The 60,948-nt window shown below is 41.1% G+C and overlaps 1 protein-coding gene across 1 annotated transcript; it reads right to left on the reverse strand.

The window, feature by feature from the left end:
- Window positions 1-43,797: 43,797 nt before the first annotated feature.
- Window positions 43,798-52,111, reverse strand: EIF1B (eukaryotic translation initiation factor 1B). Its single transcript, XM_040064092.1, has 4 exons — window positions 51,819-52,111; window positions 49,547-49,710; window positions 48,776-48,877; window positions 43,798-48,204 (listed from the first exon to the last, which is right to left on the reverse strand). The coding sequence occupies exons 1-4, from the start codon at window positions 51,847-51,849 to the stop codon at window positions 48,160-48,162; spliced, it is 342 nt and encodes a 113-aa protein (XP_039920026.1). The 5' UTR covers window positions 51,850-52,111; the 3' UTR covers window positions 43,798-48,159.
- Between the last annotated feature and the right edge of the window lie 8,837 nt (window positions 52,112-60,948).

Consider the following 60,948-nt stretch of genomic DNA (forward strand, 5'->3'; position numbering starts at 1 on the left):
TCTGATACTCGTTATTTTAATTATTGCATTGTCTATAGCACTATTTATTCTAGCATTTTTCCATATCAGAGTAGTCCAGCTTTGGGGTTGTGTCCTGTTCCCTTTTTAGACTTCCTGTGGATCTCAGTGGGCATTAAATCAAATCCTTTCCATCAAGATCCAAAAAGGGGCTGAGGAAAACAGTCTGAGCCCGTTAAGGCATTTAATAGCTACTCCTCACTTAGTATCAATAAGAGCTGGATGCAGACGTATCACAATTTGTAGCAATAGCCACATCATTGAAGGAAGAAGCATATTTCTGTCTCTTCTCTCGCTGAGCAATTCAGGGTACACATTAATTTACTCAAACTATTTTCCTAGTTTTTGCAGTTCAGAGTTGAAAACTGGCCTTGCTATGAAAAAATTATGAAGATGCACTGCCAGATGGAAAGAGGAGCAGCTGTGTTACCTCTGGTCTTCTGCATACATAGAGAAGGCAAACAGCATTCTTTTATTGTCTGGCCTAAAGCCTCAATACAAGTAAGACAAAACTCTTCTTTCTTATGATTTTCTTAAGGTACACTCACTTAAGAATGCCTTTTTTTAAGGCACACATTGCTTAAGTCTGCATGTGCCTGCTTAATGTGGACACATAAGACCTTACTGCAATCTTCAATACCTCATATCTTTGAACAACTCAGCTGCCTCAAGTAAAATATGCTAATTACATTTTACATACCTACCTTGAGGTCTTTTGCTGGGTAATTAAGCTAAATAACTCTGAGCTAAAATAAAATCTACCCAATTCTCTTTGGCAATAGTAACTAGGGATTGTGTCCAATTAAAAGATCAGCAGCTCTAGCTAGAAACACATCTTGGGAATGGTCTAGCCCTTTTCTTTATATAGCCTTTGCTGCTATGCTAGAAGTGATTCCAGGTCACTCCTGGAAATGCAGCAGCTCTTAGTCTTAAATGTTCCCTTTTGATTATGGTTAATTCAGTTCAGGGATGGGTCAGTTCAAGTGGTGAGAAATACATAAAGATGCTTATATATTTCCAACAAGATAAGGGGTGTAATAAACAGCACCACGCCAGAGAGAAAAAGGGTAATAGTGTGAGTGGTGATGAAGGTTAGCAGGCTGAGTGCTGCTTGAAAGCTTATGTGCAGAAGTGTCCTTTCTTAACCCTGACATAAAGCCAGAACACATGCTGTTGTAAGCCTGAATGGATATATGGAGATGAAATATCTTCTTTGGGCTTGTTGGTTATCCTTCACTCTTCAGGGAGAAGAGATGATTCTGTCCCTTTCCACATGGTCTAAGCAGGACCAATATCATTTCCATGAGTCTTGTTAAGAGCTATAGGCCCATTGTTGCTATGGTAACACTGCAACCTGGCCCTGGCGTTTGATGGTGAAGGAGAGCAAGTTCAGGTTGTCTGGACAGGGCTGTACCTCTTCCCTTGCTCATGGGCAGTGACAGCATGTACTGCTTTGTCTGCATCCCACACAAGTGGGAACAGGTGTAACCATTAAAATAAATGAACAACTCCCTTTGTGGCAGGAAGTTGTCAGAATGCCCATAAAGAAATCTATAGATGCAAACATGAATAGCAGACAGGTAACCTAGGGGAAATGGATATGCTGTCGAGCAGGTACATTGATTTATCTCAGGAATAGCATAGCTAAAGGCAGGGGTCAGGTCTTCTGTGAACTGAGATGGTTTATTTTATCTCAGGTGAAATCAAGAAAACCAGCAAGGATGGCGTGGACAGACAAGTCCAAAAGTTGCTGAAGGCCTAAGGGCAGAAAAAGGAGATGAAGCACAAGTTATTGTTTTTCCTGGGAGAGAATGCCAAACCATTGTGTCTTTCTCACCTGGAAAAACCTTTCAAATGAATATTTTAAAAGTCCCCTTAAAACTCAACTGAATATTTCAGCAAGTGAGGTGATTCTCTTTTATATTTTCCTGGGTAAATATTTTATTTTGCTCACATGGATTCATCAAGTGAGAAAGGTTCTTGTATTTTTTGCACCTGTCTTATTGCTTGTATAAGCTGCCCCAGCTTTAATGTTTTGTCAGCACTGTGAAGTGGTAATTCTCCTGGGCTTCTCTTGATGTCACCATTGAAGAGCTAGGAAACTCTACCAGACTGCTAAGTCTTGTTCCTCCAAATATCAGCTTTAGAAACATCTCTGTTCAGGGGACTTTAGCCACTGCCCATGGAATTCTGCCCCAACATGGCTTACTCCTTTATCCTGACATTAGGAGGAAGGAAAGTCCTCCTGAAAAAATTCGACCATATCTTTTCAAGTGAAGTCCAACTTTTTTTCTCCCAGGAAGTTTCAATTAACGCCTATAAATTCTACTTAATATAAGATATTTATACTGGATTTCCAGTGAACAGATCTAGACACAAACTGAAGATACTAAAAACACTGGTGATATCTTCTGGTCATGTTCTCCTATGCCTACCTGTCACTTCTCACTTTGGGAGAGCTTTGATGTAGTTATCACTAATTGCAATGTGGAGTTTGCTCTGATCTTGGCCATGCATGTCCTTAGAGCACTTTGGTCGTTCATCCTTGCTTTCTTAATGTTGGTTGTTTTTCCCCACTATCAGCCAGCCCTGTGAAAAGGTGGAAGTTTTGCCATGCTCATTCTCCAAGTATTAGGTGACTGCTGCTTGTGGAATCCACAGATGCAAATCAGTCCCTTGAGTGCTTTTATTTCATGTAGGGAAGACTAGGTACAAAAAAAGAAAGCCTGCCTGAGCTGCCATCTGACTTTAGCACTGGTGAGAGGAACAAGGCTTAGAGTGTACCTTTTTCAGCAAAATAGTCACTAATTTGAGCAAAATTCCAGGGATGTAGTTGAATTAGGAAAGAAGAGAGAGATTCCTAAGGGCTTCTGGCAGGATTAAATTTCAGAATGGGATCCTAAACAGGCAGCTGAGGAGTAAATGACAAGCAAAACCAAGCATAAACATCCTATTCCTTTCCTCTAAACATGTTCTGCCTCTATGGGGGACCTGCACGTAGTACGTTCTCCAAAGGTCTCTGCCTCTTCTACCTCATCAGGATATTTAGGCAGGGAAATAATCCAGTTTCTTTCCATGAGTGACCTAGGTTTGGGAATGCTCAGGGATTGGGACATGTCCACACCTGAGCAGGAGCAGATCACACAGCTGCCCATGACAGGAAATTCCAGTGGAGCTCTTGAAACAAGGCGGGAGAGAGGACATCAGTTACACTCTAGAAACAAAGTTAAATGTTCGGGCAGGATTTGGGAATGTATTTTACAAGTGGCAGGACAGCAGACAGTTTAAAAGTTTTAATTACTTGTATGTTTAGTGCATGTGTAAATGTCAAATTGAAGAAAAAAAGGGAAAATGGGTTAATATTTTAGCACATTCCTCTGCCTAATACTCCTTCAGCATCTTCAGACACCAGCATACATGGAGGGCTGCTAATAAAGCATTTAGTTGGAATACTGTATTAGTTTGTCAAGTGTGATGACTGATTTTCTCTTAATGATGTGACCTAAGTTTCTTTCTCAGGCTGAGAAAACCCAAAAGAAGAATTAAAAATTGTTTTAGAATTCATGGATTATTTAAAAAATTTTGCAAATAATAATAAATGCCACTTTGGAAAAAAATTAATAGCTTTTTAAAGTCAGAACTACAGAAAAAAATTAAATCCTATTGTTAATTCCCCCCCCCCTCCCTCCCCCCCTGGTTCCTGGAGGAAACTAATTTTATATAAAAAATATCAAGTTTATTCTATTGATGATGTTAGATTGTAGTGTTAAATGTCATCCAGCAGAAGTGGAAGAAAAACACTTCTGCTATTTGCTACTTATCTCTATGAAAAGTTTCACTCCATTCATTTATTATTTAGGCTTCATTTTTCAGAAAATTCAAATATAATTAAATAAAATTTCAAAATAGTTATGTACAGAACATGTGAAAAATGAGCCCAACTATACTGCAAAAGAAAGACTTTTCCCTTTTTTGTAGCAGGAAGAATCAACAGGAATTATTCCAATTTCTTCTTGACTGGCTGACCTCTGCACAATGCATGCTGCCATGCAAAGACACAGCTAGTTCCTCCAAGTTCTGATAGGAATATTACTAGCAGCTTTCTTTCTTCTTTCTGTTTTTAAAGAGGGATCAAAGAAAACAATTGGTATATAATCGCAGACTCCTATGCATTTTCTCCCTTGCTTTCCTTGCTTCACACCTTCTGACAGTCTCTGGCTGATAAATGTGTAGTGTTTCAGAAATGTTTTTTAACCAGCTTTCCTAGCAGTGTGATTCAAATCTTCCCTTGTTTTTTTGAAACCCTATGCCATGTCATGAATGGAGTTTGTGAGAAAGAAACCATCTAATCCAGCAACTTTTTTTTTTTTTTTTTTTTTGTTTTGTTTTGTTTTGTTTTGTCTTGTTTTGTTTTGTTTTGTTTTTTTTGGTGGTGGTGGTGGTGGTATTTGGCTAAGGGATCATTTTAATGCCACTATAAAGGTTCTTTCCTCCATGTTTCCACCTTCAAATACTCAGGGGCGGTTTAGTGATAATGGTTACAAAGCAGAGTATGGCATCTCCATTCCAAATAGCTTAGCAACATTTATATCCCCCATTTAGGATATAAAACTATTGCAATCATTAAGTAAAAATGAAAGCTTTAGTGTAAAAAGATGTCAAAACCCAGTGAAGGTATATGTTCTGTGTTTCTGAAGTTAATATGGAGTGCTGAATTATTCTATGCCCTTGACATCTCAGGTTTGTGGCCCAAAACTATACAAAAGGGAGTTAATGGAGCCAGAACATTACGTACAGAGTTACTGTTATAAAAATTGCTTTTAAAGTGTGAGTGAATAGAGGTCCCTTTATCTATATGAAAATGGATGGAAATATATTCAGTGCATTTATGGCATATGAAAGGTTGTATTTAATGTTATTTGGTCTTGACCTTTAGACTGAAATTTGCATTTGATTTTCAATGCCTCTGAGAACATTTTATTTCCTGCACTAATTCCCTTTCTAAACTGCAAGGACTGCAGACTCTGTTGCAATATTGATCATTTCACACTGCTGCTGGTAACTTGTCAAGGCTTTATAGAGTTAACTATTGTTTTGAAGTGAAATTATGAATTTTAGATTCAATGGAATTATACAGACAATAGACTTGTTCAAAATGAACACATTCCCTGTGCTCTAAATTATCTGTGAGACTGTGACTGCTCATTGAAAAGGTTTATTATTATGTCATGGCTGTGGTTGGGTTCACACCAAGACATAACCCAAAAACAAAGTCTTATAAGAATACATAGCCTTAGACTATGATAAGGTGCTTGAAGTGTCATTTTATGATCCCTTTTTAAAAATCACTTAGACTTTGTAGTCACACTGCATTTATGTCACTCACATTTTATGTCACACTGCATTTCCTGCATCTGTGCACAATTTCATGTTTATAAGCATTCATTCATGTATTCATTCTTTTTTCAATATTTTGTCTCTCAGTCCTGTCTCTCTCTTCCGTAGAGAATAGTAAACCTATTGCCACTGTCATCTTAACATCACCTCACTCAACCGGTCTGACATGCTCAAATTCAGAATGATCATTCTCCACCCTTATTTAGCCTTAAATCCAGTAAACTCCACTTCAGATCCAAAGAAAGACCGTTACTTCCTAGAGCTTGTCTGCTTTCTTCCCCCAGTCCCGTCCGTACCAATATCTTTTGACAGAAGGTATTGTCTCCTTTATTTATTCTTGGCATTAAAAAGTAACACTCAAAGATCAGGACCTCAGAGTGAGACAAGGCAGTGCATTTGCTCACACATAATTAACATGCTGTATAACTTGATATATCTACATCTCACAATCCCTGCTCACTTTAGAATTAGCAAATTGATGGCCGGTGTCATTAGCACAATGAGGTCTGTGGGCTGCTGCATTAGACAATAGACTGTGTCACCTGCATTACACTTGGGTTCACTTGCAGCTCATGAGAGGAAAAGGGTTGCTCTCAGAGGCTTGTGTGGAAGTGTTTCTTCAGATCAGATCAGATCATACCTCAGTTCAGAATGCATCAGAAATTAAAAGTAATATTATATGAAAATAACTCAAAACGAGGTATGTATTGGGTTATGTAACCTAAAAATGTGTATTCTATTTCATCTGTTGAAAGCTGGCTTTGGGACATGTTTTATCCTTATCTCTTGTAACTCCAGCGGGGAGGGGGGCGGATGCCTCCTGATAAGGGCCCAGCCATTAAAACCAGGTGGGACAGTGTTTCTTATCTCTTTCATCACCCCTCCATCCTCCAGGGGGACATCTTCTGATAATGGGCCATTAGGGCCCACCAATGACAGGACACATTCCATCATCCCATTGTGAGATGCTCCACCCAGTGGGGGAGGAGCCAACATTTCCTAGCTAGATAAAAACTGGGACTGAAGGACACAAGGTATCTGCTTTTTTCACTGGATGCCCAGAGGAAGACCGGACCCATCACACCACCACTGGACTTTCTACAGGACCATCTCTACTCCACAAAACCACATCTCCTACTCCAGGAGGACTTATTTAGACTGCTTTCAACACCCTGAGCAACAGGGTGTCAGGTCGTATCCCTTACTCCGTCAGGGTTTTTCCAGGATTTTTTGTTTCATTTCTTGCTTGTTTTTTGGTACTACTACATTTGTATTTTCCTTTTTTAATATTCCTAGTAAAGAATTGTTACTCCTATTCCCATATCATTTACTGAAAGCCCCTAATTACAAAATTCTAATAATTTGGAGGGAAGGGATTTTGCATTCTCCATTCCAAAGGAGGCTCTAGCTTTCCTTGGCAGACAACTGTCTTTCAAAACCAAGACAGGTATTGAGCCAATAAGCTGAACAGAGTAGTATCCAGACAATTGCATTATGACTAATGCAGGTCGAGCAACAAGGGGAAATGTCCTGTATTTAATAAATTTAATTTGTGGTTACACATTACTGATAGTCCTAATTAAATAACTTATTCAATACATACTCCTAGTATTCATCAAATGTGTTTTCTCAGTAGTTCTCTATACTAGCAGTATAGAGCTTATGTACTAAATCCAGAAAAGCTATTTACGATATGTAGTACTGGTCATGGCAGTCATAATTGCTGAGTAGTGTAACTATAATACAACATAATAATATAACTATTCCCAGCAGGAGAAAGCAATCTGTCTGAAAAAAATACACCACCTTTATTTAGAGGTACAGCAACATGCAAACTTGTCATTAATATCATCAACAGGAGCTTCTCTGAGAAGTCAGATTTCAATCACAATACTTAAGGCTCCTCCCCCTTGGCACTGTGCAATTCCAAGTCTGTTCTACAGAAGCATGATCTAATGCAGTGCAAGCTACAAAACAAGACCTGGGACTTTTTTTTTTTTTTTTTTTTTTTTTTAATTTTATTTTTTATTTTTTATTTTTTAATTGGAAACTGTTTCCTTCCCTGTCTTTTACTTAAAATAACTATATGGGACCTGCCCTTGAGAGATGTTAAAGTGATCGTCAAGGCAGTAGTCAATAGTTTGTGTTAGGAGGTAGGATTTACAAAGCTGAGCTAGAAATTCTTTGCCTGCTGAGGATGCAGGTGTTTTTTATATGAATATAGTGCATAAATACCTCCACACAAACAAATCAGAAAATAAGGAGGAGGAGGTGTGGCGTATGGTGGGACACCTGCTTTTTACACTACCCCCACCAAAGGTCAGAGGACTGTCCCAGGGAGTGAAGGAAGGTGGTTTCCATCCTGCTTTGGCCACAGAGGTTTAGGCTGCACAGACTCCTACCCAAAGAAATGCCCAGCCCACCTGGCTATAGGTACTGAGCTGGACCTGGGCAAACAGGGCCAAAATGGAAGGGGTGGCAGTGTCAGGTGTAGATGAGAAGAGATCTGGGGAGTTTTATTTCTGTAGACTGTCAGTCTTATAGTAAGTGAAGCCATAATGAACTCCCTAAAAATCTTATGCATTACACCAGTCTGAAAGGAACTCGTAACTTCCTCATCTCAAATTCTTGATTTTCTTCTGGAAAAGTCCCAGTCTGCCAAATCCCCAAACAATGCTGCTTTTCCTCTGAGCCTTTCAGCACTCCATTTCACTTTTGACTCTTCCAGTGCATCATCTTTCTCTTGCCATTTGAGGGATTATCAGGCACTATCTTCCCTCCCCCCTTGTGTTTTGCACCCTTCTCCTGGCTAGCAGTGATATATTCTTGGCCTCACGCTCTCTGGCAATTGACCTGTAAGTTCCTCCTTCTCTGTTATGAATTGTCTCATGTCTGTTCTGCCTTCTGCTCTCTATCACAAATGCTGCCTTCTGTTCTCAGTCACAGTTGGGGTTTTTTTGTCTTTTGTCTAGTTTCATTGGGGGTGTTTGTTTTGTTCTTCTTTTTTCTTTTTTTTTAAATTTTTATTTTTAATTTTTAGCTCCTTATCCCTGTTTCTGCTTTGTGTTGTTTCTGTGATACTAAAAAAAAAAAAACAAAACAAAACAAACAAACAAAAAAATCCAAGCCAATCAAAAAACCCCAAGAAACCTCCCATGAAAATTCACACTTGCACTGCCTTCCTTTCACTAAGCTTCAACATATAGTCACCAGTGACATGATTTTTTTACTGCAACTGACTGCACACTTGCCTGACTCCACCCTTCTTATCTGACATGCCCCTCCTTGCCTACAGATCCTACAGGCCCTGTAACATCAAACATAAATTATCATAGATAAAGTGTTGTTGCATCAAAATGTACTGTTTCCTTTTCTACTGTTTAGTATATAGCAACCCCCCCGCCTCCACCTCCTGAAGCTGAGCATCCTGCTGGTGTTAGTTACCAGCCTGGGAAAGTACTCATTTTCATTATCTATCTACTGCTGTTTGAAAAGCAGCAATGTTACTGTTGGGTGAGACTATTCTGTGGTTTTTAGAGGTTTCCCTGTGCTAGAACCAGCCTTGCTTGTAGCTCAAAGCTGTAGGGCAAAAACTGCTTGATACGAGTGAAAAAAACAAACAATGCCCTCTGCCCACACTGGCACATTTTCTCCTGTTAAAGCTCAGAAGAGCTCTGCTAGTCATGGCACTACCTCACAAAATAAGGAGGCATTCCTAATGAAAAACCTGACTGCTCAACTGGGATAAACAGATGTTTTCAACCCAGTACAAGTATTTTAAATTCCCTGGTGACAAGGTGTCCATCAAGTTGCTCTATCACTACCCTCCTCAACTAGACAGGGAATATAATGAAAGGCAAACCAGACACAACTTGGGTAAATAGGTTTTATTTACTACCAATGAAATCAGAGTAGGATAGTGAGAAATAAACCCAAACCTTAAAAATGTCTTTCCCCTCCTCCTCCTCTCTTCTTCCCAGGTTGAACTTCGCTCCAGTTTTCTTTCCTTCCTCCCCTGCAGAGGTGCAGCAGGATGGGAACTGGGGGTTACTATCAGTTCATCACACATTGTCTCTGCCACTCCTTCCTCCTCGCACTCTTCCTCTGCTCCAGAGTGGGGCTCTCACATGGGAGATAGTCCTCCACAAACTTCTCCAGCATGGGTCTCCCATGAACTCACAAGTCCTGCCAGCAAAACTGCTCCAGTGCAGGCTTCCTACAGGATATCCCCCTGCCCCATCATGGGTCTCTCCATGAGCTGCTGGCAGATCTCTGCCCCGTTGTGGACCTCCCCAAGCTGCAGGGGACAGCCTGATTTACCATGGTCTGTACCATGGTTGGCAGGGGAACCTCTGCTCCTTCCCCTCCTCCACTGGCCTTGGTGTCTGCAGAGTTGTTCTCTCACACGTTCACATGCCCCTCTCCTCTAGCTACAGTTGCTGATGTCCTGTTTTTTCCCTTTCATTAATATAACAGATTCACAGAATATTCTGAGTTGAAAGGGAACCACAGGGATCATCGAATACAACTCTTAAGTGAATGACCCATACAGGGATCAACCACATGAAAAATATGTTCTTCTAGAGGCACTGCCACTATCTCTGAATGGTTTCAGCCTTAACCAGCAGTGGGTCTGTCTTGGAGCTGGCTGGCATTGGCTCTGTCAGACACAGGGGAAGCTTCCAGCAGATTCTTGCAGAAGCCAGCCCTGTAGCCCCTCACACCACTACCAAAACCTTGCCACGCAAACCCCAAAGGGGATGGACTTGCATCCTCCCAAAAGCCTGTGATACCCATCTCTGACAATGGGAACAATTTTCCCAGGCTGAAAGTTCTTGTAAGAAAAAAGCTAAAGAATGTCAGTATGTGTTACAATAAGAGATAGGATATTATTAAACAGTTGTACCTCATTCGCTCTGCATGCAGTTTCCCCTTATTTAGAGTCACTGCAGAAGAGATGACTGGATAGTGACTCATTTGTAGGGGAAAACGTGGTTAGTTTATTTGACATAATATTCAGAAAAAAGATGAGTGAATCAATCAAATAAATTATTTTCATTTGCTCCTTTGATGTCTTCCCAACCTTCCTCTCCCTCAGGAACCTGATTGCTACAAATACTTAAAATGGTATGGATATTTTTCTAATGGCAGCACAGTATGGACTTTGCCATTTGCTGATCCATGCATTATAGCAGATCACCACTTGCAGAGAGGAAAACAACAGCAGTAATAAAAGGCCACTTTAACTGTCTTCACTCTTCCTGCCTATTAGGTTGGGGTTTTTTTTCTCTTCCTCTGTTTCATTCCTTCTTAATTTATTTTTATGTCAATGTAGTGTGTTGATAAAGAAGCTCTTCACAGCCAAAATGAATACAAAGACGAACAGATCTTTATCACCAAAGACAGGCTTTTCTACAGTCCCTCAGTTTTTCATCCTAAAGAGGTTAGGACTGCCTGGCTCTTTTTCCCTGTTACATCTTCAAAAGCACACAACATCTTGAAACTCATTTTTTACCTTTTCTTTGTGCTACTTCTTGCTTCCTCTGTCACACTTCAGGTATCTTTCTCGTTCCCTACACTCTTGCTAGGCTTTTTCCTGAAAGCATATTCTGGAGCCATTATTAGATGAAAGCTTTGTGAGATGACTGCGTACCATAAAAAGCAGTTGTAGGAGAGTGTGGGGACAGCAATGGGAGATCTCTGGAGTCCAGGGCAGCTCTTGAAACATGTGGTTTATTGCATAGTTCATTGGTGCAAGAGCTTTGCTTAAGCTGCCAGCCACAGCTAAAAGCGTGCCCAAACAAAGAGGGCTAAGTTCTTGTAACAATACATTATATCTCCTTCTGTGTTGAATATTCTAGTTTACACTAACCAACCAGTACAAGACACAAATCCTACAGAATTTGCATACAGCCTATAGGAACTACTACCTTACCATACCGTGCCACATTCCAAACCCTAAAAGCTAGTTTCTAGACTCCTTTTCCCTGCCACCTTGGCAGGGCCCCTCCCCCTTGGACCCTTGGCATCCCTTTGTCTGTCAGTCAGCAGGGATTTTGCCTTTAACTAACTCAATCACTGTCTTCCAGCTTGGCACCCTGCATCTCAAAGCTTGTTTTCATTTCTATTTCACTCATAGGTTTCATATTCTTTGAATCTTTTGCCAAGCAATCATATTTGTAAGGCTTTCCTGTTTCATCCTCTCCAACAAGCAGTGAAAGGTACTGGGCCTGTATTCAGTACCTCAGATGAACCAAGAGGTGATCAAGGGAGACATATAGAAGGAGATGGTCATTATCTGCCTCACTGATTCTTAAAGAAAATGCAGGAAACATATTTTCTAGATCCTGAAATCTATTGTCTGAGATAAGAGGATAACTATCCAGGGTGATATATGGAGCAGAATGGTGAATGTCCTCCAGGAGACCCGGGGGTTTCATAATAACCCCATACTGTGGAGACAGCAGGCTGTGCCTGTACTTGTTTTGCCAGTCAGGATAGCTGTTAATCAAGAAACCCATCCTCCTTTTACTGGCAATGACATTGAGATAAATTCTTGCTTCCTCACGTGCTCTGTTATTTTCACAATTTTGGAAGAAATATGTAATAAAAATGCATTTACCAGTGTACAGGAAAATTCACATGAAAAAGACACTTCTGCATTGCTGGGATATAGAAATAGCGTCAGGGATCTCTGTTTCGGATTTTTACCTTGCACTGGAGTCTGAATGCTGCCATTGCATTTTTGAGTATCTGCATTAATCAGGACTATAAAACCTAAAGAGAATTATGAGTCTCTATAAGAAAATTCAATTTCTCCTGCGACTTGTTAGTGCCTGCAGTACAGCAGTGTTGCTGCATTGTCAAGGGGTGAATTTATATAGGCACTCTACTGTGTACTGGTGGGCTTGTTTTCTAAGCTCTGTAAAGCAAAGCATGTGCTGCATATCAACAAATTTACCTTCCTTCACCTCACTACCTCTCTGGACTCATATCCCCACTTTTGGGGGAAGAACAGGAGAGTCTCCTTCTTTCCAACCATAACAAAGTTGGTGGCAGTATCTGGGTCTTGCTCAGAGGCAGATGGCAGCTAATGCCTGGGTGGAGGGGACCCAGGGAGTGGAGGCTGCTGGTGGCATGACCAGAACCATGTTCATGCTGGCAGCAGTCATGGTGTCATTTGCTGGTGCCTAGAGTTTCTGACTGATTCCCAACACAAAGGTGGCAGCACTTGGACCCTCTATGTGAGCTGAGCCTGTCTAAACGGGGCTTCCCTCCTCTCACCTACCTTCACCTGCTGTAGATTTGCTTTGAAGAACCCATGTGATTGCTGTGATCAAAACAGTACATTTTGAAAGGCTTCCTTAAAAGCATGTGGCCTGTAAGAGCCATAGTTATTGCCCTGGAGACATATTAGAAATGGAGTTATATATGAAGGGCCAGACGTTTAGGTCAGTTAAGTAGGCACAGCCATTCTCTTCTTTCTTTACCCTGTCTCTGACTGGGCTGTTTGGTTCTTCCCCAAAATATTACTGAAGTCTCTCAGTACCACATAGGTTTATAAATTCTCCTTTCATCATGACTTGTAAACATACAGCAATAGTGGGGAATTTTGATAATATAGTTCAAATTTTGTATCTTGTGTTTCCATGATTTCACCAGTTGGCTCATACCACTGAAATGGCCATAGGCTGCACCTGAATGTCTGAGTGTCCCAGTGCTGACGTATTTCTGCTTCTTGTTGCAGAATTTGGAAGATTTCCTTCTTTCTGGTCCTGGTGGGGACTGAGACCTGCAGTACTTGAAGTATGGTGCTGAGGATTTCATCTTATTAACCAGACCACAAACCATCTGTCAAGCCTTTTCAATCATTGATTTAAAGGACAGATGGATCACCATGAAAATAGTTCCAGATAATTGAATGTGTCAAATACGACTGTCTAAACCCTATCAGACCTTGCTGGAAAATATATTCTAAACAATTTCTGAAAAAATAGTCTTAGGAATAGCTAAGATGTTTAAAAACAAATCAAAGCTATCTCATATGAAATCACAGAATGCAAAATTGCTCCTTAAGTTCTCAGGTAGAACTATTTTGTTGGTCTTGGAGCCTTAAAAAACTGTTAAAAAGGATCTTTTTTGAATCTTAGTTGATGATGCCTTGCTCATGTCCTGGCATCCAGGAAGTAATGGTTTTCTTATATCCAAATGAGATATTTCCTGCAGTTAAAGCACACCGTGAGGGAAATGGCAATTAGGTATTGAATCCGACAGCAGCAATAGCTGCATGTAAAACTTAGTCGTGCTGTTGCTGTGAAAATTGTTTACTTATTAATTTTAAAAATATGAGTCTTTCCACAATCGTGTAAATATTTAGCAAGACTCCGTTTCCTTTAAATTGCTTGAGAAGGACAACAGTGATTTATACATGTGTAGGTATGCATATATCATTTTCTCTGTGTGACCTCACAGCTACTGAATCAAAAGTGTTATGAGAATCAATTACTCATGAGAGTATATGTACTTCAAATGCTGCACTCTTAAATAGATCACTTTCTACTTTTTCGTCTTTGACCATTAATTGCAGAGGGCAGTTCTGAGTTAAACAACCTGCAGGGCAAGAATTATTTATAACAGATTACACACATAGGACTTTGATATATTTTTTAATGCTGTGAATAAGAACATTAAACCCTAGAGGAGACGGCTGCGTCTGTAATTGCAGCTTGAAATGCACTTGCTGTAACAGGTGACACCATGTATCACAAATATCAAATGTATAATATTCTTTTTGTACTTAGCTGAGAGTAATGAAGTTTTTAAAAATGCTGCAAGGCACATCCATGCAGAAATACGTTTGCCCTGGAACTGAAAGTCTGTAGAGCTTTCCTGCATATGTTTCGTGTGAGTGATCTCCTTCTGCTATGAAAAGTGAGTCCCGGTGTCTGTGCGTAAGCGCAAGCGTATGTCTGTGTGCATGCGCTGGAGGAAAACGTCAGCTCAGACTTTTTCTTACTTTTTGCATTGACTGAGATAAACTCCTGTGATCTCCTGCTGTCTCCTGTTAGTAGACTGTCAGAAGAAAGATATTTATTCAATGCCAAATATAATTTCATTTTTAAGTCTTAAGGATGTATTTGTTTTTCAATTTAAGGAAGGGTTTTATCATCTAGCATTGCTAGAATTTTAACTAATGTAAATTAGCTTAGAGCTGTGCAGTGGATTCTTATCCCTTTTGTGTGTGGATGCAATGAGGGAAAGCTTACATTACACCAGAGATAAAAAAGAGAAAGGGCAAGAGAGGGGAAGAGAGAAGTGAGAAAGAGGAAGTTTTTTCCTAAGAGGCAAAAATTAATTTCTCCAGTGTTCAAGATTTTGGGGAATAAGGAAATATTTGTATAATACTGACTACCTGATTGAAAAAAATATAGTTGAGGGAGTTCATCCTTATTACGTAACTGGCTGAGGAGAACAGAGGCACGGCATTTGGAGCTGAAGGAAAGTTTCCCTTCAGATTAGTCAGAGCGGAAACAAAGCTCATTCTCCAGATGTGCCATCAGTTGTGAAGCTTGTTAGAATCCCTCTCAATACTGAATAACCTGTCACTCAGAAACCACAAGCTGTCGAGTTTTTTTTACAAGGTGCAGCAGCAGGCACCACCAGTCTGCTTCTCTGGACTTCAGTATTCCCATCACTTACTTGAAATCAAATTTTTAGGGGTATCTAAACAAACACAGGTGTTTTCTTAGAAGAGTTATACAAAACAGTTTAATGTTGCTTCCTCCTAAAACTAGGCACTTTTGGTGAATTCTGTTTTGATATTTTATGTAGAGATGAGAACGTTTTTATGGTATTTTATTTGGAAGGGAAAATCTGTAGTAACCAAAACCTACTATAAGGAGGCATCAACTGAAATAAATTTCCTATTAAAGCTTTAAAACTCAATGAGATTCAACACCCTTGTATGTTTCACATCATTGCTAAAATGTAAAAAATACTGTTTTCCAAAGCAAAAACTTTTCATCTTGAAAAGTAGGGTAGTTCAAAAAGTGTCTATAACTTAAAATTTGCAAAACTGAAATTCTGTTTCTCTATTCTGTAATTTTCTTTGGGTTTTAAGTTCATTAAAACTTTTAAAAGTTAAGTTTCACTAGATTTTCGTCAATAACATTTTTGTTCACCTAGAAGCTTGTATAGAATAGGCTTACATCTTCCCCAGTTGCTGTAATGATAACAGGCAATGAACTCATCTGTTCAAGTGAAGCTCAGGACTTGTTTCATCAGTTGGAAATTGATGACTTTGAGGAAGCTCTCCTAATACTTTCTATGCATCTATCTTCCCTTTCAGTGGATTAGAGAAAAGTGAGAAGGCTCCATTATAACTACAACCAATGTGTATCCAAAACATTAAAGAAAAGGTGAAATATTTAGAGTTGTTGGGCTGGTTTCACTCTTAGCTTGCCCCCTTTAGCTCTGTCAATGGTCGGGTCCTCTGAGTAGCAGGTGGCACTGGTAATATGTGCTCTACCTGTGGTTTCCTGCAAACTGGATCCAGCAGAGTAATAGCTACATTTCTGAACATTTGGCCTTGATCTGTCCCGTACCTGTTCCCAGTTAATAATTTCATAAGTAATTACAAGGGGATGGTATTTAGCCTTGAATTCATTTTAGAAGAAGCAGACTCCCTGTTCTGTGATGATGTGGCCAGTACTTGTACCTTTGGTTCGAAGCATCTGTATTGTTACCATGCCCTGATGAGCCTTTCCTGTTGCCACTGTAGCCTTGAAAGCTGGAAATTTTAAGTGCTGCAGGTGGTGAGCAGCAGGGTTTGATTAATACAGATTCCATTTTCGCATTGTTGAAAAAGGATGGGGGAAAAGGGATGCTCTGCAGCTGAGTGTCAAACCTAGCCAGAAATGCTGCAGCTATTGCGAGTGATGATATGGGTCACACAATAATTATTTTGAGCCAAGAATATATAGTGAGACCATATCAGAAAATTGGCAGAGAGCATTGCTTTCACTTGTGGTTATGTAAGAGCTCAGTGAGAAGGCCTGACTGCAAGACAAGTACCTTTTCTCCCATTGTTACATTAAAAATGTGATTTTTACCAAAGCTAGGCTGAGCTGCAGGATGATAACATGTGTAATGGTTTTAATTTAATAAAAACCAGGCAGAAACACCAATTAATGTAGGGGGTTTAGTGTTAATATTTTTCTGGGAGGGAGAGATTAGGAGAAAAAATAAACAAAGCAGGCTAAAGCTTAAAAATGAACAAAAAAATAGTTTTATTAACACACACTAAAAGAATAGAAAAAAGAAAGTTGGAAAAAAAACTAAAACAGAATGAAACTTCAAAAACACGGTTCTTTCCTCTTACAAACTATTAACCTTCTTATTGAACAACATAGAAAGACACAACTTAGGATTTACAGACAGTTTCACTACTTAGACATAACTACACATTATTTTAGGAGAAGAGTCCTTCTAAGATCTTTTTATGAAGACGTTTGCTACAAGACACAATAGTCCAATGGTCCCAATGTCACACATCCGCTGCCGCCCGGAGTTTCCTCAGACTGTGATGTTCTACCCGCAGAGCTTCTCAGTGTATCTGGGGTACTATTTACAAATACTCCTTCTGATCTGAAATTATCTTTGTCTCAAAAGGCTGAGACCTCCTTTTGACCCAGGAGTGGGGGTTTCACAGTTCCCAAATAAATCTCTATTACATCAGTCCTTCATTTTGCTTAGAATAGCATTCTACCCAAATGATACTAAGATGCTGCAAAGAACAGTTCATTTCTTCATCATCTACCTTAGAAAAGTCCGGTTAAAAACCTCCACTTCTTCAATCCTACTCCAATGTTATTAGTTCTTTCACTTCGCATCTAACTGACTTCATGCAGTGTCTGTTCCATGTACCTTCTGTCTTTTTCTTTCTTCTTTCTCTCAAGGAAGAATTGTGCTTTCAAAGTTCCCTGTTGCTATGAAAGGGTTAAATCCGCCCAGGCTTACAAATGCCACGTGCACGCACCGGGCTGCAGGGCAGAAGAAAAAATGCAAGGCCGTGCTGATAAAGGAAGCTGGTAAAGGTCCTTTTTTCCACCCCTCAGTCTCATCTACGGCGGTCCAGCTCAAAGTTGTTATGGAGCTGCAGGCTTGCTTTCTCCGCTGCCAGCGGTGATTAGGCCGGGCCATGTTTTGGCCCCTTCTGCCGTGGTCTGAGCACATGGCCCCGCACTGCTGAACTGCAGCTGCCCCTCTCCCCTGCCAGAAGGCAGGGCAAAGAGGCTCAGCCGGCCCCGGCTCTCTCTGTGCGGGCAGCGGCCCTCAGACACTCGGCCAGGCCCGGCCCGGCCGCCCAAAAGGGCAGCAAGGCCCGACCCGAGGCCGCCCGCCACCTCCGATGCTACCTCATTGCAGATTCTAAAGCCAGAGAGCGAGGCGGTGCCAGCAGATTCGTTTGAAATGTTCCTCCCAAAGTCGCATTGACACTTCTTTTTGGTTAACTTAGCTGCCGAGATCCCAGCCTGCTTTTTATAGGTCCTTGTCCTCTTCCCCTCAACCTATGCTACGGTTAGGGCCGGGAAAAACATTTTACATTTCTCTGTATCTAGAAAACAAAATTGTGCCAACCCAGGATAACATGACACATAGGAATGGCATGAATTTGGTGCACAGATTTGTATCAGAGATCATGCAGTCTTCATGCAATCAGGAGAATACTCAACTGCTGTCCATGAAGTAAAGCCTTGTAGTGAAAATAATAATGATACCCAGAAATGATGATGATGATTTTCATAAATAACAGTGACAGCGCATAATTTCCCTGATTCCCGTTTGCTACAGATTCCCCAGTGTTCTTTTTTTTTTTTTTCTTTTTTTTTTTTTTTTCTACATCAGTTTAATCACGTTCTTCTAGATCCTTCTCTGTTGCCAGTACTGTAGCATCACACTTCTTCCCCATGCTTATTAAAAATGAGGAGGCTTTTTGATACCATGTGGCATCATGCTAAGCATATAAAGCAGGGGGAGAAGAAGGAAAAGGTCACATTTGGAGTGATGACTTTGTCTTCCCAAGTAATCCTTACTTGTGATGGAGCCCTGCTTTCTTGGAGGTGGCTGAACATCTTTGCTTGTATTATGCAAATATTTCCTTATTCCCCATGGGAAGTGGTGAATGAATTTCTTTTACTTTGCTTGTGTGTGCAGCTATTACTTTACCTGTTAAGCTGACTTTAATTCAACCCAAAAGTTTTCTCATTTTTACTCTTCTGATTCCCACCTCCATCTCAGCAGGGGTGTGGTATTTAGCTGCCAGCTGGGATTAAACCACAACAGCCCTTCTTGGTGTTATGTGTGGGGCTCAGGATAATGGCAGACTGGATTGGCATGTGCTAGGTTGAATTTATAGCTGTTATTACCATGTAGCTATTAATCTGCAGGCACTGTGCTTGCCATGGCACACTTGCTTGCCTTACTTCTACCATCTGCATTGACTGGGGCACAGAATGGCATCTGGCTGAGTGCAGTTATTTCCTGTAGGGATTGTGTTCAGTTGCAGCTGCCCATCAGCTAAGTCAGGCATTATCTTGTGTACTTGTGTGTAACCACAGCACAGAGCTGCACTCAGCTTGTGTCTCCTTAACAGCAGGACTTTAAAGCAGATTGTTTTCATGCTGTTGGTAGCTCCTTCTATCATTAATTGACTTAGAGGCACATACTTTGCTTGGATCTCTGCTGCAAGAGGGGAATGAAGAAGCTTTTAATTAGCACTGCTGTGCTTACTACATAGTGTATTATATGCACTTGCAATCCCTTTCTCTTACTCTTCAGCTTGGGCCCAGTATTAAAGCAGCTGCTTACGTAGGACAGGATCGCTGCAGAGCGATCACTGGCAAACAGAGCATTCAAGCTTGCATTTCTGTGCATGTGCTCAGAAGGATCCTGTCATACTTCTGCAGAGTAACATAATGTCAGTGTTCCTAGACGTTTGCTTGTAGATCTCTCAAGGACCCTAATGCTCCTCTAACAGGATTCACTTGCTGCCTATTTTACTCCTCAGTTGTGGCACTTCCTCAAGTCCTTAAAATCAAAACCAGAGTCAGCTCTGTGGAGACAGCAAGCACACACCTGCATCCATGAGTGTTCTCAACCTCCCTGTGGCTGGGCCAGTAGGACATGGTGCCTATCCATCCCAACAGATACCTGCTCTGCATCTCCATTGCTGCCACAGTGCATCCTTTCCTTGGTCATTTGCTAAGTCGCCACTGCTTCCTTTCCATCCAAACAGCTCATTTTTATCTGTCAGTGTTTGGTGGCTTGCAGTGACTCCTGGAGTTAGGGTGAGATCGATTGCATGCATTGTTACTGGCAGGAAGGAAAAGATAAGTAGGCTAAGGACGGTGGGGAATATTCTCTTAGAGTTGTAACTGAGAGAAAAAGATAAATCCGACCTTGGACAGCAGGTGTCAGGGAGCAAACCAGGGCACATAATTCCTACACATAGGCATGCATCAAATAGGAGTCCTGCCCATCTTCACATGTGGCTTTCCCACAAAATATGGAAGGAGGGCAGGAATCAGTGAACGATGAATGCTCTTGGAAAACGGCTGCATTGAAAGTGAATACCTCCACTCCCTTGTCTTACAGAAACTGGTATAAGCCAGGAACAGTACTAGGAAAGCTCCCATTCTGTGGAATTTTCCACTTGGTTAATATACATATGCATGCTGTGTGCTGCTGGGATGCTGGCAGAGTGGATGCAGGGACTACAGAATGAATGGCTTCTTTGGTGCTTCAAGTACAGGAAAAATATAAGTGGGTAATGATAAGAAATGGCTCATAAAAGCCAGCTCTTGAAAGTGCTATAAAATAGCAGTTATTCAGGGAGTGAATGGCAGGGTTTCACAAGACTATTTATCAGAGACCCCACACATCAAGCTGAAATGGTGATTTTTGTATTTCTGTTTATTTCAAGGTTTGCATTCATCAGGATTGACATAAGGTTAATAAAAAGCCCCAACATTTCTGACAGTGCCAGCAAAGAATGCCACTTGCCCCTTTCAATTTTCTCTGTGCTGAATCTCTGCAGATCTGTAACCTAGAGGGAGAGAAGGCACCCGTAGCTATCTGAATATAGTGGAACACAATGTGCAATGTAGAAGGGGCTGATCCCAGGTTCCCCACTAAATCAGCTGAACTGCGTCACTTGAAATGCTGAGCTTCTAGGGGAAAAAACAAAGGCGAGCGTGGCTTCTTCTTACTGTTTTGGCTCTGTTTTACGAATCAGAACTGGCAGTGGGTTCCTGCCACCATGGAAGAGCTGTGAAAGCCAGGTAGTCAAGCATCTCCTTGATGCAGATGCAGACCAGATGGGGTAAGACAGTACAACCCCTGTCTTTGATTTTTGCCTGAACAAAATTCTTTCTGATTACATGCTGGCTCTGATAATCACTCTTTGCATTTTTTCTTAGGCATTGTATGGCAAATCTGGAACATAAATTTCAGTGAGAAGATAGGCATATTTTGGAATGCTGTAGGAGCTATATTATTTCTACAGGCCCAAGATTTTCAGAATAAGAAGGTAAATTGGACTGAGTGAAGAAATTATGTTTATGAACTTACGGTGCATGTACGTATTTCTACTTTTTTTTTTCCCCAGGTCCATGCAAGGTTCTCCACGCATTTGTTGTACAATTAGGGCCCCACATACAGGCTCTTACTTGAGAAATGATGCATCTGCTTTCCTGAATCTAAAATTTGGCACAGGAAGGCAATTTAAAATTTGAATTTCTTAAGAGGCGCCTCTAAAGTGACCTTGCAGACAGGACAGAAAGATGACAAAAGGGAGCTCAACCCTCCTATTGCCTAGTGATGTCAATGTCATCTCTGAAGAAAGTTTCACATTCCTTCCAAAGGTCAGATTACCTAGGAAAAGTGAAGTTTTAGTTTCTTAATGGAAGTTTCCAAGCAGGGCACTTCAAATAGCATATTATTCTGTTCTAGTCTGTGTCTGTGAGCACCAGCACCCCTTCAACTTTGCTCTAGATGAAAAAACATGTTGTGCTTCTTCCTGTTACAGTTATCAGCATTATAATGCTTACTTTTGAGTTTGTTCCTTGCTAAAAACTGAAGAAATGGCACATTGTAAACAACAACATCTCTGCTGTGGAGACTAGTTTTGCATTACTGAGTTTTGTATTTACAAAGACTTTTAAAAAAAAGTGAGATGAATTTACAGATTATGAAATATCAAAAGGAAAAGAAATAAATTTTATTCATTTATTTGTATTCTACTTTCCCATTTTTATTCAAGAAAAATAAAAAAGGGGAAGTAAAAACAAAAGAGGAAGACCCTGTTCTTTTCCTGATCTCAGGGGCCATGAATATTTCTGATATGAAAACTGAGATGTTCATACAAATCTCAGATACCAAAGTAGGGCTTTAAGTAATAAGTGTAACTACTATCTACTCACATTTTTGTGAAATTTCTATTTCTGTTCAATTTACATTGGAATCTCAAAAAAAAAAAAAAATTTTGTTATGCATCTATCTGTCTCATAAGGCAGACTGTTAAAATGTTATTAATTGGCAATTCTTGTTATTTCTGCAATGCCTAGAAATGTTAAAAAATCCAAACCCAAAACTCCACACATATTGTTCTGGTCTACCAGAATCAGTCTATTGCTAATGCGGGACTCCCTACATTTAATTACTTAGAAGAGGGTCTTAAACCATTTCTTTCAGCAGTTCTTTAATTAATCTCTTTGTATAATGAATGACAATAGAGCCTTCATCCCCCTACAAAGGGCCTGTAATTCTAATGCCATTTTCAAGGTTTATAGCTTGCGTAGATAATATGTGTTAGACAAGTATAATACATAATAGTACAGAAATGCAAGTAACACTGCAGGTATTTTAGAAGCACAGTTGAACCAAAGGAAGATTAATGGGATTTGACAACATTACAAAAGTGCCACTGCACGAGGACATCCATCTCTAGATTCTTAGTTCTGTATTACTGTGAGGGGAACAATCAGCAGGGTAAAATACCCCTTTGATGAGTGCAATTTGGCAACGATTTGCAAACATGATAATGTGCCTTGTTAATTCAAGGGCATTTGACATAGCTATCTTGACATTTTCATTGCAGGAGCTGTCAAGAATAATCTGCAAGAGTAAAAGAGTCTTATTGGAAAGCGCCTCCTTATCTTCAGTAATCTAATAATCTACAGAGGTAAGGTCAAGTAATTTTTAATTATATAGACTTTAATCCTCTATCAATTATTACTTTTAATTACAGCTGAGCTGCTTAAATGTATAGAGGTCTTCCTGGAGTTAAAATAAACAGCTATAACTCTGCTCTGAATAGTCCACTATTTGCCAAAGAGACAGCAGCTCTCTTGCTCCATCACCACCTCCCTGGAAATCAACTGTCTGCAAAAACAAAAGGTGCTGAGCCCATTACACACCATGCCAAAGATCTGGTTGTATCATAACTCATATCCATGACAAACTGAGCCAAGATTACTGAAGAAGTTTTCTGTGGCTTTTTCCAACCTACACCTATTTGACCATGTTTCCAACTAGCTAGCTACACTAACAGCTGTGGATGTATTTTCTAGGTAACTGTGAACATCTTTATGGGCCACGACTTTTAAAAATACCAATGTGACATTAAGTCCCTTCCCCAGGGAGAAGGGAACACCTTGCCAGGGAGCCATGAAGGCCTGCTCAGAGCTGGGCTATTCCACTATTGAGCAGCACAGTCCAGGCTGTAACGTGCATACTGATCACTTGAAGTGTTTTGGGTAGATTAATAAAAGTACACAACATTATTAAAGCCAAAGTACAAATTTCACAGCCCACCGGCCACCCTTAAAAGTGGCAGTTCTCCCTTGATTTTATATGACAATTTTTTCTGAGTTGCCTGAAGATTTCAAGACTCTACTTTCCCATGGATGGTGTGGCTTCAGAGGGTTTGTGTGGTAATGGCACACTGATAGCTTTACTGATCCTGCAGGGTATTAACTGCAAGAGTCCAGCTGTTTATAAAAAACAAGTAAATCAAAACTCAGTGTAGTTCACATCAAATGAAGACTGCATTCTACTCCTTTCTCTATGTGAAGGACTCTCCAGAATTCTAAAACAAAGATGCATATAATGACCTTGCAAATAAGATCAGTGTAATCCAGAGAATGAAATTAATTCTTCAAGCCCTGGCTTTGTTTGTCACTTACCATCTCTGTAGTTTCTTTTCATCCTTGATTTTTGCTCCTCTCCAGTATTTTCTATAAAGAATTTTATTTAAAGGCAGAAATAAGAAGAGGGTTTTATGCATCCATTATTTAATGATGGACTTCTATCCTGGGGGAAAATAGGCAAGAAGGATTCTGATGGCAGAGTGAAGTGAATTAAAGATCAAAAAATTTCCTAAATTTGGCTGAGAGTTCATGACTTAATTTGCATAACTCTGGTTTTAATGTCAGTGACTTCTTTCCTGATTCATTGCTGGGATTTTTTTGTTTTCAAATTTAATTGCTTGTGTATTAATTTTCACAATTCTGGAGCCAGCATCCCTGTGAGATCTAATTTAAGGACTGTATTTCCTCTTTGGAAAATAAGAGACAATTTCACAAAGAGAAGGAAGAAACAAGAACAATACCATTTTTTATATAACATACTTTTATTTCTTTTCAGAACAGCGTTTCTTTCCAGGGCTTCTTAGGAGGGGGTTGTTGTCTTTACATACTTGCCTGCATGCAGTTTTTGGACTCTCGCCTTCACAAAAGGCCAGAAGAGGCACCACAGGCTGCTCAAACTTGCCTAAGTGGACAGGATGCACAAGGGGTACTCTTGGGCTGGGCAGGAATTCTAGCCTGCTCCACCTCCTCACTGGCTGATGTTTCCTGGAAAGAGCAAAGTAGCCTGCACATCACTCTGCTGTAGGAACAACTAAATTGCACCTCATCAGAGGTGTCTTAACACTGTGCATATACAATGTATGTGCAGAACTTTATTTTCCAAACAGGAATAAGAATCTGGTGCCAAAAGCTGTCTGATTTGCTCTCTGTGATTTACTTTGTTCTTCGCTTCTCAGTGCTGATGGTGTGGCCCCACAAAATCTGCGCAATTGGCAAAGCTGCTGAGCTCCGTGTGAAAGTGAGCCTGAGGGGACACAGGATCATGTCCCACAGGAGGGAGCTGCTTTAATTTCTCTCTGAAGCAACGTGGGCATGCACAACTGGTGAGCAGCAGGGCAAACCACAGGACCGGGGTACTTGTTGTCAGACCTTTGCCTCCTCAGTGCAGGAGGGTGAGTGGGATGAACAAGCTGGGGGGCTCAGCTGCTGAAGGATAAACATCCTCTTGCTTACACCACAGTTAACACCACATCCAAAATATGTCTCAAAAATGCCTTCCCTATCTTCCTCCTTATGTCTCACTATTTTTACTGATAAGATTATGCCAAGCATCCCTGCTAAATGGCTGGTGTGAATCTTTGCCTTTATTTTCTTGCCTTCCTTCCCTCTTCTGGAAGGAAAAAAAAAAAAAGGCAACAAAAAGCTTTCAAAATACAGTATTTAATTACATTTTATTACTATAAGATGAAGCACAGAATAGGACAAAGAATTGTAGAAAATGCACATTGAAGATGTAATGAATGTTTAATCAAATTATGAGAAGCTTATGGATGCTCAAGTGCTGGAGCTTTGTGGTTGCCTAGTACATCCCAGAAAACACACAGAGGTGCCTGAAAAGGCAGTAGAAGTTTTGTGTGGTGAAGATTCTCCCCAAGGAGTAGCAAACATTGTGTAATCTGATATAACAGAATATGGAGTCTTCTGATTTCCAGTTAAACGGGTAAGAGCAGAGTGCTCCCACATAAACAGAGCTCCAAACCTGACTGTATTATTGGAGAAACAACAGTGATTATCTGCTACATGTCTTTTCCTAAGTCTGCTTTGTCCTTGGTTCTGAATTTCTCTACTGGTGTAAAAAAAGCCTGGCTCCATAACAAAGGTAACAAAGGTAACAAAGTGAGGCCCATTTTTACTGCAGCTGGAAATTTCCTTTAGGCCAAAACTGGTCTTTTTTTTGAGGGCACACTTATCTGGCACTGATGGTGTTCACACCATGGGAAAGCCCGCAAGTACAGAAAGAGCAAGCCATAGGAGCTGAAAGCCTAAAATACATTATACCTGAGTCAGAGGAGCAAAAAAGTCATGATTCACAGTTCTAACTTTGATTAATGATGCTTCTTCTGCTCTGCAGAGAAGCAACCTCAAAGAAATCACTATTCGGTGCTGTTTGAAATTAAATTAAAGAACTAATGTATACTTCTGAAAAGTGAAAACACTACATCTCTGGAAAGAGAATGAAAGCAAATAAACTTTCAGTCATGGCCTCTGTCAGACTTATAGGAACTCCTGTTCAACCCTGTAAAAACCTATGTGTGATTCTGGATTAAGGCTCCTCCTTAATCAAGACAGGAAACCATTCTGTCTAAATACTGAAGAAACTTACTGCAGAGTCATATTCTTACAAGGTCCTTTCTGGCAAGCAAGAAAGCCACTAACAAGGACTTTTCTGACCTTCACGGGCACATTAAACGTTGAATGCTCCTGCTTCCATTTCTACCTCTATCTTTCCTGCTGATTAGACTGAAAGCCCCAAGGGTTTTGTCTCTGCTCTGTCACACTCTCCTTGCAGTATTGTAAACCCTAGCAAGATGTAGGAGACTGCAGACCATATGTGTGCGTGGGGATGGGTTGGGAGATGATTTATTTTAAGGCCAATTCATTATTTCCTGACAGTAACTAACAGGAGAATTACACTCAAAAGATATTCTGGTAAGACTGACTTTTGCAGAGTTGGGAACTCTGACTCACTTCTGCCATCCTCTTAATTTCCAGTGCACGATGCAGAGGTGAAGGAGGAGAAGGATGGGAGTGATATCTTCCTTTTGCTGTGACAGAAATAAGGGCTGGTTTCTGACTTGGCTCCCTTCCTGAAAATTGCCAGCATGAGATGGGAGACTGCAAATAGCAAGTCACTGATAGGTGGCTTCTGGTGCATAGAACTGGTAGACAAATTTTTCAGTTGTCTCGCTTTCAGACAATTGCCTAAAATACACTAAGACCATACATTCCCCAAGAGAGAGAAAGAAAGACAAGATTAACTGGCTTTCATATGATCTTCTCATACCAAATCTAGAATAGGTAGAATTACAAATGTCACCAGAGATAAGTTTAATTAAGACACACATACAAAGATACACCTTCTCCAAAGAAAAGGTCTGTTTAAATTTCCTGTAAATGCCACATTTCACGTCTGCTGCTAAATTAGTGCATTTTTTCCCCAGGTCTCAGAGTGCAAGTGCTGTCCTTTCATTGGATTGCATCACATTAGAGTAATGCAGCTGAAATGAATGCAGTAACATTGGAATGCAGCTGTGTTTACAGCAATGAAAATCTGAGGAATTGCATTATTTGGGCAATGGAATAAGGAAAATTGATTTAAAAGAGTTATTTGGAATGGCTGGTGCTCTACTCTTGCTTAGATAAATTATTATTTTTGAATCAGCATTAAAAAAGGCAGTTTTACTCTCTCTATGACTACAGGAAGACAATTTGATGACAATATTTGGAAATACTTTACATAAAATTAGATGTAAAGAAAAAGCATTCTAATGCAAATGAATATGGTGCCAAACCTGCAACGGTAGTGAATTCCTCACAAATACCTTCACTGATGCCTTATAAACGAAAACTGATCTCATGGAAAAATTTCATTGAAAAAGTTGTTTTAAGTACAATCCAGTTTTTCACAAAGGTTATTATTTAGCACAAAGTTTTCATAAGGTATATTCTGTAAAAATGTATGATCTCCTCATTGAAAAACAAAATCTAGCTGGGACATACTTTTGTCTGAAAACCAATATATTGCATTTGGAAGCATCATCCCAGATAGCTATACATTTAAGGGTGAAAATTCCAATTTGGCATTCTGAGTTGGGTCACATCACCAGACTACTTCTTGTATTTAGAGTCCCCCAAGACATAAGCTGGGAATGCAGGGAAGCTTAGCAAACCTGCCCCAGAAAAGAAGCAAGTCAATGTTGTCAGGATGTTTTCCTTGGAAATTAAATGAGTTGTGAGCATGCAAACAGTTAATAAATGAAGAATAAGAGCAACACAAGAAATTATACACAAAGACAAGTGATTTTATCTTCCAATACTTCACACTACAAACTCAAGAAAAGGCAACCTCAGCCTTTACTACAGAATCATCAGCCTAGGCAGGATTCTCCTAAGTTTCAAAAGGCAAACTTCAAAGAGAATTTGGATACATCTCCAGATGGGAACTTCAGCATAAACAAGTACTTGTTTCTCTGATGATTGGAGCAAAGGCAACACAGAGGGGGGGGCTATTATAGCAGTGTTACATCTAGGTACTAAAATATTGCTCAGTGTAGAAAAATATATGTTAATCCATTTCCAGAGGAAAAATGTCAGCTATATTCCAGGGAAAGGGAAAAACACTAACAGCAAGGGGTATTAGAAATAAATCAGGTGTAAACTGTCTGGCTGCATACTTCAGGAGAAGAAAATAATAGACATTATGAGTTTAGTTCTTCTGATGCTGCAAGGCCCTAGTAAGACAGCCCCTAGGGTTTTAGGACATTTTTTTAGTTTCAGCTGTTAAACCCAAGGTTGGAGAGGCTGACAGATTTCAAAGGGCTGATGATGACAATGATGACGATGAGTAAAAAGCCAGAAGAAATGAAGGTTGACTTCTTATTTGAGAAATTGTAAAAAGCCCATAAAAGAAAAAAGTCCCCAGAATTAGTGGCAGACCTATTCAGAAAATTACTATATTCTCAGGAATTCCCCTTCACTAGCAAATGTCTGCAAAAAGGCAAATGTCACCATCTCCTTTACAGTGTTAGTAAATCACCTCAACCCTACAGCTGCAGGTGTTCTGGGCAGCTGGTGCAAGGGTCACTCTGGCTTTAGCAGCCTGGCTGTTTCACTGGGCTGTGGAACAGACCTTTACTGCTTCTGTCACCTCCTGAAAAAATATTTTTTTAATGGTAATACAACACTTTTGCCTTCACATTATACTTCTTGAGCTAAGCTCAACCATGTTCTGTGTCTCATTTGTCCAAAGAGTGTTTAAAGAGAGATTTCAAAATGCAAACAGAATCTAATAAAATCTAATAACCACTTTTCTGTAGTGTGACCCAAAAATGTTGAACAAGAGAGAGAGACCCCATGGTCAGTGGAGCAATACTGTGGAAAATACAATCTGCATTATGCATTTAAAATCAGATGGTGACAATATACTGTATGACATGGTCCTAGGTGGAAAAGAAATAAAAGCCTTCACTTTTACAGTGACAAGCTACTTACTTAAAAAAATAAGAAACTATGTTAAAAAAAAAAGTGGAGAAAGAAAACATTCATTTTTTTTTCCTACTAACAATACACAGTCTTTCCAAAAAGTTTGAGCAAGTGGCCTGAATGAAATTAATAATCACTTTCTATCAGAGAACTTTGCTGTATTATCTATTTATTTATTTATGTATCTGTGCACACTCAAACCCAGCAATCAGGTAAGAGTCAATGTCTTTTTTCCTAATGTGGTGTATTTTTTCCAGGTCATGAAATGCAGGTTAATATTTGATCTCATATCAATAAATCTCCCTATACTACAGATATAAAGGTTATTCCTGGAAAACACAACCTGGCACAGCCATAAACTTACTGTGATAGTTTGTAGGAGGAAAAGCTCCCTGATTGTCTGGAGAATTTCACTGCAATCATGTGAATATACTGCTACCAATCCCTGTTACAGTTATTGTCACAGGTGATGTTACAAATCAGTATATGAAATATTTGACTTAGGAATTTATTATGATCTCCTGTGGACTCAGTTTCATCATCATAGTAGCTGAATGGCATTGATTTCTTCTGTCTCCCCCTGCTTATCTCAAGCTATTTCATTCGCTTGTCTGATTGATTTTCATGTTCACTTCATACATTATCTTACTGGAAGCTGGTAATGAATCAATGTGGCCGCCTAAATTAATGTTCTGTTTTAACCCCTGAGAAAGAGCCACTTCCAACTGTCTATATCAAAATGTACCAATGTGCACATACAAACAAGGGTAGACAAATTTGTCTCAACACAGCTCACAGAGGGAAGGCCTGTGCAGTCTTTCTGTTACATGCATGTATTTTTAAATGCCTGCCATGATAATATGGAGTTAAAAGAAAAACACTGGAGCAAGCCAAAGAGACCTCAGCGTGAGCCCTTCATCCTAAGCAGTTCAGTTATTTGTGGCTCATTTCACAACCTACTGCCTGTAAGCTGTGTGCCTTTCTCTGAACCCCTTCTTTTCCTACCTTCAGACCAGTAACTAGCTTTTATTCTCTGCTTACATTGCCCCCAGTGGCAGCTGTTATCAGAAGGGTCCCATTAGCAGGAAAGGGATACCCAAAGTTTTGATGAAAGTAATACTAATTGTGTGAAACAATGCCAGGACAGCTATGATAACAAATTGTCATTATTTTTGCTTCCTGCTGTTCTTACAGCTTTTGGTAACATTAAAATGTAATGGTTACTTCATTCCCGTAGACGCACTCATTTACCCAGCTGGCCTGCTGCAGTACATAAGGATACTGATGCAGCTTTCTACTGTACAGGGATAGGTCTGGATGAGAAAAGAAGATTTGTAGTTGAAACCACTGCTTGAAACTATGAACACAGAAAACTAATTTCTACTTAAAGGTGCTTTAAATGCATACTTGCGGGAAAAAATATCACAAACATCTTAAATTGACTATCAGCTCAGTGACAGAAAACAGTACGTTAATTTTAAGGATTTCTCCTACGAGATTTCATGTGAGCTAAAAGTCTGCTTGGCTGAATAAACTTAGAAGACATATGTTCCTTTTAGAGCTCTCCAACATGAGAGCAAACACTTTATATCTGTATATATAATGTTGAGTTATTACTGACAGTGATTGCACACCTCATTAATATGTAGACTAACACAAACCTCACCATGACCCTCACTGAAATAAGATTCAAGCAGACGATTTTCACAGAGGCCTCCAGGGCCACACAGCACAGGGCAGTGGAGCCTGCAGGTTCTTATTTTGTGTCACCCACCTGTGTTTCTCATGGGACATTGCACCAACAGTGTCACATCTGGTTCACATCTGGTTGTTCTGGCTACCCCACTACAGGATTCCTCAGATGAAATAAAAGTGAGTTTCCATGACTGCATTTTCTCAGCAGCCTCCTGTGAAAAGGTAGGCTCAGAGTGTTTGGAAAGACTTCACGGTTTGATTTGCAGAGATTGAGAGTTCTCTCATTTCCGTTTAATTCACTAAGGGGCAGACAGCTAAAGGCTTTTCTCAGCCCTGAACAGATCATTAATGCACTGTTAAAACTTCCAGGGCTTACTTTTCTAGAAAACAGCAGCACGTCATGTTCCACTGTCTCTTCCACTTGTGCGGTTTACCAGCAAATGCTCTCCTAAACATGAGCAGACAGGTTGTAACTCATGCTGAAGGATTACAGAAAGCACACTGCCAGAGATGAACGAATGCACAAAACCAGTATGCAAGTCCTTTGTAGCCAAAGAGTGGTGTAACCTTTCTGCCAGGGGATGAGGGTTCACTCTCTGCTTGTGAGAGTGAAAAGGGTTCAGGCACATGATATGCCTTTAAACATTCCATCCCCAACAACAATCCTTGAATTAGCCTGCCCTGAGATCATTGTCAGGCACTTTGGAGAGTAGATTACATTGGCTGGGCTGAGCAAAACCTTGTCCAATTCTACCTTTCAAATATACTCTGCCAGGTTCTTGGGCAAGGAATTTACATTAGTTCAAGAATTCATTCATTCAAGCAGGAGTAAACCAGTTATTTAAAAGCAAAACCAGGTGAACAAAAGAATCAAAATCTCCTATACTAGATTACAAGCTGTTTTGACTTTAAAACAGACCAAACAAACCAAACCCTAAGAGATGCCATGAGGCTTACCAGCGTTGCAATTAAACTGTGAGTTGACAACATTTGGTTTTGTTAGCTCTGCCATGGCTAAGTGAAAAAGTGGCTTATATGACTTAAAAAGATTTGTTTTATCTGCTCAGAAGCCCTTCCCCATTTTCAAGGCAAAGCATGCATGCATATACCCTCCTCTTGGTTGAGTGTTTCCATTTTCAAACTCTCAGTTAAGCTTCAATAAGTGTGATCCACAATAATGTCTCTGGACTGGCTACCATAATGATTTAAAACTGTGAGAGCAATTCAATAAATCTCTCTTTTATTCAGTGCCACAGGGACATTTCAAACCCCCTACCTTTCAAGAGATGCCTGCACCAGAAGCCCTGCCATATAAAGTCTGAAGATACTCACAAGCTACACCCTGCATCTGCAGCAATTTACCACCAGTGGCCAGTGACACTTGAAAATACTTTCACAGTTCTTCCAGATAGTTTTACTAGAGGCCTAATGGAAATGAACTTGTTTCAGCAAATAGTCTGTGAAATTGTCATTGGTAATTGTTTTTTAGGCTGTGCTTATAATTTTCAATTGTACAGGGTGCTTCCTGGTGACCTGCAAGCACTGGCAGTTCTTAATCCTGTTTCTGCCTGAACGAGCTCCTGAGAAGTGTAGTTTTTAGTGCCATCTAATGTCTGCCCAGACTACATAACCTCCTCCTGGTACAGTGTATTAGACTGATTCCATTGGAGCATGGATTCTCCTGAACCTGCTGATCCACAGCAGGACTCCTGGTTCACTACCAGTTGCCTGCCCCATTGCAGGAACCTCCCAGCTAAGTCCTTCCCAGCTCAGCTCAGCTCAGCTCATATCAGCATCACCCTGCAGCCCAAGGGTCCCACAAGTGCCAGTGTCCCCTGTGACTGCTGGCTAGTGATGCAGAGGCAAGAGGGCAAAAGTACCAACTGTGCTTGCTCAGACACTGAGGCTGGAAATCAGTTCTTTCTGGATCCAGCAGCTGACATTTGCTGTGGCACCTAGGAGCATCCAGAAGAGGGGCTGGGAGAGGCTCAGCTCTAGGCTGAGTGGGTGTGAGTGATTGTTTTGAGGGTCCAGCTGGTAGTAGCAAACTAACTCTTGCTGCATTGTCCCAGCCTCTCAGGGAGGTTTCACACCAAAAGTCCTGCAGGATAAGGTTGAGGGCTATTGCCATGGCTGTGTGGTACCTATTCCTTGATGGCTTGTGGGTTACAAAATCCATGGGGCAACATTAAGGAGTGATCCTGGCCTCCTCTCACCAGCCAGATTTGGAGTGACAGGAGAAAAGTCTACCTGGTACAACATCAAAGACAGTGGACCACAAATCCCTGGTCTTTGGCAAAAGGGAGAAATGGATTCAGGGACCCCCATCCTGGCAAGCAGCAGTGAAGGCTTATGTCTACACCTTATATAAGCTGAATTCAAACTGCCTGGAGGGGACTGCACAGACACAGCAGTGTTCTTTCACTTGAGATTCCAAGTTCTTATTTCAGCATTGCTTTCTACCATAATGGATTTGCACAACACTTAACTGCATTCTAATTGACCAGAACCGCTAATTGTGTTGTAAGTAAATTGCAGTCTAATTTTACTTAGCTATAACTGATAGAACACAAAGCTACCGAAATTAAACTACATCAAAAGGAAAGAGTACTAAACACTGGTGTGAATATTAGACTGAACAAATGTGGCAACAGTCCACTACCACAGCCAATACTATAGAAATTAATATTTAGGGCCCAAGTGAATCTGAAATAGTTTTTTAATTTGTGTTTTTGCAACAGCCATCACTCTAAAATAGAATTTGGATTTCAGTTAAATGGACGGAAGCAGAGGTTGTTGGATGACACTCACTGCAGGTATGTTGACTGGATGTTTACTGTTGGTTTACTGGTGGAGCTGAAGCCCACACTTCTAATGGCCATTTTTCTACCATCATATTTCTTCCCTCTTGCCAGACAAACTATTTTATTTAGTGTATTGTAGAAAAGTCTGCTTATTGTGCAGATAAAAGACCAAGGATGTTCATTGTAAAGGCCTAGAACTAGGTCATTCAGTTCCCTTTCCCGATTTAATCTTCTTTCTCTTTTGTATTAATGAACCTACAATGGAGGTGGCTTTTTACATCCTTTGGGCAATGAAATGAAAGCTGCCAGCATTTCAGCCCAAACGAAAGTATGAGAAAAAGCTCTATTTAATGCTGGAGAGAAAACATCTGGAGGTCCCCGTTGTCACGCCAGATTCTTTGTAGAGATTTTGCTTTTCTAAGGCAATTGTTCACTCACATATTTCCAAGAGCTACATTTCAGGAGGGGAGCTGGAAATTATATCAACTTCTCTCTATACATAACAGGCACAGCAGCATTAATATCACGGAATATTCCCTTTGTGTCCATCCTTTCTGCAATCTCCCCCATTAGCCAGTAAATCAAATACTATCTTGGTGTGTAAACTTTTATACTCACCAAAGGCTGATGTTGTTCTCCTCGTGGCACTGTAGGGGTGCCAGACACTATGGCTTTTATCTGGAAATAACCCCATAATGGTAACTTCATCAGCTTCAGCCACTGCTGAGTTTATGCTATGGTAAAATGCCTCTGGTCTCCTCCAGGATTTTGCTTTTAAGGGCAGGGTAACCTCACAAGCACTTGTTTTCCCTGTGATTAAATACACCATTTTCAACAATGAAGCTAAAATCACAGCTATGCATCAACTTCCATGGCTAGGTATTCTCAGGAGAGTTAAAAAGTAGAATAATCTTTAATGCTCAGACAGAGAGAACCCACTGAAAAGCAACCTGGTTTTGTTATTAGCCTGACAGACCCAGGCAATATTTCTCTGAAAGGTTGTTTTGGCTATGGTGGGAGCAACTTCAGCCCAGGAGCTGAAGACTGAAAGCTGCAGGTCTATGCCATACCATATTTTCTTTTCTCACTAACTAGCTCACAAGGTTAATATGCAGAGAGTTACTACTCCTCCTACAAGCAATGAATTTCTCAGTTCATTAAACACTATTGTTAAACTACCAGTAGCTCTTCAATTACTCACCTCTGGGAAAAGTGGCTTACAACTAAGTAAGAACAGAAATCTATGTTAAACAGCTTATTCCAAGGAAATTTCATTCTCTGCAAGATGATTTCAGTTATTTCTTTTCTTTGGTGGGGGTGGACAGAGATACTGGGTTTGTCTAGAAGGAAGTATTTTGTTAATGCTGAAGAGGAGTGCACTTACTGGTTCAGCAAGCATTCATTTTGTTTCCAGAATGGACAGAGCTGACCAGCCCCTTCCCTCCTACCTTTTCCATCACCTTGGTTGATGCTCTCCATCCAGCAATATGAAATTGTCAATCCTGTACCTTTTTTCCCAACTCCATGGTTCCTCGGGAGAGGTCTCCTGCAGACATGTGGGGCCATCCCTTTTCCTGAATCCACAAGTCTGAATTTCAAATCTTGGCACAGCACCAAGGAACTATCAGCAAGTCACTTTTGCACTCTGCTTTTCCTGCTGAAAAGGGGCTGGAGGGACAGGATCAAGGTTTGAAGAAGACAACAACGAGTCAGAGGAGCTGAAAAAGGTGACCAGATGAACACTGTATTTCAGCAGGAAAAATCCCTAATAACACTGCTGGTTTTGGTAAGAAGAGAGGATGTTGGCAACATTCTGGAGAGGGATACTTGCTGCTGGTAAAGAAAGGAGTGAAATCTTGAAAATTTGATAAAATGGGAAGGTGCCTTTAAAATCACTCTAGGCCCTGCCTATCTGGGTTATTAAATGTATCCAGTTTTACTTGTAAAAGGTATTTTCTCAAAAATATTAAAAATTTGTGACTTTCAGATCTAACCTCCATCAGAACTCCATTCCATGCCTCCAGAACAGTTACCAGTCCCATGATACCTCAAATTTTCACCCAAACAACAGCCAGACCTAATTTCTTACAGTAGAGCTGATCAAGGAATCAATTTTCAGCTGGGTCTCAATCATCAACCTTTCATTAAAAGCAACGCCATAAGTCCTCAGAACAACCCCTCTATTATACAGTACAAATCAGTCCAGTTGCTCAGTTGGGAGCACACAGCTTTAGTGCTACCTTTTCCCCCCGTTGTCAAAATTGCTGTGTGACTGTCAATTTGGGGACAGAAATAACAATGATTTAGGTCTGTGTTCCCAGCTGTGAATCCAAATCTGAAACCTTTAGTCTCTATTTTGCATTCAAAAGAAATTACTGTAAAATGACTTATGGATGGCATCTTCCAGATTTCAATGGATAGACTCCAAAAGACCAATTGAGCCTGGTATCTATGTTTTCCAGTGCTATAGCTTCTCCTAAAGACAGACTTCTTTTCAGGATACCTGTTCACCAGGCCTACTGGTCTTAAAGTCAGCCATGGGCTGTGTTCCATCATGCAGCTCCTGATCTCAGGAGAGCTGCAGAGTCTGGGTTACAGCTGGTCTCTCTGGTGTGAATCTCTGTAACAAAATTGAAACCAGCCAGATCTTACCCAGCAGGTAAGAGATCCACACTTTCAGTGCATGATCAAGCTTAGCCTCTTATAGAAGGCATTAAAGTATCTTTCTGTCTTTAGCAAGGAGAGAAGAAGCTTACACAAAGTGTTTATATTGGTAAAGTAACTGACATTGAGCCCACACAACATTTAAAAGGGCAATAATTCAATTAAACTGACCCAAGACAATCTGTTTAAATGTAATTCCAAATGGTTTTCTGATATCTAGACTGATGGGCTTGGTCTCTAAATTTTATGAGGAGTTGTTGCTTGCAGCAGTTGCAATGCTCAAGTTATATTTACAGTTTTAATCTAGACCAGGGGTGAAATTGTTAAGGATTATACTCCAATCTATCTGGCCTGCAAACTATTTGGCTTGGGATTCTGTATCTTGTAATGAATATGGTCCGGAATTGAATAACACATCTGCATGTCCTTTCTTCCTAGGGAACCTCTCTCTTCCCAAACAAACAAGCTGGTTCCACTCATTCAATTTCCTGAAAGGGAAGGCAGTTAGAGGATTAGGGAAACTTTGGGTCAAATGGTGAAATATATTTAGGTGCCTACAGTCTACAGGAATCAATGGGCACTCCAGCACCTAAGAGACTCACTGGAGCCTGTTCTTAAGTAATACTGGCAGTCTCCAAAGGTGGTGCAGCAGCTGGCTGGCCATGTGGGCTGCATCCATGTCTGGCTGTGCATAGCCACCAGCGAAGTCAGTGGGAGGGGACTGACTCCTGAATCAGTATTTTGTCTGTGCTTGCTTTGTCATCTCTCAATTCACATTTGGAGGCAGCTGAGAATCATGTAAGGCCTATACCATCAAACCTGGCAGTTCTGAAATTCTGTTCCTACACCCACAAATGATGTTGACTGTTCCTGTCATTTGGAGAGGAGCAGGCACTATCTTGTAATGTCACACCGTGTCTGCTACCATAGGCTTCTGGTCTGAGGGCAACCCCTAGTATTGTAACTAGCATGTTTATCCTTAGTAGAAGCAACTCATAGTTTAATTTCAGTGATATGATCATTAGTATATCTTCCTCAGTCACAAAATCAAAGCCTGTTTCCTAGCATTGTTGATAGATCACCTTTTTTTCTCTAAAGTATCTCAGCCAGACTTTTCCTCAAATGTATGTCTTTGTGGGAAACAGCTAAACCTAAAGCTTTCTGCTCATGTGTTCTTATTTAAAAAAAAATTAGAAAGCCCCTTTAGGCTTCATCTGAGCTCTGCACAAGCGAGAGGAACCTTTGCTGCACATTGCTTTGTAGAACTTGGTTACATTTACACGTCTGAGCCCGCCATGCCTATACAGAAAGGTATGTGGACTGGACCACCAGGATCACATAAGACCATCTGACTCTTAATTCTCTATCATGCCTGACATACTTCAATTGATGTATATGAAGGTTAAATACTACTGTGAAGCTACTCACCTGAAATGACCACTGTTCCTCAAGACCAGGCTGAATGCAACTGGGACCAGTATCTGTCTCAGTGGTGTGAGCTCAGTGCCAGTTTTCTGCTGTTGGCTGCTTTGCTCTCTTTTTTCTCTTTCAAGTCATGGGTTTTAGCACTTTGTGCTAGAGAGATCACTGCTCCTTCCCCAGGAACAATGAGGTGCTGCCTGCTGGCTGTGGCAGATGTCATTATTCCACAGAACTAAGTGTCCATGGGACCACAGCATGCAGCAGGCTACAGTTGCCAGATCTGAGAGTGACAATGCAGAATGACCTGGCCAACTCTACAAGCCTCAAAAGAAAGAGGCAATAAGGCATCTCAACAAGTCCCCTTACTTCAGGAATAATATTTCCATCAGCAGCTAGAATTTTCTACATAGCTTTCCTTAATAGACCCAGTACACCACAATACCAGGAAAAAAATAAAATCATTCAGTACCTTCTTATGTTTCAGAAAATGCTATGAATGTGTATTTATTTATGTGGAAGACTTCCCACAGAGTATCAGCAAGTCCCTCCATATGTGAGTTGAAGATGTTAGGTTACATTTTGGATTAGAGCTTGTTCTGTAACATAGCTGCAAGGATGGCAGCGGGCAGGCTGCTGGACCCAAGCTATTTATGTGAGCTACTTGTGGCTTGAGGTCTTACCGACTATGAGATCAGGCGAGGCCTTGGGCAGGAACGAGCCCTTACAGCTGCATGGTAGGACATTACTCTCATAGAATATACCCTCAGTTCTGTGGGGATGGAAACAACCAAGTTACTCCAGCAAGATGCTGGTGAAAGGCCAATTTGTTTCCTTCCATCACTGAGCCTGGCTTACATTCCTGTATACCTCTGCAAAGTCAGGGAACACATCCCTGCTTTAATCAGGAATACATTCATTATTTTAGGGAAACAGGTTCCAATTACCAACACATTTCTCTGGAGCTGTTGGCATTGACTGCAATCACACGCCCATGAACCAAGTTCTCACTCTATGCAAGTCAACTCCAATCATATATAACTGGCTCCAGAGTTTCAGAAACTCTGGCCTCGTGGGCACAGCTTACTTTCTAATCATATAATCTTGTAAGTACTGTAGCTGATTCTTCGCTCCTAATAATGATAAGAGTAATAAAAAAGGTTAAAGTATAAAATGAAGGTTCAGTTTTACAAAGCTCCCTTTATCTACCTGAATCTTGCTAAGGTCAAGAGAAAGTCTGCTTCTGACTCACAATGACATTTGAACCAAGTGCTAAATACTCTTCACACTTTGTACAATTTCAGCTCAGGAAGGAATTGACTTCCTTAAAAATCATTTGGTTACAACTTTTATCCTTTCTTAGCAAAAGTCTTAGGAGTATTCACCAAATCAGAGCATTTTTTCTTTTCTGTAAGAGTTTTAATAAAATTCAGTTATAGTTTAGATCCTATAGATGTTAAAAACTGGTTTCAGCCTCCTTTCAAGGAAAAATTTCCACTGAAATGCAAATGACATAGAACATTTGAGGAGCCCATCTCTAATGGACTGCTTCAAACTCTAACAACTATGGGAAGGGAGCAGGTCCCCAGACATTGTCCATACTCAGATCCATTCAAACACCCTTATGGGATCAGCCAGCCTGGAGTGGCACTGGAGGGGACCATCATGTACAAACTTCTGATTCCTAAAGGTTCTTCCTTTAAATTCTGCCGTATTTTTTGAATGGCTTTGAATGGCTGGATCATCACAACTCTTTCCTGTAGACAGCTGGTTCTGGCATGCAGTCACTCTCATTGCCTCCATGCATATGAGCACCGAGCTCTTCTCCACCTCATTCCACCAGACACAAGACCATCCCCTCTCTCAGCCTGCAGAGAACTAAGTGGAGAAGGAGTGACTGTTTAAGCCCCAAAAGCAGATAATTTCCTTCTGATTCACCCCACAGCACTGGCTTGCTGTCTGAGGACGGGCAGCACTAGTTGGTGGAAACTGGAGATGCACTAAGGTAGGTCTGCCTCTTTCTGGGACTCTTTGCCATGAGCTGACTTTCACCTGCTATGGAGCCATAGCTGTCATTTCCCTCCTCTCCCAGTCGATTTCTTTCTTCTCTCTGAAGTGGTGCACTGGGACTCTTCCTCACACCTCTTGCTCTGTGGCACTCCTGCACTGAGCTAGGAGTCATCCATGATGTGCAGCCACTGTATGGAAGGGATAGGTCTAAGAACAAATTTTTCGATCCTTCACCTCTCAGGCAGAGGTAATTTGGGAAACAGTTGCACATGGGTCATGCCTGCAACCACCTGGGAATTTTACCAAATCTTGACTTCCACATTGCCCTATCTAAGCTCTACAGTCATTTCTCCTGGCTTCAGCAGCACTATTTTCAGCATATGTTGTCTTCCAGTGACATCTAGGGATGGAGACTGGAAATTGCAAGCTGGACACACATAGGCGTTGTTTAAAACATATTTCAAACTGATAAAACTTGCTTCTTTGATAAGCCAAAAGGCTTGAGGAACAATTGTAATTAAGATCAGGTGAAAAGAATCTTGCATGTTTTGAATTGATGCCTCAAGGCCCATTCCTCGACTCATGTGCATTAGCAATAATTTCATAAAGTTCCTACCCAGACATGGCACTAATTGACATAACATTTTGCTCTGGTACAAAGAATACAACCAATATAAAGGTGCATCAGAACTAATGACAAAACACATGGAAGGGAAAATGTTATCAGGAGGACAAAAACACTTCGAGGTCAAAAGATCAAACAAGTTGCTTTAGTAGCTGGATCCATTATTTAGTCATTGCTACCACTACTAAATTACTCATTATATTTATGTCTCAGTCCCCTGATCACAGAGAGTCACCGTGCTTGGTGATTCACCTGCAGAGAACTAAGATATGGGCCCCGATCTGGAGATCTTACCTGCATGACAAGGAAGAACCGAAGAATGGCAGCAGTAAAGCAGAGGGAAGGTGGCTCAATCTATGCTGCTTTGCAGCACGGCTTCATGTTAAGACTTCAGTTCACAGTGTTCAGCTTATGCCTGCAGGATCAATGCAGAAGCAGCATCAAGTCTTCCCACTGTGCCTTCATTTCTTTATGGAGCACAGGCAGGCTTCTTCCAGAGCATAACCATGGACAGCCATGCAGGATTAGACAGAAACCCACTATAAGCCTGCATAATACGCCACATGAAAGATGCAGAAATGTATAAGCTGACTCTTTCAAAACAGACTTTGTGTACAATCTACATCTGCTCTGGGTTTTCCCCATAAATCCAGACTTCCTATGTATTCACAGCCCAAGAACAAAAATAATTCTGTGCTAATTCATGCCTGGACCTTTGCAGAACCTAAAAAAATACATCTCTTTGATGGCAGAAGGAAATGTAGAACATATTATCAGAAGACGACTTTAAGAGAAGTGTTTATACATGTATCAGAGGCATGCAAGTTGAAAACGGAAGTATTTAAATCTGCTCACATGGACAAAACTGTGTGGAGAGTAGGGACAGAGGCAAGGTGCTGGTTTTCTAAGAACTTTTGGTCTGAGCAAATGAAGCTGTGCCACCTATGGCTCAAATTGAGTGAACAGAAAAAAATCCAGCTCAAAAGTAGAAGTCAAGTAAAGTTTTCAAAACTAAAAGTCAGTGGATGCTTTGCCAGTACCAGCACTGCAAGACACAATCCTGAGGATATGGTCTAACCAAATGCTATTAAATCCAAGGCAATTTCTCTTGATAAGTGTATGTGAAGTAACTGGGAAAAAAAATCCATCATTTTGCTCCCAACAATCACTTTGTCAAATCACTAAACCACTAGAGAAAACACCAACACTTTTGTTTCTGGTTTTGCCTCAGCTGTTGTTTCTATCCCACAGCAATGCTGCTCAGCAGCCAGAGATGGTGACCTGTCCTGGTGCAGCCACAGGCAACTTTGCATTTTCCTAGTGCCCATCAGAGCACCACAAATTGTAGCAGGGTCTTCAGAAGCTTCCACATGGAGAACTTGGGAGAAAGCACTGCTTCAGGGCTGGTTTAGAGAACTGAAATAAATGCAGCAGAAACTCTTCTGGGCAGAAAATGCTTCTTAGGGGAGTATAAGACAGGCATCAATTTTAAAAGCCTCATTGCAGAAATATAACAACTAACTCATTAACTTGGAAGATCTTTATGTTGTCTCTTTATACTAAGTTGTTTAAGCTAATCTTTCCTTTAAAGCACTCCAAAGGCCTTCCTCCTGAAAACATACTACAATGTGAATATTAGTAGCCTGAAATCAAATTGAGACAGCTAAGAAAATACTAGAAACTAACAGGAGACTAAAGACCACCTCCTATTATTTAGGTGAATTTTGGCCTTGATGATATGCTTTTATTCCAGTAATCTCCACAGCCAACAAATGACAATTTTCCCTCTTCAGAGAGTACTGCTCTGAAGTTAGAATGCTACTTTTATCAGATGGACAAAGAGTAAATAAATGGCTAGAGGGACACAGTAATGTCCATTTCTGTGTGGCCAGGTCACATCACATGACCAGAGCACTCTGGTACTTTGAATTTACTACCAGAGACTCAGCTATGTGAGAGTCTAAACCACTAGAAGAAGCAGCCAAGACTTGGAAATAGAACAGGTGCTTTTGCACAGTGTAAACACAAGGCAGCAGATGCTGCTGCATTCAGGCTTTGCTTCAGGTGGCAGCAGCCTGAAGGGCTCTACGTTGCCCTGCATGGAAGCAGGATACTAACACCTCCTTCCCTCAATCTCCCCAGAACAGATTTTTATCTCCCATAGACTTAGCAAAGGATGATCTAGTTGCAGGGTGATTTAAATCACTACTGGATCTGACTTCTACTACCAGGACAAATGAAATAATTTGATCCCAAGAGATGTCCCTCCCCTCAGTATCCTCAAACACAGCTTGGCACAAACGGCAGCAATGGGTGAGGACTCCAGGTCCAGCTACTTTCAGACAGAACAAAATTCACAATATTTTCAATGAAGACCACTACTGGACAATCAGAAAGTTTCTCCATGTCACTGCAACAATCCTACTGAAAAGAAAGGCATTTAAGCACAGAAAATACATTGCTCAATACTGCATGTGAGGAATTCATACTGAATTCTCACTCACATGAGCTAACTAATGTGTGGATTAATTTATGGGTTACTATTTATTTAGTAAAGCAACCTGGACAGCGTTTTTGTTTTATACCTTGAAATTCATCTCCATATGTGCACTCTGAGTTGCAGGTGTAGGTCACAGACACAGTGTCAGATAGTTACAAGTATCAGTTTGCAGGGTCATTTTTCCCTGGTGTTACTGAGCACGTATGCTCACATCCCTGTCAGTTCACTCTCTTCCCTGGGGTGTAGACCAGAGCTGTCCCATCACAGAAATTCTTCTCACAATAAGAGTAGCTAAAAGCTGGCTTCCTCTACGACAGGGGCTGCCCTTCAACAGATCTTTCCAGCAGGATCCTTGTGAATAGACCATTTTAACCCTTCTTACCCCAGAATTACTGTCCAATTACACATCAAAGCATTTACATGATTTGCTGGATCTGCCTAAAAGGGCAACCTTCCATTAGTGGGAGAACCATTTAAACAGCCCTAGTATCACCCCTTCCCAGGGGTCAGCTGTCCTGTGATAGCCAAGGCTTCTCTGAGTGTACTGAGGAACACAGCTGTGTCCGTCTGATGGCAAGAGGAACTCCAAACACCACTGACAGCTAAATCCTCTCAGTGAGGAGCAAGACTATTCCACTTGGAACCACATCTGCTGAATTCAGCTACTCAGAACTTGGAGAGCTGAGCCTGGATCATGTCTTTTGTGGGTTTTCTGATCTGGAGGGGGTTTGATTTTTTTTTTTTTTTTTTTTTTTTAAGTAATCACAGCAAAGATGGGCTGTAAATAAAAAGAAAGAGAGTAACAAAAATAACCCCATTTATTGTATATATACATGTCCTTTTAATCACGCCCCAAATTAATTTCAGAAATGCGCTGTCACATTTCACATATGTGAGATATTCCAAAAGAACTGAAACCAAACTTGAGCACATTCCTGTCTTTATCCTAAAATACTGTGCATTTTGCTTATTTAGGTAATTAGATGATCCTCTTCTACCCAAAGTTTTAGACCTCAAACCAGTACAAGCCAATCATCTTGTTTCAGAGCCACAATACTCCAGGACAAGTCACAGTATTTTTAAGTTTGTTAATTATAGATTATGTCAGAAATGTAGAGAAGGAATCAAAGCTGATTTTACAAGATCATACACATCTCTATTAAATTATGTTACTTTTATCTTCCACCAAAAAATAGCTACTCCTCCTTTACGAGAACATAAAAGTCCATTTGTTTTATAAAAGCATACATCAAATAACATTGGCACACTTTATTCTAAAATACTTGGTTGTCTCAGCTCTGTAACAATACTTGAATACAGGTTAAGACTTGTTTGTTAAGAGATCAACGACAAGCACACAGCAAACTTAAAAAAAAGCAAGCCAAGTACAAATCCTCTTTTGAGATTATTTTTGTATTTTTAATCTAAATGGGAAACAGTAGGCATGAAACATCTATACAGCTAGCATAAAACAACTATGCCATTTTTCCCTTAATGATCTCAAGAGCTTTTGATCTGGCAACTGGAAAACAACCTTCATGTTGCCATGCTCGGGGGACAGATTCCCGACTGAGTATGGATGTAGAAAGTCGAAGTACTTAAATACACACGACCTTCTAAGCTCACTTCCAGCTCCCCAGTGTCAGCAGCACATTGCTTAGAGGAATGCTCAGTGACACTGATAAACACTGAACAGGTACAAAGGGACAGTAACTCCTACAGTGTCTCAGAATCAGCTGTAAAAATCACCTCCTCCAACTTTTAACAAGAAACAATCTTGTATACATTTTCACATGGTGTGAGGAACTGTTGAGCCCATTAAAGATGTAACACATGGATCCTGTGCACTAGAGCCTTGCAGAAGGATTGGGGAATTAATTGCTGACTGGGAGTCAAGGTGCGTTGCATCTGTCCTATACTGCAAAATTAGAGTAGTACAGTCTGTAAGAGTGCAGTACATCAGATAAAATTTGAAAAACCTACAAACAGGGTATGGAATTACAGCAGGGGTATCAGATTACTGCCTGACTGTAAATAACACACGCATCTTCAGGGCAACTACATACCAACTATAAGCAGGAGGGTATTATAGGAAAAAACAAGGAGTTCTGCCTAATTATTTCAAATATTTGAAACTTAAGCTTCAATTACTTTGCATTTTAGAGTTTATAATGGTTTTAGATGTATTTAGAGCCTTAAATATCAAACTTTCTGGGACATTTAACTATGATTTCTAAAGACAGAGAGAGAGAGAAACAACTTTACAGAGATCTTGCAGTCCAGGAATCCAAGTTAATGAAAAAAAAACCCCACTTCAGATATTTCCTGAGACATTTTTTTGTTTGTTTGTTTTTGGGTTTTTTGGGGGTTTTTTACTAGTTCCCTCCTCCCCCTCCCAAAAAGCTCTCTGAAACAAAGTGTTATTCATTTGAGCTGTGCAAAAATGGAGTTTAGGAATAAAGGTTCAAGCAAAGCCACTGAAGCAATGAATAGCATGCACATAGCCCAGGCATTCCTTCTTTCAAAGGTTATTCCACTCGAGAATTATCTGCCCATAGTTGGGCTCATGCTCATCTCAGACACAGAGTCAGATTTAGCAGACCATAGGTGACATCAAGGGCCTGAGAGCTCACACAGTACGAGGAAGTGGGCATCTTGCAGACTTAAATTACTAAATCTCATATTCTACAAACAAGAACTGCCAGCAGCCATTTGGGAAGCAAGGGTTGCATTGCTCATAGCTGCTTTAAGTAGATGTAGACTCAGAACAGACAATTTAGTGAATTTAGTTATGCAACACCTTACTCCAAGGCATCAGCTCAGAATCAGCTAGAACAGCCTAATAAAACTATGCACAAGGCTGTGAATTCAAAACAAGTTTCTACATCCAGTAATACCTTGAGATTAAGCCTAAGTATCACTAAGAAGGCAATCTTGATGGGTAGGTGTGAAGGACACTGACTTCACAACATTCCAGTGAAAAAACACCATTCTCTGCAGTCTGCGCTTGACCAGCCTCAAGTCCTACTAGTGGACTTTAAAAGACTTTTCTATTATAAGCTCCTTTTTACTGCCTTGACAATTATGGGCCACATCCTTCAACATTTTTAACCTATTTTGGAACAGATAAAAAGATTGAAACCTGCCTTCATTCTGAAAACATTTCTGTGGCAGCACCTTAAAGAGTTATTTTCCAAAGTCTTCATTTTCAGCAATCTTTAAAACACTGTTTTAGTTTAAAACACTCAAGGACAAAAATTTCTGCTTTCCTTCTAGAAAGATTAAATGGTTTGTTGCCACAACAAATCTCACCTCTTTAAAACTTCAAATGTGTTACGTCTTAGTCCATCTCCTCATAATTTTGCCCTTCAAAGGTCAGAACACAAGCATCTCCACCCAAGCCACCTATCAACTGCAAGGTTCTTCCAGTTAGAAAGGATTTTTAAATGAGGAAGAAAACCAAAGATTTTTCTTATTTGTTCCAAGGAGAATGACTATGGAGAAATGATTCAAGCTTAGGTAGTAAAAGTTAAAGGAATGCCATCTGAAATGAAGACTGACTCAGTAACATGAGACCTGCTAGTCATTTGTTAATCTTCAATTCAAAGCCCACTAAAAGTACTTGTATAATACCAGCAAAAAAGAATATACTGCTTGTTTTTCCTCTTGGGCAGGAGAACAAGCTTTAAATGAGAGTATCAGTTTTTCTGGCATGCGCTAAAATGAAAACCACTAATTGCTATGTACCCCCAAAAGACTGATTACTTTAGCAGTTAAGAATCAGGACTAGGTAAACTAAAGTAGAATGACTTTATTCTGCTCATCTGCAAGACTTGCATAAGATTTATTTTTGGATTTCCATTTGGTATGTGGGTATTTTGCACTTTGCATGAGGCATTTCCTCCTCCTGAACGTATTGCATCTTAACAGTATACAATCTTCTGGAGCATCCTTTCTCTGGAACAATTAAGATCTGTAACATCAAGCAGAATCTGTGGAGATTGAGAGACTGGATTTCTACAAGTGGAATTGGCTAGATCAGACAGGGAAAGAAATCGTCATATAATGCTCCCCCAATTGTTGCTAGCGCCTTAAGTGTTCATTTCTGAACTCAAAAATCTAAAAAAAAAGAAAAAAAACAGTTCAAATGAGTTAAAATTGAAACATTTCTGTTTAGAAAGGCGAATATGAATAGGAAATAAAGTACAGGTACATGTAATATCAAATAATACAATTTTGCCTAATTCTTTACTACTTAGGAAGTAATTATTTTATCAATTTCTTTTTTTTTTCCTGGCTAAGCTAGTAGTAAGTCTTAGCAGAAAATAAATGTCTCTTTGTTTCCAGAGAATACATGATATCACATGAAGTTTTTTAAACATTTCCCACTATTGTTATGGTTTTGCAGCTCAGCATGTTCTGAATTGTTTCAGAAAAAATTTCCATGTCTACCTCAAAAGGATGACAACATCTGCTTGTTTAACCAAATGAATCAATTTCATTCTTCATGAGACATGTCCTACAAGCAAAATAGCAAATGCCTACTGCTAACTAAAACTAGCTTAAAAGCATGGTGTAACAAACCTATTGTAATGCCCAGTAATGCTGAAAAGACTTGCCTTCTAGAAAAGTAAACCAAATCAGCTTTTTGTAGTAACACCCAAACATGATTACAAAACCCTGCGTGTCAACCAGCAGTCCTAGGAAAACTTTTCGTAACAGGGAAAAGGTGTGTAGATCCTGTTCCCTTCCCTGCTCCTGCAGCTAACACTACCAGCTTAGTCAAGTGCTCTGCTTGCCAACTTTCAATGCACAGTCATGGCAGAAGCCAACACAATGTCCCTTCCCCTTACTCAGTGACAGAGGAGATACAATATCCCATCCACATCTTTCAAATGTTTTGGGACTTTTGCCCACATGTTTTGCCTTAAGGAGCTCAGCTTGCTTTACCCCTATTTTGCTTCACACTAATACCTCATAGTCACTGCAATAGGTTTTAGAGAGGATCCAGCTACTTACACAGCAAACAATTGATGTCTTATTATGCTGCTACTAAGTTACACCTACACTACAGGCTTTAAAGCTCTAGTCTTACAGCTACAGAGTAAGATCACATCAAGCTAATCTACTGATTAATCAGCTAGTACTTAATCATGTAGATTTTCCAATTTCTTCAATCAGCAGTGAGCTACGCTTGCCACAAAGCAGTTCAGCCATTCTTCAGCAAGGCTACAGTGCTAGTTTAAAACTTGGGCTAAAGCATTTCAAATATCCCAGAAATTATACGAATAAACTTTTATTTTTAAGCAACAACACACACTATTTCAATAAAACTCACACATTTAACTCAGGTGGAGAGTACTAAACTGAATAACCATCACCACTACATTTCCATTGGAAATGTGTTAAAGTTCTCAAGGGTCTTCATTACCATCTTACTGAAGTTTTCTTATGTGTTTCTAGTCTACACACCACCTGTTTCATGCAGTCATGCAAATCAGATTGTAAATGTTCAGGTAACAGGGAAGTCCATTCACTGCAAAGATTCATTTTTCACAGAAGAGACAGGATAGGTAGGACCAATACTGCAGGGTTCTTCATAAGAGTACAGGCATGTTAGAAGCCATGAACTTTCAGCTGTTCTTCCTTGACAATGCCAATCTAAAGGAGAGAAACACCGTATTTTAGTAAAGCTTACATATTCACAGTGATATCAAGTTACCACAATCTTACACTTTGATTAAAGAAACTGCTATACCTTATATAGAGTCAATGAAACAGTCTCATAGTTTACAGAATGCTTCTGGGCTAAGCAGAAGAACTGAGTAAAGAAGAAAATCTTATCAAATATCTGATTTGTTCTGTAGTCCCAGGACTTATTCTTCAACAGTGTGACAACTCTGCATTATCATTTGCATCAGAGTAAGCCTCTTTCCTCTATAGTGTTTTCAGTCTCACGATTATGGTTTGCATCAAACACTTGATTTTACAAGCACAGAGCTCAAGTTGCGCTGCCAGAGAACAAGTGGTGTGTTGTAACAGTGCAAAGGCATTCTACAGTGCTTTGATTCTTAACCAGAGGCTTACTCTCATTCAGCAAGTGTCATTTTACTTTCTGGCTGAAAATACAAAAGAACTACAGTGGCCATCGTTAGCTGGGTAATTAGTATCAGTACCACCTGTCACCCTACTGCTTCCAGAGAGGTTTAGATATTTATCTGCAGTCCCTCACCTCCAAGAGGAATTGGCAAATGTTCTTCCTCTGGTCACCTTGAAGCTGGATAACTTCACCGTACTCAGGATGCTCAATCACAGTACCATTACAAGCAAATTTCTAAGAGAGAAACATCCATATTATAAGACATCTGATGTACATCATGATTTTTCTTAGTCAGTCTTTTTCAGAAGAACGTTGTCTTACTGTTTTGATGCCAGCCAGGCAAAGGTAAAAGCAATTTTACTGGCTCAGACAGCAAATGGAATATATCTGCTGATACATACATACACATACTAAACTGCTGATGGTAAATGACAGGATTAGTTATTGTGCAGAAGGAAATGCTCAACAGTCATTGCAAGAATGAAAAACAGTCAAAAGATACAGCCTTTCAACTTCACACTATTTTAAAATAAGTGTTTTTATCCTGGCAAAACTAAAGGCCTGTATTTTGAGCAATAACCTAGCTGTAACAGAGGAATAAAAACCAGCACTACTTTAAACTGGTTTTATTCTTCACATCAAGAAAGTCATATATCTGTGAAATTTTATAGAAATATTCAGAATATATTTTATTTACTGATTTTTAAGATAGAAATGTTTAACTTTTTAGCAAAATCGGTGTCACTGGACACTAATAGGTGTTTTGAGAAAGGGAAAGGACTCAAATATGAAAGTGGTGTACACTGGAAAGAATGAAGTGACATAAATAATTTGTTACTTAGTATTAAAAGCTATCTTACTCCTTTATATGTAACCATTATCAGATCAAATCAGCAACTTTACCTTTTTGAAAGCTTTCACAAGTTTCTTCTTGTCATAATCATCTGCAATGCCCTGAACAGTTGTTAGTGTCTTTCTTCCGTTTCGTTGCTGGATCCTTATATGAATGTAATCCTCAGTCCCCGCCGGGAGTAAGTCGTCGCCCTTTGTTGCATCAGCAAAGGGGTCTGCAAGAGGAAAAAGATTCACATGATTGCCACAAAGGAAAACACCCAAGTTCAAAACTAAGAAGGAAGATTCTTACTATATTCAGGGTATCACCGTGATGTTAATTCCTGTTTTAAAACACACTGTTAAAACTGAAGTGCTTTTTTTACAGCTGTATTAAGTGTCATTACACAGAGCACTCAGGACAGCCCTCTCAACTACCATGCACAGTTTCTTCCATTCCTTCCCAGGTATGGCAGAAATAGGTATGAATGATATGAATAGGTATAATAGGTATGAGTTATTTTCTTCTACAGCATCAGTTTACTTCATTGTTTCTTGCAAACTGTAACTCCTGAACCTGAAAACATGGTTCTGAGAGAACACTGAATGCACATCGAGTAAGTTTTAGACAGCCACGTGCATTTAAAGTGAAATAAAGCAGCTGTATCTCTTATCAGATCAACTGATAGGAATGGAGAAATAGAAAAGCTCCAGAACAGACACTTCCTTATAGGTCCAGAACAGAAGTCTTAGACTGTGGTAACTACCACACTTTCAGTATGTTAAGGCATGGATGTAACTCTTGCTTACTAATAGAAATACAAGAGAGATACACTCTAATAGATGTCAGAGGCTGCCTGTAAACTAGAACGCCTCCAGTCAGCAGCTTTAGTCAAGAAATGTAACAAAATGAATATTAAGCTTAGACTAAAGAAAGGTCGGATCTCAAATTCTTCCAAGCTTAGCATTTATCTAGTACAGATAAAACAGAAAAGCATTTAGAAAGAACTGGACTTCTGGGTTAACACTTCTTATACTTTGTGCTTCACAAAAACATACTTAATGCTCAATCAAGAAATTTTAAAGCTCTACAAATCTCCTAATCAGTAGCTCCAAACAAACCTTGAAGAATGAAATACTTTATTACTTTTTAAGAATAATCACAAGTAATTTTTGTACTATTCAGAACAATAATTAAGAGCCCATGTCGGTTCAATAATCATGCAAGCTAAAATTTCCCAAACTTCTATTCAAAACTCAGATCTAAAAACGCTGGTCAAGTTTTGCCATTCACTAGAAATATATGCCCCAAATGAGTAAAACTTCAGGAGAAGCACAAAAAGAAGTAGTTCAGCTGCAGACTGAGATCCTTGTAGAAACAAGAATAACACGAGCATTAAAGGCACTGAAAGCATAATGAGGATTCAAGCACTACAGGAAACAAGTACAGCTTTGGGAATTTTGACTAGCTCTACTACAGAATTTGTTAAACCATGCTGAATTTTACTGTCTCCTATAGCTTGTTGCTCAAACACTAATCGAAAAATCTTAGTTAAAGAAAAAGTGAAAGAGGACTTAGGCATGAGGATCACTTGGCAGAGTTTACAGCTCTAGGCTGGAAATAAGCCAGCACTGTAGGTGTCAACATTGGATCCCTTCAAACAAACCCTCTGGGTGGCACCCTCCTGAAGCACAGGGTGAGCTCCCAAATCATACCCTTCTCACATGGCTTATACGTGCAGGAGTATAAGCTCAAAACTGTGACCAAAAGCCTGAGACTATTGTATAAAGTGCTAACTTGCTCACTTCTGCTGCTTATAGATAAGGCAGGAGGAGAACGCTGGCCCGGCACAGTTAAACTTCCCCGGTGATAGGAGAGAAATGATCTGCCATCTGCGTAGCTCACTCTATAGAAACAATAACCTTTGCAGGGCTTGTATGGCGTTTTGGGACTTTGCTGAGGATAAGACGCGGCAGCAAACCAACTGTCACGCATGAAATTATTTCCTCAGCAGAGAATACGAGCCCTTGATATGGGGAGTCAGAGCTGAGAACATGGCAGCACCTCCTACGGGAGCAGCGAGGGGCTGAGCTTCCCGAGGCCCGAGGTCTCCTCGCTGCAGAACACTGAGCACGTCCCGAGGCCGGCGACGCGAGAGGACAAGGACGAGCCGCCGGCGCTGCCTCACGGAGCACCGCAGCGACAGCGACACCGCTCAATGTCACCGCGGGGGCGGGGGGCCCGCGGCCCTCGGGAAGCGGAGGCAGGACAGCGGGGCCGCGGGCCATGGGTGGGTTTGCCGAGGGGCCGCCTGCGGGGTGGCGGGGTGCCGGCGGCTCTTACCGAAGGATTGGAGGTTCTGGATCGAGGACATGCGACTCTGCGGCGAGAGGCTGGAGCTGCGGGGAAGCGAGTCCGCTCGGGTCACGTCTCCGACTCCGCAGTGCCACGCGGGGGCGGGGAGCGAGCGAGGGGAGGGGTAAGAAAAGCAGAGGGACGCGGGGACCGAACCCGAGACGGAGGGCGAGAACGAAAGACTAAGAAGACGAGGAAGCGCAAAGGGAAATAAAACGCGGAGGGAGGGAGGGAGCCCCCGCCCCTTGCCCGCACCGCCCCACGGCACCGCCAACGGGCGCCGCCCGCCGCGCTCCGCACAAAATGGCGTCTGGCACGTGACGGCCCCTCAGCGGCCCGGTGCACAGAAAGACGGACTCTCTTCGGAGAAGACCTCTGAGGTCATCGAGTCCAACCTGACCGAGCACCAGCATGTCAACCAGACCATTTCACTGAGTGCCACGTTCAGACGGTGGCTTCACCACCTCCCTGGGCAGCCCATTCCAATGTGTCTCTCTGTGAAGACATTCTTCCTAATGTCCAACCTGAGCCTTCCTTGCTGCAGGCTGAGGCTACATCCTGTTGTCCTGTTGCTGGTTCCCTGGGAGAAGAGACTGACCTCCACCTAGCTACACCCTCCTTTCAGGCTGTAGAGAGCAATAAGGTCACCCCGAGCCTCCTGTTTCCAGGCTAAGCACCCTCAGCTCCTTCAGCTGCTTCTCCTAGGACTTGCACGCAAAACCTTTTAACAGCTTCACTGCCCTTCTCTGGGGCTGCTCCAGCACCCCAATGTCCTTTCTCATCACAGTGTTCTCCTCAGTGGATCCCCAACAGCAGTGCTGGCCTGTTGCTGGAGCCCCTTGTTCTCCGTGCTGCTGGCCCTCAGGGACCACCCGCTCTGCCCCAGCAAGGGTGACCCACGTGGAGGCCCTTCCACACTCACAACCCTTTGGCTTAGGTACTTTTCCAGCTGACCTGAAATTGGGAGACCACCTCCCCCTTCCCTATTAAAATATATTGGACCCCCACTCCCTCAGCCCCCCCTCACAGGATAAAATGTTGCTTTAAATGCTGAATGTGGTGAGGGAGACAGACAGCATCCCACAATACTCCTGTGTCACCACTGTGGGCATAACTCGGAGACATAAAAAGTTCCACCTCAGCATGAGGAAGAACTTCTTTATATTGAGAGAGGCAGAGCACTGGAACACGGTGCCTAGCGTGGTCATGGAGTCTCCACCTCTGGAGACATTCCAAACCCATGTGGACTTGTTCCTGTGTCACCTGGTTGAGGTTAGAATGCCTTGGCAGAGGAGTTGGACCAGATGGTCTTGAGAGTCCAGTCCAACCTTAACTATCCTGTGATTCTGAGAACTTTGCACCCTTTCAGGTGGGTGCAGCTGCTGTTCCCCAGTCCCTAGGGGCCAGCGTGGATGGCTGGCATGTTGCCTCACAGGACTCCTGTGTGACAGCCACTCACTGTCCATCCCTGTTTTGGGAGCAGTGTAGGGGCTGCAGTGGGAAAAGTTTGCCTTTAAAATATTGTGCAGGTATTACAAAGCTTGTTGGTCCTTATGTGGTGATTAATGGCTTTGCAGATGTACAATAAGCTAATTCCATTGGCAGAAGTGGCAGAACCAGTATTTTATTTTGCTCTTTTATTTTTTCCCCTTTTATTTTATATTGCTCTTTTATTTTTTCCCTTTTTGATTTTTATGCTAAACTTCAGTCTTCCTATATCAATGGGATATTTATTTTCTGTGATCCAAGGTCTGGATCAGCACTGCAATAGTTTTATGCATGCCAGTGTGTAACAGTCTAAGAAAATTTCTAGTCCTGGCACTTTGTAAGGAAGCTTTTCTTTCTCCCATGGGGAAAGCAAGGCCACGGACCATGCCACAAAACCTCTGCTTACCCTTTGCGACCATCATTGATTAAACCTTTCACTGCACTATGGGCTGTAGAGAGGGATTGTTTAACTCATTCCCAAGTAGCTGCAAAAGGCACTATTGGGGCAGTAATGGGAGGATGGGGCAAGAGCTTGAGGCCACAGTTTGGACAATGTGGATTAAGGGTGCAGAGCTAAACACTGAGAAACCTTCCGGGAAAGTTTTGAAAGCTGAGGACACCCATCCTCAGGGATGTGACCCCAGGATATCAACAGCACCTCTCTCAGAAAAATTATATTCCTACTAATGTGAAGAATTTTTGACTCTGATGTATTTTTGCTAATCCTTGCTATCCTAATCTGTCTGCAAGATTTTGTTCTATCTTTTGCTCTCCCGTCATCATCCCATAAAACTTTTTCCTGGTAGCAAAGCAGGTCCATCACCCTTTTCTTTCTCCCAGCCACTGTTTTTTGTTTCCTTCACTGTGCCAGTATCGGTTTCAGTGGGGCAATGGGATAAGCCAGATCACCAAACTGATTTGAGTAAAAAAATAAACTCAAGGGTAAAGCCTCAGAGCCACTCCACTTGCATAATCCTGCAACAGTTGTGCTGAGACACCCGAGGAGGACAAGGCTGGTCATGGATGAGAGGAACAGCGGATCTTCAGACACAAACCCCAAGTCTAAGTCTGCAGGTTTAGCGGAGTATACCGGTCGTTGTGTCAGTTCTGCTAACTCTAAGTCTTCATGCATTTAAAATAGTTTTAAACTTCTAATTCTCACTGTTGGTTAATCCAGTCCTATGGGCTCATTGGGCATCTGTTGAATTCATCCTACAGTTTACAAACAAATGAGGTTAAGTGTCTGGGAAGCAACAAAGCTCCTCTTATAAGCCAAGATGTGACTTTGTTATCCTTAAAATGAAACAACAATGAATAGTTCTGGCAGCCGCAGAGGGAATGGAAACAACCCCCAACTGCGCAGCCTGGCATGCACTGTGCAGCAATTAAAATAAAGGTGATGGCCAGCACCGTCACTGTTCTCTTGCCAGCCTTCTACCATGTCCATGTGAATTGGCGGTGCCTCTGTGGGGCTGTGTCAATGCAAAGAGCTCTCCCTTTGCTGTCGTCAAAGGGAGCTGCAGGTCTCAATGTCACATCCATCACTAAGGTCTGACACAAATCCTGTCTGTGCCAGCACACTGCACCAAACTTTGGTGACTGTGCGCCGAGGCAGGTGGCATCCTGCTGGATATGTGCTGCTCCTGCTATTGCCCCTCAACAGGTTGGTTGTCCTGAGGTCCTTTGACTGGACAATCCTTCCCACTGCTCTTGAGCAATCACTTGTGACAATAGACCTGTGAAAGTCCTGGTTGTGAGGGACTTCCTGTCACATCAGACTGAAGAAAGGTGGGCAAAGCAGACATCAATATGCAGCCACCAAAAGAGGTAGAAGCAATTAAAACAGGTTTAAAAATCTAAGTCAAGGTAAGAGGTGTTCTTGCTTAACTGCTAGATTTCAAATTTTGAAAACTGTTAAATTTCAGATTTCAAAACCTATTCAAGTTCAGATCATCCTAGAGCTGAGGCTAGAGTTAATCTCATTCACTAATATTACACATCAGGGTTTAAGCAGTATTTTGGGAATGAGACTCTTGTCTTTCCATGACGAATGTATAACCTGCCAACTACAGTTCCAGAAAAGAACATCATCTCTAATTAACTTGATCATGTGTTCAAGCTATTTAAATGTAATAGTTGCAAGACCTAGTTATGAATAGCAATTAGAGATCCCCTTGCGTGCCTTTTACTGTATTTCAGTTCATCTGTCAAAGCTGTATGTGAATCATTAGAAACCTGTAATGGTAATTTATGACTGGATAAACCTCAGGGATTAAAACAAGGGGCTCACTGGCATACAGATGATAAATACGACATACTGTGACATGACCCTCAGCTTTTGTCAAAGCCTCTCTTGCTAGCCCAGTGGCTGTGAGAGCCATGCCAAAATACTGAGCAACTGCCCCTAACCCTCCCTGGTTCAGATGGCAGTGCTGAGCAAAGGGCTTAGGCTGCACTCTGCTGTAGGGTCAGGTGGTACCTTGTGCCAAGGAGCAGTGGTGATGAAGGAAGGAGGGATTCTTGTGTGCAGTACCTAAGAACAGCTCATTCTCAAACGGGAAGCAGGGACAAGAGCGAGAGAACACAGGCAAACAGGGGTTTTTAAGTGGGGGAGGGACAGGAGGGGTGGTCACCAAAGATCAACCAATGAGGATTGCTTGGAGGAGGAACACAAGGTGGAGACAGAGAGGGCTACAAGGAATAAAGATGCACAAGGGGAGGGAGCAGTCTATACTAGCCACTAGGGCTTCAAAGACTGAGGGATTGACGTGGAACATTCTAGAATAATGGGAGGGGCCAGGAGAGGATTGGCAGCCCCAAAGGAGGAGAGAAGGGCCTGTTCAGGATAGATGGACAACTCAGTAGGTGTGGCTAAGGGAAGGATCTAGAATAAGGATAGAGCCAGGGACAAGATTGACATGGGGTTGGGCATGGTTCAGGGCAGGAGTGCGCAATGTGTAAGAAAGGGGAAACCCAAAAGATTAAAAACAGCATAGGGCATTTAAATTGAACATTCAAGCACATCACCACAATACTGAGGCTATAAAGTACACTTTTGTAAGAAATGTCACCGTAGTGTAGAACGTCACCTTCACTGGGTATTCTCAAAAGCACCTGAGATGTGCTTGAGCAGCAATGGGTAACCCAGACCAGTGGGAGAAACTTTGTTCTTCCAGAGAATTGCTGTGTTGGAAAAATGGGCTGGAAATGGCACAAGAACCCTTGCATCAGGCAAAAAATGTCAGCCATGCAGTAGGGCTAAACCTGTGCTTTGGTTTAGGACTCTGTATGACATCAGTCTTTGTTTTTGTGCACATAAAAGGGCACCCTTGTCTACACCTGCCCCTCTGTAATAACCAGAATGAACAACATTGTTTTTCACTTCCTACAGACACAGTTCTATTGCTGTGCATTCTATAGCATTAGCAGCTGCTATTATTCTCAAGTGCAGCACACCAGTATTTTGAGTTTTATACCTTAGGAGCTTTTACAAAACCAAAATTCAATTTAATTAGGGCTTGCTCCGGTAGGCAGACCTCCATACCTGGCCCTGCAGCCTGCCTTACCAGAAAATGTCAGACTTGCATGTTGACCTGTCCTCTACAACAGCCTGGAAACCCAGTTGCTGCTTGATGCACGTGGTGTTCAAAGATCAGTTTAAGTTGCCTGACAAAGTGACTGTACATGAAACGTACAAATGGCATGTAGCAGCACTAATTTCCATCCTGCATGCTAGAAGTGCAACTACTCTATACACAAATTCTGCTCCACTCCAGCACCAATAGCTGGCATATGCTGGCTTATGTTGACATTCTGAAAATAATGTCAAAGTGCTGAATCCCTGAGAGATATGCAAAACTATTTCCAACCTTGATTCTTTTTCTTTGAACTTTAATCTTCCTTGCTCTTGCTACATGACTCTACCTACAATATCCATCTCCATTTGGGATCTGCTATCCCAGACCTCTGTGCAGGAGGGTGCCCAGTAGCTTTCTATCAGGGAAGAAGAATAGCCGAAGTGCCAGAAGAAATCCTCCCTCTTCCGTCAACAGGATAGTTTTGAAGGTGGCTGTAACCATGCCAAGCCTGACTTGTATTTTTCCATCTAAGCTCTAACTCTGGTGCAAAGCCTTCACAGTGTGCTACAGAAGGGCTTGTGGAGGATGGCTGAAGTCCTGAGCTGTAGCCTATGCTTGAGCTGCCCATCTGCTAACAAGTTGTCCCAATAAACATGTGCTACCTGGGAGGGAGACTGAGCTAACTGGAAATTGTGCTGGTGATAAACACCTGGATATCCAGCCTAACTCAAGAAAGATGGGGTTGTGTGTAGTTTGGCTGAGCCATGTGTGTACATGGTCAGATTTCAAGATACACATGCTTTCATTTGAAACACAGGGGGTTCATTCCATGCTCAATAATGATTGCAAACAAGATGATAATTTCAGCATTAACCACTAGATGGTCCTCTTTCTCATAATAATAATAAAAAAAAAGTGGCTCCAAAATAAAGCCATTCCTGGCTTTTCTCTGAACCTGAATGTTAGAACAGTTTCTTTGTAAAGATAAATGTTATTAGATGTTATTCATCTGGTTAAGTGAACTGACATAGTTTTCTGAATAGGTTTGAATACAACTTTTCATAAGCCCTCCAAATTCATTTAGTGCAACTAGACCTCCACCCCACTACAGAAGGCTGGGCAGATTCATAGGTCAGGCAGTAGTTTAAGGCATTTGAAAACTTCTCCCAGACTGGTATGTGAAACAATAAGATGGGGAGAAAAAAGTTTCTGTTACTCCATTCAACTGCATAAAATGTCTTTGCGGTTTTTCACCTTCTGTTTGTGGAAGGCTCTGATCAGCAAAAGAATTACAGAAAAAAAGAAGATTTGGATTAGTTCTTCGAAAAAACTAAATTGAAAGATTTGTCATCAAAATTGCAGTTCACTGTAGGCCTCTGGTCTGGTACTGTCCTGTCAAAGAATATTTCTCTGCATCAGGCTTGCTGGACCCTGTTCTCTTGGGTCACTCCAGCCTCCAGGCAATACCTTGCTATCATCTCCATTCATCTCTCTCTGGGATTTCCTGCCCAGAAGCCTGACCTCTCCTTACCTTGGGAAGTTGCTTTCCTCCTCACAGTAGATGCAGATATACCTCTGTATCTACTACTGCCTTTTCATTTAGGTGCATCCCGGTGCATCCCTGGTCAGCCTTCCCACCAAGACGTTGAGACACTCCAGCTAGCAGCTGGCTCAGCCCTGTTCCTGCTTGTAACATACATGGGAATTTTGTGTGCAGGAGTCTTTAATTGTGTGTGAGGCAGGACTTGAGTTCTTTTCAAGGATCTTCTACAAAGAAGACAGCATGTGCCCAGCCTGTCCCTCAGAAACAGGAAAAGAAGGGAAGTTTTTGACACACAAACCTCTGCACCTTCTCTACAGATCAAGCTGTCCTCTAGATGACCTTTCCAGTTTGGTCTTTCACAACCCTGGCTCCCCTGACAGCTCTTTCCTAGTTCCTCCCAAGTCTGAGTGGCTTTCACTTTGCCATGCTGCATGAGCTGACTTGCTTTTCTCAGCCAAAGCATAAGCCCCGCTATACATAGTGTAACAAAATAAAATCACAGCTGATCACAGCTCTCTGAAAACACTCTGAGAAGCCAGGATGATTTCTGTGAAAACTTGTGAGTACTGTACATAGCACTGTGGTGGTTCAGTTGTGGTCTGCTGGATAGAAATGATGATGTCTAGTGAATGAGAATGGAGTAAAATTTACTTTGGTCAGAGAAACACCTGATGAGCCTCATTTAAACAGACTGTCACATAATTTATTACTCTTCATGTCACATAATCTATTACTCTTCATTGCTGAGAACTTTTTACAGTAGCCTTTCATGAGGCCAGAATGATTGAAAGTGAAAATGAAAATACTTGAATGAAAGAGAAAATGAAAGGTCTTGAAATTGGCAAGTAGTCTGTCCAGAATAGATGCACAGCTGTGATCCTTCTTGTAGCAGAGAAAGAGCTGTGAAATCCTTGGCACACAATTTTGTGGATTCTGAGAATTTACATGGGTCCAGGAAGCAGTGAAAGAGAAGAAATCTGTCAAGGGCTACCTACCATAAAGAAACATTTGGTTTGGGAAGTCTCTGGACCACAGGGCTTGAGGGTCTGTGAGAAGAGTATAATGGGGAATGTGAAAATATGCTACCCTGATTTTAGACTTTACTGTAAATGTCCTTTGTTGTCCACTATCAAAACCAAGATACTACACTAGATCAGGTTTGGGCCAGAATGAAGATAGATGATCATATTAGAGCATTTTAAATGCTGGCTCTCCCAGTAATGATTTTTTTTGTGTGTGTGGCTGGGGTTTCTTTTTATTTTATTTTTGTATGGTGTATTATTGTGCAAGCAGCCTTTACCAATAAACAAACATTCTTAACATGAAGACATTGTGTAATTTTTTTTTTTTTTTAATGTGGTAACTTCCATGTAAGTGACAATTGGTGAAAATGATCTGTGCTGTGGAAAGGCTCTCACTGCAGTGTCAGCAAGACTAGAAAAAGTAAATGGGATGAAAAAAACCTTTTGCTTCTATTTTAAGATGAGGATCACTACCAAAATAACAAAGCAAGAAGGGGTCCTGTATATCCTGGAGAAAAGAAACCTTTACGCCAGCAATTGCCCACTAGAGATCATGAAAGGATACTCACATTTTCTCATCAAAATAAATTTGAAAAGCAAGAAGGGAAAAGATCTACAATGAGAAGTCATGAAGAGTTTTACTTACTAAGAAGATGCCCTTTGCACACATGCACACAAAATTAGCACAGCAGAAGCGCAGCCACCGCCTGGTTCTTGGACGCCAATTGATTTTTAGGTAGGGGGTGTTCACAAGGTTCAAAGGGAACATGCTAAAAGGAGGTTTCTGAGAAAAGCATGTATATCTATTATTGATTGTGATAGCTGTAGGAAGACCTTTTGTGCTACCATGGACTTGAAGTGCTCTTCATATTTTGAAGTTGTGATCCTGAGTATTCTGAGTAAACTCTTGAAAACTTGGATGAGGAAGACAGTTTTTTTAGCTGCTGTTGGGTGGAAATTGGAGAACGGAAGAGTATTTCTCAGGCTTCTTTACAATTTTCATTCATACATGTACCCATAAACCAAACTATTATACAGAAATGAAAAATCCCTGCAATTAGTGACCATACTCTCCCCATAGTACTTGATGCTTGGATGGTGAGTAAGGGCAGGGCCGGGCAACATTTCACTATCTTCCTCATAGAAGAACCTTACAAACTGCCCATAGCAAATAAAATAATTTAATTTCTTTTGAGAGGTGCCTACAGTGAAATAGTATTATTTGTGCTTTGAGGTTTTCCCAACTTGAAGTGTCTTTCTAGACAAACTGAACATATTTGCTATTCATATATTGCATATATGAACTTCGTCATCATCCTAATGGGATTGCAGCATTTCCTATAGAGTCTCAGTTTATGGATGGGGTCAGAGCCCCCTTTCAAAGCACAGCCTTAAAATTGTTCTTCCAGGTACCTCACCAGGACCAGAGCATGAACATAGGTCTGTGAAGAGAGTGCCTGCAGCTCCCAGTCAGCCCAGTAATGCTT

Source organism: Hirundo rustica, chromosome 1 (assembly GCF_015227805.2).
Source record: "Hirundo rustica isolate bHirRus1 chromosome 1, bHirRus1.pri.v3, whole genome shotgun sequence".
In the NCBI taxonomy this organism is placed as follows: Eukaryota; Metazoa; Chordata; class Aves; order Passeriformes; family Hirundinidae; genus Hirundo; species Hirundo rustica.

Coding starts and splice junctions, on each gene's coding strand:
- EIF1B (XM_040064092.1), bottom strand. CDS start 51,849: ATGTCCTCGATCCAGAACCTCCAATCCTTCG. Junction 49,711..51,818: donor CCAGAACCTCCAATCCTTCG/GTAAGAGCCGCC, acceptor TTCCTCTTGCAG/ACCCCTTTGCTGATGCAACA. Junction 48,878..49,546: donor TTGTGAAAGCTTTCAAAAAG/GTAAAGTTGCTG, acceptor TTTCTCTCTTAG/AAATTTGCTTGTAATGGTAC.